Source organism: Ranitomeya imitator, chromosome 2, assembly GCF_032444005.1.
Source record: "Ranitomeya imitator isolate aRanImi1 chromosome 2, aRanImi1.pri, whole genome shotgun sequence".
Classification (NCBI taxonomy): Eukaryota; Metazoa; Chordata; class Amphibia; order Anura; family Dendrobatidae; genus Ranitomeya; species Ranitomeya imitator.
In genome coordinates, this window is record NC_091283.1 from 266,001,935 (window position 1) to 266,074,023 (window position 72,089).

The 72,089-nt window shown below is 45.8% G+C and overlaps 1 protein-coding gene across 1 annotated transcript; it reads right to left on the reverse strand.

The window, feature by feature from the left end:
* Positions 1–19,106: 19,106 nt before the first annotated feature.
* LOC138663043 (zinc finger protein 585A-like) lies at positions 19,107–49,071 on the reverse strand. Its single transcript, XM_069749098.1, has 8 exons — positions 49,035–49,071; positions 38,650–38,799; positions 38,341–38,520; positions 38,135–38,258; positions 37,954–38,051; positions 37,665–37,755; positions 28,582–29,812; positions 19,107–21,886 (listed from the first exon to the last, which is right to left on the reverse strand). The coding sequence occupies exons 1-8, from the start codon at positions 49,059–49,061 to the stop codon at positions 20,665–20,667; spliced, it is 3,123 nt and encodes a 1,040-aa protein (XP_069605199.1). The 5' UTR covers positions 49,062–49,071; the 3' UTR covers positions 19,107–20,664.
* Between the last annotated feature and the right edge of the window lie 23,018 nt (positions 49,072–72,089).

Here is a 72,089-nt window from a genome sequence, read left to right on the forward strand (position 1 = left end):
CACTGGGGCAGATTGCTGGAGGACACTGGGGCAGATTGCTGGAGGACACTGGGGCAATGCTGGAGGACACTGGGGCAGATTGCTGGAGGACACTGGGGCAGATGGCTGGAGGACACTGGGGCAATGCTGGAGGACGCTGGGGCAGATGGCTGGAGGACACTGGGGCAGATGGCTGGAGGACACTGGGGCAATGCTGGAGGACACTGGGGCAGATTGCTGGAGGACACTGGGGCAGATTGCTGGAGGACACTGGGGCAGATTGCTGGAGGACACTGGGGCAATGCTGGAGGACACTGGGGCAGATTGCTGGAGGACACTGGGGCAGATGGCTGGAGGTCACTGGGGCAATGCTGGAGGACACTGGGGCAGATTGCTGGAGGACACTGGGGCAGGTGGCTGGAGGACACTGGGGCAGATGGCTGGAGGACACTGGGGCAGATGGCTGGAGGACACTGGGGCAGATGGCTGGAGGACACTGGGGCAGATGGCTGGAGGACACTGGGGCAGATGGCTGGAGGACACTGGGGCAGATGGCTGGAGGACACTGGGGCAATGCTGGAGGACACTGGGGCAGATTGCTGGAGGACACTGGGGCAGATTGCTGGAGGACACTGGGGCAATGCTGGAGGACACTGGGGCAGATTGCTGGAGGACACTGGGGCAGATGGCTGGAGGACACTGGGGCAATGCTGGAGGACGCTGGGGCAGATGGCTGGAGGACACTGGGGCAGATGGCTGGAGGACACTGGGGCAGATGGCTGGAGGACACTGGGGCAGATGGCTGGAGGACACTGGGGCAATGCTGGAGGACACTGGGGCAGATTGCTGGAGGACACTGGGGCAGATTGCTGGAGGACACTGGGGCAGATGGCTGGAGGACACTGGGGCAATGCTGGAGGACACTGGGGCAGATTGCTGGAGGACACTGGGGCAGATGGCTGGAGGACACTGGGGCAATGCTGGAGGACACTGGGGCAGATTGCTGGAGGACACTGGGGCAGATTGCTGGAGGACACTGGGGCAGATTGCTGGAGGACACTGGGGCAGATTGCTGGAGACACTGGGGCAATGCTGGAGACACTGGGGGAAATGCTGGACATACTGGAGCAGATTGCTGGACACACGGTTGGTAATATTCTGGACACACTGTCTGGGGGCAATGCTAGACGCACTGGGGCAGATTGCTGGACACACTGTCTGGAGGCAATATGCTGGACACACTGGGGCACTATGCTGGACATACTGGGGCAGATTGCTGGACACACTGGGGGTAATATGCTGGACACACTGGGGCAGATTGCTGGACACACTGGGGCAGATTGCTGGACACACTGGGGCAGATTGCTGGACACACTGTCTGGGGGCAATGCTGGACACACTGGGGGCAATATGCTGGAGACACTGGGGCAGATTGCTGGACACTGGGGCAATATGCTGGACATACTGGGGCAGATTGCTGGACACACTGGGGGCAGGACTGGAGGCATGGGCAGAATGTAGACACGGGGCATGATTGGAGACACGGGGCAGAATGAAAGACATGGGGCAGGATTAGATCATGGGGCAGGATGGATACGATGGAGACATATGGGGCAGGATGTGGAGATCATATGGGGTAGAATGGATACTCATGAGGGCAGGATGCGAGAACATATGGCTGGAGCCAGGAATGAGACACACGGGGCCAGGATGTGGAATATTATTACCATAGGGGCTAATTAAGGGATATTATTACTGCAGTGATGTATTTATTTTATTTTTTGAGTATACTGTTTTAAATGGGGGTCGGTCCTGTTACTGTGCAGAGTGACACTATATCGCCTTTTTTTCTTCATGTGGTGTAATGTAGAAGTTGTGAAAAATTAAGTAATGTGTTCTACAAGCGGAGCTCGAGATAACTGTGTTATTTCCTGCAGAAACGAGTCCTGGCTGGAAGAAATGATGGCGGTCTGTGCTGGATGAAAGATGAAGGACTTCACCTAGAGACGTCACTGGTGAGTCAGTGTTACCTATACACTGACACTATACACTGTATACTATATAGAGGTCCTGTGTATAATGTCACCAGTGATCTCTGTATTACCTCTACACAGACACTGCATACTAAGTACAGGTCTCCTGTGAATACTGGCACTTATGGTGATAGTATTGTGTTGTTGTTTTTTACTGATCAGTATTGTAGTATTCAGTCACTGTGGTGGTAATATGTGGTCTGGAAATGGTGTGGTGGTATTTGTCCCTTGTATGTGATATTTGGTCACCAAGTGGTGGTAATATGTGGTCTTGACATGCTGCGGTGGTATTTGTTCCTTGTATGTGATATTATTCGATCACTGTGGTTGTAATTTGTGGTCTGGTCATGTTGCGGTGGTATTTGTTCCTTGTATGTGATATTATTGGTCAAAATATACCTAAATTGTATTGCAGATTCTACCAAATATTTAATAGGTTACAGTAGAGTAGGGCCCGGCCATTTTTCTGGAATAATCTGGTTCGGGTATATCATGACCCCCGTCACATGACCCCCGTCACATGACCCCCGTCACATGACCGGGGGGGCCACAGTGTCTGAACAGCCCGGGGCCCTGGCTACCCTTAATCCACCCCTGTATAACCTTATACGTATTTGCCATGGTGACGGATGGAAGATCGCACACAATACACCTGAGGGGCAGATTGAACATTTGATGCTGCCATTCGGGTTCACCAATGCTCCAGCAGTCTTTGAAAATGTCATTATTTATATTTTTCTCACTGATCGGTAGATTTGTGGTAATTTTCCTGGATGATATATTGAGTTCCTCACGTACTCTGGAGGAGCATGGTGAGCATGTCAGACAGGTTCTCCAGGTTCTACGTGACAACTATTTATTTGCTAACCTGGAGAAATGGCAATTTGTGGTACAGCAGGTCCAGTTCTCAGGACATTTGGCTTCTGCATTGGGGGTTCAGATGGACCCCGTTAAGGTCCAAGCAGTCCTTGATTGCTTTTAACCAAGTAACCTGAAAGCGTTACAGAGATTTCTTGTAGTCGAGATCCTGAGGAACAAACAGGTGAAAAATAGGGTCTTATCTGATAACAAGATGTAATGAGAATAGAGGAGTATTACACTCACCTGATAGAGCGGCACCTCAGCAACATGTTCAATGCATAAATCAGCTGCTGCCGGACACGGGGCCAAAGAACGAGCAGAATAGCTGATCCGGGTATAATGTGTCTGTACCTGCACTGCTGATGAAGACCATCAGATATGGAGATTTCCTTAAAAACGTTTATTCAAATAGGTTTTCAAAGTCAATGCGTTTCATAGTCACACAGGACCTCTTCCTCAGGATAAACCTGATAGCGGATGAACATGTCAAGCTTGGAACGTTTTATATGCATTCTTTTTGGGGAAAAAAGCCAAACAGCGCGATATGTAAGAGTTCATGAGAAAGTCCATCAAACAAAGATAAATTATGGTTCATGAAAAAACTAGAAACATTTACATACATTAATTATATTAAAAAGTACTTATGAATTAAGTGAGGTCACCTAAAGAATGAATAAACATGTATGTGATGTGAATGAGAAAGTTCTTGCCAGTAAATAAATCATTTATAAACGGTGTTATTGAGTTGTGTCAGTAGTTTCCTGTATGAGATGTGACCTGGTGTTCTGGAACGTGCTGAAGTCACAGGTATAGTGGTGTAAAGCTGGGCACCACCAGTGAACTTGATGGATCAGCATTGGACTGAAAAAATAGGATTATTGGAAAAGAATCCACTGAAGCGGAAGACAAATACGTAACCCAATCTATATATATAATTGTCTAAGGCTACGTTCACATTTGCGTTGTTGGGCGCAGCATCGGCGACGCAACCAACAATGCATGTACACAACGCAGCGTTTTGCGACGCATGCGTTGTCCTAAGATCGTAAAGAACAGGAATTTCGGCGCAGGGAAAACGCTACATTTAGCGTCCTCTGCGCCCTGTCTTGTGCGTCAATATGACGCATGCGTCGTAAAACGCATTACAACGCATACCGGCGCATGTCCATGCGCCCCCCATGTTAAAGATAGGGGCGTATGACGCATGCGTCGGTATCCGTCGATGACGCTGCACCCAACAACGCAAATGTGAACGTTACCTAAGGGGTACTTCCGGCTGTCTGTCTGTCTTTCTGTCTGCAACTTCCGTAAATGAAATCCTGCATCGCTGATTGGTCTCGCCAGCTGCCTGTCATGGCTGCCGCTACCAATCAGCGATGGGCACAGTCCGATTAGTCCCTACCTACTCCCCTGCAGTCAGTGCCCGGCGCCCGCATACTCCCCTCCACTCACCGCTCACACAGGGTTAATGCCAGCGGTAATGGGCCGCGGGTACCGCACTCCGTAACCGCTGCTATTAACCCTGTGTGACCAAGTTTTTACTATTGATGCTGCCTATGCAGCATCAATAGTAAAAAGATCTAATGTTAAAAATAATAATAAAAAAAAAAAAACCTGCTATGCTCACCTTCCGTACTCCGACGATGCGCTCGCGGCTGCCGCGAGCTTCCGTTCCCAGAGGTGCTTTGCGAAATTACCCAAAAGACTTAGCGGTCTCACGAGACCGCTAAGTCATCTGGATAATTTCACAATGCATCCTGGGAACGGAAGATGGCAGCAGCCGCGCGCATAAGGACAGCTTCGCTGGATCCCGGCGGGTGAGTATATAACTATATTTTATTTTAATTATCTTTTTTTTAACACGGATATGTGCCCACACTGCTATATACTACGTGAGCAGTGTTATATAGCGCATGGGCTGCATTATATACAGCGTGGCTGCTATATACTACGTGGGCAGTGTTATATACCGCGTGGGCTGCGTTATATACTATGTGGCCAGTGTTATATACTATGTGGGCAGTGTTATATACCGCGTGGGCAGTGTTATATACCGCGTGGGCTGCGTTATATACCACGTGGCTGCTATATACTACGTGGCCAGTGTTAGATACTATGTGGGCTGTGTTATGTACTGCGTAGCCTGTGCTATATATTACGTGGCCACTGTTATATACTGCATGGCCTGTGTTATATACTACGTCGCCTGTGTTACATACTGCGTGGCTGCTATATACTGCGTGGGCTGTGTTATATACTATTTGGGCTGTGTTATATACTGCGTGGCCTGTATTAACGCATCGGGTATTCTACAATATGTATGCATGTATATAGCAGCCCCATAGTAAATAGCACAGGCCACGTAATATTTGTCTGCTATATACTACATGGCTCCTATATACTACGTGGCCTGTGCTATATACTATGTGGCTGCTATATACATACATACATACATACATATTCTAGAATACCCGATGCGTTAGAAATCGGGCCACCATGAATGAATGTCAGCCTGGGGTGTTACATAGCGAGAAATGGAAGTGCTGACAAAACAAGAATGTGATTGAATCTTGTATGTGACGGCTGTCTATTCGAAGAGCGCGTGTTGGTTCCTGGTCGCGGCTGTTCTGGTGACAGGAGACATAAACCTAGTGAGCATGTATCGGGGTCAAGCTACTATGGTGGAAGCTGATAGAATGTGTAGTGAATGGGAGTAAGGGAAAATGAGGGAGGTGTTGTCGATGAGGTGAATAATGCGATACAAAGAGCGTCGGCTGATCACTCAGGCTACAGAACGGAGAATCCATTGGAGGAGCACTCTGGATGCCAGAGACAACGAAAAAACTGGGGAACGAACTACACTAGTGATGAGCGAGCATTTCTAGTGCTGTACCGAGCATTTCCGGGTTTGCTCGGCGGGAGTTCGGGTCCCCACGCTGCATGTTTGGCGCTCTTTAGAGAGCCAATAAACATGCAGGGATTGTCTGCCACGCACTGTAAGGCTGTGTGCACACGATGCGGATTTACTGCGGATCCGCAGGGTTTTTTTCCGCGTAGAAACGCTGCAGTTCCGCAAAGTGATTTACAGTACAATGTAAATCAATTGGAAAAAAAATGCTGTGCTAATGGTGCGGAAAAATCCGCTGCGGATCAAAAGAAGTAGCATGTCACTTCTTTTGTGTGGAACTGCAGCGTTTCTGAATCCTTCCATTATAGAAATCCACATAGGTAAAAAACGCAGAAAATCCGCACAAAATCCGCAACAAAAACGCACAAACTCTGCATTAAAAAAGCGTCAAATCCGCATCTGCGTTTTCTGCCAGGAGATGCGGATTTTGTGCAGAAAATTCTGCACCCCAATCTGCAACGTGTGCACATAGCCTAATGCCGTAGCCATGTTGGTTGTGGCATTACAGTGATTGGCGGATATATAGCTGATTGTCCTACCGAATAGACTGTTAGAATTTGTATTATGGCAAAAAAAAGGGAATTAGACCTACCGGTAATTTGGTTTCCAGGTAGTCCCTCAGGACAGCACCATGGAGGACGTCCTTCCTTGACCTACAGCGGGATAGGATCATAGAGAGGTTAAAGGGACCCTCCCACCTCCACCCTCCAGTGTTTTTTCAATGTACCACAGAAGGATGGAAATAAATGGTCTAAACGCGCCCTTACAAACAGGTGTGTAATAAACCATTTAACGGCTTCATCTTAATTTCGAGCCATGGTGACCCAAAGGATGAACGATCTGCTGGTAGATTAATCCCGTGTAAGCCTAAAAAGAGAAACATAAGGGAGGGAACTATGGGTGCTGTCCTGAGGGACTACCTGGAAACCGAATTTCCGGTAGGTCCAATTCCCTTTTTCCATTATGTCCCTCAGGACAGCACCATGGAGAATACCAAAGCAACTCTCGCAGGGTGGGTATAGAAGCCAGGAATCAAAATCCCAGGCAAAAAACCAGACTAAATATATAAATGATCTGATAGATCAGAAAAACCATAGATATCTAAAGAGATCCTCAAAGAAAATCACCGTAGTGAGTGTCTGATATTCTATACATCTATAATGGCCAATTTCAGTATGAATGTGGTAAACGAAATAAGCATCAGAAACAGAGAGGGAAATTCACCCATTGCACTCCAATATCAATAATAAAGCACAGCAAGTTATTTATTGTGATAGATACTTATAGACATCACAGCCCCAGAATAGGGTTAGAAAACCTTATTGCCCAGCAAAATATGGTGAAAGTCACAGCCACCACCCAATGAGGACTGTCCCGACCAATAATAAGCTGCATGTGCCTATAACAGGACTGTTCCTTCATCGGTCCTTCTGGGCTCAGGTTAAGCCCTGGTTACAGACCAGCTTACCGTACTACAAGGAGACCTGCAGGACAGAGGCCCTGGACTGCGGGAAGATCAAACCAATAACAGTTAGTACATGGATAATGTCAGAGCATTGGGATGTACGCACATTACTCATCCAGAACATCACGTCTATTCCAAATCCTTAGATGTCTAACCCCAAGTAAGGGTTATATATTATTGAAACGAAGGAATACACCATCCGGCAGGTAATATCTCCTGCCATTACCAACGTCGGCAGGGCCGGCGTCAGCACCCGGTGCACCTGGGCAAATGCCGGGGCCCTGGGGAGAGAGGGGGGCCCACTCACACTATCATAGATACATCTGGGAGAGCAGAGCAGGAGAACATGCTCTCTCCACCCACAAAGTCACACTGGCTGAGTTCTCTTAACCCCTATGTGCCAGCTCTGACACAAGCATCTTCTCACTCAGTCAGTGCAGCCAGGCAGGCACACATAGGGGTTAAGAGAATGCAGCCAGTGTGACTGTTTGTGGGCGGAGAGAGCCCCTGGCTGGCTGCAGTGCTGAACTTATTATCAGGCAGATTCCGGAGGAGCTCCATCCTACCAGTGCCTGAGTGAGTGCAAACTAAAGTATCCAGCAGTGGTTGGACTTGTGGCTCAGTCTGCTGCTGTCTGTCTCCACTGCCTAAAAATGTGGGTGATGTCTGGAGGAGGAGATGGTGGAGAGCAGCCTGCAACCTGCAGCCGCCCAGCTCACCAAGAACCCCAGAATACATGCATTCCTCACCAACCTGCACCAGTGGGGTAGGAAGAAGCTTAACCCCTTCCCATCTGTATGAAGGTTATTGCTGAACCTTAAAGATAACAATATGACCCGCACAAATGGGGTTAACCAGATGCCAGGAGGAAAGGGAGCTGCTGCCATGGATAAAACTGAGCTGTGGGCTGTAGGTTGGGGCCCTGTGGCCCCAGGCTGGTGACTGGAGGGACTCTGCCCAGTGCCGGCATGTGGGTGATTTCTGCTCCGGAGTCTCAGCTTCTCTCCTCCACATCACACTGTGCAGTCACAGCAACATTGGTTGTGTCTGTCCAGGTCCCAGCAGCTGCCACTGCTCCCACCAAGGACATGGCATTACTTAACCCTTCCCCTGCAACCACCGGCAACAAATCCACATTATTCCTTGATTAAATCAGGCTCCAACCCAATAGAGGAGCAGACATTTCCTGCTGCCATTAGGGTCCGGGAGGGGGTGACATTGGCTGCCCTGCTACTCTGTAGTGGGGGGTGACAAGTGTAACATGGGGTAACGATGACGGAGAAATGCACAGGATAATAGTGAGCGCGACAGAGGGCAGTGTATGGTATGGAGCAGTCAGGGGGTGGGCTGCAGGATCCCCCCATACTGTACATGACTGCTTGGGACAGGGAGGCGTTTAATGAGCTTCTAATGACAGGGCACTAATTGGGTCATTAGGGTTTGTGGAAAAGATTCAGTATCAGGTCCCTCATTAATGCCCAAGCCGCCTGTTACTTTTGTAGCACAGATCTGTTGGGGCCGCAAAACCAAACAACGTTGTTTATGTAGAAAAGTCTTTGTTTCATAGAAAAACTCAAAACAGAAAAGCACCTCTCCTGTATATATACACTGCACAGCACCTTTCCTCCTGTATATATACACTGCACAGCACCTCTCCTGCATATATACACTGCACAGCACCTTTCCTCATGTATATATACACTGCACAGCACCTCTCCTGTATATATACACTGCACAGCACCTTTCCTCCTGTATATATACACTGCACAGCACCTCTCCTGTATATATACACTGCAGAATTTACAATAGCTGTCACTCATGTAAGAAGTGAAATCTGGCATTTCTCTGCCGTATCTGTGCATCATAAATCGGGGTATGTGTTAAAGGGGGGGGGCCCACTGAGACTCTTTCGCCCGGGGCCCTCGAAAACCTGGTGCCGGCCCTGAACGTCGGGCTTCTCATTAGAAGCGCTGAAAGAGAAACGTGGATCATCACTCCTGTTTTACTTGATGTTAGACACAGGGAGTCCGGACTCTGAATCGATGAAGGTGGTGGTGGTGCTAGTAAAAATCTTCCGACACTTGAAATTATTCGAAACTGCATTTATACGAGTCATTAGTCCAGACATTAAGAGTATGCCAACTTATTTGTCCATATATGCATATTCCATGGCTAGTGAAAAAGTAGGTTTCTTCCTCATCACAGAAGGAGATTATCTACTGTGAGGCAGTGAAACTATGGGGTCTTAACAGTAAGAGCCCTGGATCCAATTTAATTTATATTAGGAGCCGTGACTGCTGTAAAGGTACCTTCACACTAAGCGAGGTCGCTAGCGAGATCGCTGCTGAGTCACAAGTTTTGTGACGCAACAGCGACCTCAGTAGCGATCTCGCTATGTTTGACACATAGCAGCGACCAGGCCCCTGCTGTGAGATCGCTGGTCGTGTCGGAATGGCCTGGACCTTTCTTTGATCGTTGAGGTCCCGCTGTGTAGCACACATTGCTGTGTTTGACACCTTGCCAACGACCTCGTTGACGACTCAGACACCGACACATAGGCGTGCATTTGCGTTGCCTTTTCCGCACCCCTCCGCTCCGATTGGTGGTCGCTACTGCGTTCTGATTGGCGGTCATGCCTTCAACAGAAGGCGACATAGTAGCGCTTCCATCCTTTGTTCCTGACCGCGTGGTGGTTTGCAGATCGTTGTAGAGTTCTCCGGCCTGCGACTCCTCTTCGATTTATCTATTCTTCAACGGTTCTTCTGACACCTATATTTTGTGCACGGTAGGTATCGTTTGGGGTCTCAAATGCGTTTTCATTTTAGGGCTATTGTGTCCCCTCATAAGGCAAGGCCGCCACCAATCAGAACGCAGTAGCGACCACCAATCGGAACTGAATGGGCGTGGAAAAGGCAACGCAAATGCACGCCTGTGTGACTACAACGTCACACAGGACGTCCCTCATCGAGGTCTGAATCGTCATAATAGCTGCCATGTGACAGGGTCACAACAACTAACGACATCGTTGTACAGGTCACTGCATCGCTGCTGCGTCGTTGGGAAGATCTCACTGTTTGACATCTCACCAGCGACCACATAGCGACGCAGCAACGATCCCCGACAGGTCGTATCGTTGTCGGGATCGCTTTAGCGTCGCTAAGTGTGACGGGGCCTTAAGAGCCGCGAGTATCGGATCCTCTGTCACACGACACAGTGCTGCTGCTTCGCCACAAGGTACAAAAGGCAGTGCTGATGTCCCTGGTAAACAAAACGCAACAGACTTATGGGACAAGAATCTGTCTGATTGCCGAATGAGGAGTTTGGCAAGGATTAATAATAACAACAATAATAAATAATAAACTTTATTTAGATAGCGTCAACATATTCTGCAGCTCTTTACAGTTTGACAATTTCAAACACAACAGTCATAAGTAACAACTATATAATAATTAAACAAAATAAAATGACTCTGCTCGTGAAAGCTGACAATCTACAATGAGGCGGGGAAGATACAATGTACAGGTGTGTAACAACAATATTTTATTTACAATGATGGCACAGCCATCTTCAGGGGGTGTGGGATAGATGGAGATAGTGAATGGGCTACACACACACACACGAACATAAAATGACTGATTAGTGAACGTGATAGGCCGCTCTGAACAAATGGGTTTTGAGGGTGCACCTAAAACTATGCAAATTGTAGATGGTCCTAATATCTTAAGGTACCTTCACACTGAGCAACTTTTGAACGATAATGATAGCGATCCGTGACGTTGCAGCTTCCTGGATAGCGATCTCGTTGTGTTTGACATGCAGCAGCGATCAGGATCCTGCTGTGACATCGCTGGTCGGAGCTAGAAGGCCAGAACTTTATTTCATCGCTGGATCGCCCGCTGTCATCGCTGGATCGGCGTGTGTGACGCCGATCCAGCGATGTGTTCACTTGTAACCAGGGTAAACATCGGGTTACTAAGCACAGGGCCATGCTTAGTAACCCGATATTTACCCTGGTTACCATTGTAAATGTAAAAAAAAAAAAACAGTACATACTCACATTCTGGTGTCTGTCACGTCCCCCGGCGTCAGCTTCCCTGCACTGTGTAAGCACCAGCCGTAAAGCAGAGCGGTGACGTCACCGCTGTGCTCTGCTTTACGGCCGGCCGGCGCTGACACAGTCAGTGCGGGAAGCTGTCGCCGGGGGACGTGACAGACACCGGAATGTGAGTATGTAGTGTTTTTTTTTTTACATTTACAATGGTAACAAGGGTAAATATCGGGTTACTAAGCGCGGCCCTGCTCTTAGTAACCCGATGTTTACCCTGGTTACCCGGGGACTTCGGCATTGTTGGTCGCTGGAGAGCTGTCTGTGTGACAGCTCTTCAGCGACCACACAACGACTTACCAACGATCACGGCCAGGTCGTATCGCTGGTCGTGATCGTTGGTAAATCGTTCAGTGTAACGGTACCTTTAGGGCAATGCATTCCAAGGCGGAAGGAATACTTCCTTTCAACTCGTGGGATTTTCTGCTCCCGGGACAGTGGTATGTCCTTTTATAGGATGTATCAAAATGACGTCATCTTTTAAAGCTAATTATGTAACAGACTTGCCTTTAGCACTCAAGTCAAGGTAGAACCTACCTGAGAGATCTGTTCCAAACAGAAGAAATGCAAATTTTACTAAGCCAATTCAAGCATATCGGTTTGCTTAACTAAGCCTTGTTGTAAAGAATGAAGTAACAGAAGCTGGATCTGGGTCCAAAACACAAGGACTCCATATCCAGAGTTGAGGCCAAAGACAAAAATGTGAAGTGGTAGGCCGATGATACAATGTGCGGCCACACAACAAGGCACCAGACAGAAGGTCTAAGGGTACCGTTATACTATACTATACGATTAACCAACGATCACGACCAGCGATACGACCTGGCCGTGATCGTTGGTAAGTCGTTGTGTGGTCGCTGGAGAGCTGTCACACAGACACCTCTCCAGCGACCAACGATGCCGAGGTCCCCGGGTAACCAGGTTACCCTGGTTACCAGCGTAAAAAAAAAACAAACAATACATACTTACATTCCGGTGTATGTCCCTTGCCGTCTGCTTCCCGCGCTGACTGACTGCCGGCCGTAAAGTGAAAGCACAGCACAGCGATGACGTCACCACTGTGCTCTGCTTTCACTTTACGGCCGGCAGTCAGTCAGTGTGGGAAGCAGACGGCGGGGGACCTGACTGACACCGGAATGTAAGTATGTACTGTTTTTTTTTTTTTTTACATTAACGATGGTAACCAGGATAAACATCGGGTTACTAAGCGCGGCCCTGCGCTTAGTAACCCGATGTTTACCCTGGTTACAAGCGAACGCATCGCTGGATCGGTGTCACACACACCAATCCAGCGATGACAGCGGGAGATCCAGCGACGAAAGAAAGTTCCAAATGATCTGCTACGACGTACGATTCTCAGCAGGGTCCCTGATTGCTGCTGCGTGTCAGACACAGCGATATCGTATGGATATCGCTGGAACGTCACGGATCGTACCGTCGTAGCGACATAAGTGCCACTGTGAGACGGTACCCTAACCCAGTGGCTCACAGCCAGAGGCGAAAAAGGCACCAAGCCCGACACACTAATGATACCCCATGAGGCAAAGGGCACCGAGTGTTATGATCTGGTGGCCTTGGAGCAGCATGAGATGTACTCTGGAGAAGGTGGCACCTGTACTGACCGCAAACCCTGAACTAGCAGCGCAACTAGAAGCAGCCGTGGGGGGTACCTAACGCTCCCTAGACCCCTCAACACAGCCTAAGAAATAACTACCCCTAAAGACAGAAACAGGAAACCTATCTTGCCTCAGAGAAAATCCCCAAAGGATAGACAGCCCCCCACAAATATTGACTGTGAGAGGAGAGGGAAATAACATACGCAGACATGAAATCAGGATTTAGCATAGGAGGCCATACTAGCTGAAAAGAAAGGATAGAACAGAAAATAGAAAACACCACATCTGACTAAAGATATGGAGGGTATATCTGCATCTCCAGAGACACAGCTAGGCTGCAAAAAATCCTTCACAACAAAGCTGGACAAGACAAAACATGAAAAATGCACAGAATTAGAAGGTCCACAGCAGGTGGACAGCAAAAACAAAGCCAGGACTTATCTTTGAAGAAAAGCACAGCGAACAGGAGAGACCAGAAGGGATGTGAATCCTCCATAAACAATGGACAACTGGCACTGACTAAAGGATGAAGCAAGGCTATATAGCCCAGCCCAAATTGCAAAAAATAGATACACCTGATAAATGCTGTGATCCAACTACCGCAGCACTACCACTCATAACCACCGGATGGAGCCCAAGAGCAGAATTCACAACAGTACCCCCCCCCCCTTGAGGAGGGGTCACCGAACCCTCACCAGAGCCCCCAGGCCGATCAGGACGAGCCAAATGAAAGACACGAACCAAATCGTCAGCATGAACATCGGAGGCAACAACCCAAGAATTATCCTCCTGGCCATAACCCTTCCATTTGACCAGATACTGAAGCCTCCGCCTCGAAAAACGAGAATCCAAAATCTTCTCAACCACATGCTCCAACTCCCCATCAATCAACACCGGGGCCGGAGGATCAACAGAGGGAACAACGGGCACCACATACTTCCGCAACAAAGATCTATGGAACACATTATGGATGGAAAAAGAGGCTGGAAGGACCAAACGAAAAGACACAGGATTGATAATCTCAGAAATCCTATAAGGACCAATAAACCGAGACTTGAACTTAGGGGAAGAAACCTTCATAGGAACATGACGGGAAGACAACCAGACCAAATCCCCAACCCAAAGCCGGGAACCAACACACCGACGACGGTTAGCAAAACGTTGAACCTCCTCCTGAGACAACACCAAATTGTCCACCACATGAGCCCAAATCTGCTGCAGCCTGTCAACCACAGAATCCACACCAGGACAATCAGAAGGCTCAACCTGCCCTGAAGAAAAACGAGGATGAAAACCAAAATTACAAAAAAAAGGCGAAACCAAGGTAGCAGAACTAGCCCGATTATTAAGAGCAAACTCGGCCAATGGCAAGAAAGCCACCCAATCATCCTGATCAGCAGACACAAAGCATCTCAAAGCGTCTCCAAGGTCTGATTAGTTCGCTCGGTCTGGCCATTTGTCTGAGGATGAAATGCAGAAGAAAAAGACAAATCAATGCCCATCCTAGCACAAAAGGCCCGCCAAAACCTAGAAACAAACTGGGAACCTCTATCGGACACAATATTCTCCGGAATGCCATGCAAACGAACCACATGCTGAAAAAACAACGGAACCAAATCAGAAGAGGAAGGCAATTTAGGCAAAGGTACTAAATGAACCATCTTAGAAAACCGGTCACAAACCACCCAGATAACCGACATCCTCTGGGAAACCGGAAGATCTGAAATAAAATCCATAGAAATATGCGTCCAAGGTCTCTCAGGGATCGGCAAAGACCATTCGCTGGCTGAAGCCTTCCAGAATCTATCCATTCCACATCGTCCAGCGTCCACCATCCAGGACATGAGGAGAGGACAGGTCCAGCAGCGGCAGCGCCAAGCAGGAGGAGAAGATGAGCAGCAGCTGCAGTGAGGACGGTGCACGGTCGGTGCACCCTCTCCTGCTGTGTCCACAACGAGGGCGACGGACGGACCGGGGAAGCAGTGAGTGAGTCAGTGATTCATCTTCGGTGATGGTTCCAATGCTGCGCTTTGCGGGGGGGGGGGGGGGGGGGAAGGGGAAATATGGGATGCAGCCTGGTTGCTGCTGAGCCTGGGTCTGCTGCGTGGCTCACTGACCCTTTTACTTTCAAAATCTGATCTCAGACAGCCAGTGTCACCCATTTTAGGTGTTGCCATATATATACTAGTGGGCTGTGTTATATACTGTGTGGGCTGTGTGTTATATACTGCGTCATGGGCTGTGCTGTGCGTTATATACTGCGTCACGAGCTGTGCGTTACATACTGCGTCTGCGTGGGCTGTGCGTTATATACTGTGTGGGCTGTGCGTTATATACTGCGTCACGGGCTGTGCGTTATATACTGCGTCTGCGTGGGCTGTGCGTTATATACTGCGTCACGGGCTGTGCGTTATGTACTGCGTCACGGGCTGTGCGTTATATACTGCGTCTGCGTGGGCTGTGTGCTATATACTGTGGGAGCTGTGCGTTATATACTGCATCATGGGCTGTGCGTTATATACTGCGTCTGCGTGGGCTGTGTTTTATATACTGCGTCATGGGCTGTGCGTTATATACTGCGTCTGCGTGGGCTGTGCGTTATATACTGCGTCACGGGCTGTGCGTTATATACTGCGTCACGGGCTGTGCGTTATATACTGCGTCTGCGTGGGCTGTGTGTTATATTCTGTGTGGGCTGTGCGTTATATACTGCATCATGGGCTGTGCGTTATATACTGCGTCTGCGTGGGCTGTGTTTTATATACTGCGTCATGGGCTGTGCGTTATATACTGCGTCTGCGTGGGCTGTGTGTTATATACTGCGTGGGCTGTGTTATATACTGCGTCATGGGCTGTGCCGTGCGTTATATACTGCGTCGCGGGCTGTGCATTATATACTGCGTCTGTGTGGGCTGTGTGTTATATACTGTGTGGGCTGTGTGTTATATACTGTGTCTGCGTGGGCTGTGTGTTATATACTGCGTCACGGGCTGTGTGTTATATACTGCATCACGGGCTGTGTGTTATATACTGCGTCACGGGCTGTGCGTTATACACTGCTTCACGGGCTGTGCGTTATATACTGCATCTGCGTGGGCTGTGTGTTATATACTGCGTGGGCTGTGTTATATACTGCGTGGGCTGTGTTATATACTGCGTGGGCTGTGTGTTACATACTGCGTGGGCTGTGTGTTATATACTTCGCCACGGGCTGTGTGTTATACACTGCGTCATGGGCTGTGCGTTATATACTGCATCTGCGTGGGCTGTGTGTTATATACTGCGTGGGCTGTGTTATATACTGCGTGGGCTGTGTTATATACTGCGTGGGCTGTGTGTTACATACTGCGTGGGCTGTGTGTTATATACTGCGTGGGCTGTGTGTTATATACTGCGTCACGGGCTGTGTGTTATATACTGCATCACGGGCTGTGCGTTACATACTGCGTCTGCGTGGGCTGTGCGTTATATACTGTGTGGGCTGTGCGTTATATACTGCGTCACGAGCTGTGCGTTATATACTGCGTCTGCGTGGGCTGTGCGTTATATACTGCATCACGGGCTGTGCGTTGTATACTGCGTCTGCGTGTTATATACTGCGTGGGCTGTGCGTTATATACTGCGTCACGGGCTGTGCGTTATATACTGCGTCACGGGCTGTGCGTTATATACTGCGTCTGCGTGGGCTGTGTGTTATATACTGTGTGGGCTGTGCGTTATATAATGCATCATGGGCTGTGCGTTATATACTGCGTCTGCGTGGGCTGTGTTTTATATACTGCGTCACGGGCTGTGCGTTATATACTGCGTCTGCGTGGGCTGTGTTATATACTGCGTGGGCTGTTATATACTGCGTCGCGGGCTGTGCATTATATACTGCGTCTGCGTGGGCTGTGTGTTATATACTGTGTGGGCTGTGTGTTATATACTGTGTCTGCGTGGGCTGTGTGTTATATACTGCGTCACGGGCTGTGTGTTATATACTGCATCACGGGCTGTGTGTTATATACTGAGTCACGGGCTGTGCGTTATATACTGCATCTGCGTGGGCTGTGTGTTATATACTGCGTCACGGGCTGTGTGTTATATACTTCGCCATGGGCTGTGTGTTATACACTGCGTCACGGGCTGTGCGTTATATACTGCATCTGCGTGGGCTGTGTGTTATATACTGCGTGGGCTGTGTGTTATATACTGCGTGGGCTGTGTGTTATATACTGCGTGGGCTGTGTGTTATATACTGCGTGGGCTGTGTGTTATATACTGCGTGGGCTGTGTGTTATATACTGCGTGGGCTGTGTGTTATATACTGCGTGGGCTGTGTGTTATATACTGCATGAGCTGTGTGTTATATACTGCATGGGCTGTGTTATATACTGCGTGGGCTGTGTGTTATATACTGCGTGGGCTGTGTGTTATATACTGCGTGGGCTGTGTGTTATATACTGCGTGGGCTGTGTATTATATACTACATGGGGTGTGTGTTATATACTGCGTGGGCTGTGTGTTATATACTGCGTGGGCTGTGTGTTATATACTGCGTGGGCTGTGTGTTATATACTGCTTTGATGCAAATGACCCATAAGGAGTGGTGGACCTTGGCGATTGGTGGAGCAGCTTAGTATACATTTTTTTGCAAAAAAATGATAAATGTAAGGTTATACACATGGGAAGAGGGAATCAATATCACCATTACACACTGAACGGGAAACCACTGGGTAAATCTGACAGGGAGAAGGACTTGGGGATCCTAGTTAATGATAAACTTACCTGGAGCAGCCAGTGCCAGGCAGCAGCTGCCAAGGCAAACAGGATCATGGGGTGCATTAAAAGAGGTCTGGATACACATGATGAGAGCATTATACTGCCTCTGTACAAATCCCTAGTTAGACCGCACATGGAGTACTGTGTCCAGTTTTGGGCACCGGTGCTCAGGAAGGATATAATGGAACTAGAGAGAGTACAAAGGAGGGCAACAAAATTAATAAAGGGGATGGGAGAACTACAATACCCAGATAGATTAGCGAAATTAGGATTATTTAGTCTAGAAAAAAGACGACTGAGGGGCGATCTAATAACCATGTATAAGTATATAAGGGGACAATACAAATATCTCGCTGAGGATCGGTTTATACCAAGGAAGGTGACGGGCACAAGGGGGCATTCTTTGCGTCTGGAGGAGAGAAGGTTTTTCCACCAACATAGAAGAGGATTCTTTACTGTTAGGGCAGTGAGAATCTGGAATTGCTTGCCTGAGGAGGTGGTGATGGCGAACTCAGTCGAGGGGTTCAAGAGAGGCCTGGATGTCTTCCTGGAGCAGAACAATATTGTATCATACAATTATTAGGTTCTGTAGAAGGACGTAGATCTGGGTATTTATTATGATGGAATATAGGCTGAACTGGATGGACAAATGTCTTTTTTCGGCCTTACTAACTATGTTACTATGTTACTATGTTACTAACTAAATACCCTGTTTTTTCCATCTTTTGACTTAGCACTTGCTTATTACTGTGATTTTTTTTACAAAAGAGTATTTTTGACCTCACTGTGCTCTTTTGTGTCTTCATGTTTCTTGGTGGTGTGTGAACAGGTTCCTACAGACTTGTTCATTGTGCAAGTACCCCATGTGTTTCTGGTTCTGTAATTGTTCTCTTGTTTATACAAGACTAGGGAGTCCACCACTCCTTATGGGTCATTTGCATCAAAGCTGTTCCATCCAGCATGTCCACATGAAAATTCCCTCTCTGAACCCTGCTTATACAGGTACTATACAGATGATTAGGTTTTTAGATACATCAGATAGGGATTATATACATTAGGTAGGACTGCTCTATATGGGTATACCTTGGCGATTGGTGGAGCAGCTTAGTATACATTTTTTTTGCAAAAAAACATATCAAATAAATACCCTGATTTTTCCATCTTTTGACGTAGCACTTGCTTATTACTGTGATTTTTTTTACAACAGAGTATTTTTGACCTCACTGTGCTCTTTTGTGTTTATAAGTCTATGGTTGTCACTGCCGGATTGCTATGAGTGCTGCCCGCTAGCCAAAAACGCATGCACCAGGGATTGTCTCACTGAACTCCCGCTCTCCTTTTAACATGGGAAAAATGCTACTCAGGCAACACAGGGTGAGGGTAAAACAGTGTGGCAATGCTTTATTGTACCACAAAACAGGCAGATAACACATAGAACAGTCCCAGCAAACATCCCAAGATGGTGCACATTAGAGTCTCACCCTTACGCTGACTCGCTGGGATAATAGCACCTGTGACTACAGATCTTCCAGGGTCGCTACCCCACTTGTGGCATGCACAGAGAGGAGGTAACTACAAGCTTAAGAAGATGACAGTCCACTAAGTCCATACAAGCTACAAGGCCAGTGGATCTGAGGATCACAACCTGGCTTCATATTCCAGGGTCGGTTACTCCACCTGTGGCACGCACACAGAGAGGAGGTAACAACAAGTGTCGGAAGATGACAGTCCACCAAGTCCATACAAGGTACAAGGCCAGTTGATCTGAGGATCACAACCTGGCTTCTTCAGACGTAATCATGGTTCAGCGATGGTCTATGGAGCAGATCTGTATTCTTCCAACTGAGGCTGAAAACCCCTAGGTTGTTACCTATAGAATGATAGCTCCGTGTACCTTGTAATGGAGCCATGATGTAAAATGGCTGCTGTCCTTTCTCTGGTCCTTTTGTGCTCTGCTTTCCGGCCGGCGCTTACACAGTGCAGAGAAACACAGCGCCGGGGGACAGACACCGGAATGTAAGTATGTAGTGTTTGGGTTTTTTTTACGTTTACGCTGGTAACCAGGGTAAACATCGGGTTACTAAGCGCGGCCCTGCGCTTAGTAACCCGATGTTTACCCTGGTTACCAGGGGACTTCGCATAGTTAGTCGCTGGAGAGCTGTCTGTGTGACAGCTCTCCAGCGACCACACAGCGATGCTGCAGCGATCAGGATCGTTGTCTAGGTCGCTGCAGCGTCGCTAAATGTGACGGTACCTTAAGAATGCAGACGAGATCAAATAGCATTACTTGATTATTTAAATTATCTGCATAGCTTTTCCCTCTCTGCTTTAGAAGTCAACAAACTGGCTCAATAAAACAATGCATAATTAGCATAACAGCAAACATCACTAGTGATCAAGGATAAGCCACAATAAAAGTCAATATTCCAGGCTTAGGCCTGGTTCACATTGCGTTCAGGGGCAACGTTAAACGGAGTACGTTACACCGCGGCATAATGCAGTGTAACGTACTCCGTTAATGCCGCCATTGAATGCAATGTCGGACGCATCGCCTAGCGCTCGCCCACAATGGGCGTGCGCTAGTGATGCGCCGTCATTGAGTGATGGACCCGAGACGCTGGCTGCAGCGTTTCCGGGTCCGTCACTGCTAGCACAGATGGAGCTAGCAGAAGCTCCATCTGCGCTAGCGTGATGTAGCGCAGGCACTTGCGCTAGCAGCAGCCCGTTAGCGTATGTGCTGAACAGGCTGCTGCTAACGCAATGTGACCCTAGCATTACACTAACAAAAGTCTGTTTTCTTGACCAACCAGAAATCAACACTTTAAATTTGAAAACCAACATACAGATAACATTCTATTATTCTTCATTTGCTAAAAATTCTATGTTCTATGGTGCCTAACCAAATCTGATTTCAGGTTAAAACATATCCCACATTATGAACAGGAAAAAGACTTCTCCCCTGTGTGAGTTCTATGGTGCCTAACCAAATCTGATTTATGGATAAAACCTTTCCCACATTCTGAACAGGAAAAAGGCTTCTCCTCTTTGTGAGTTCTCTGGTGACTAAAAAGATGCCATTTCTGGTTAAAACATTTCCCACATTCTGAACAGGAAAAAGGCTTCTCCCCTGTGTGAATTCTATGGTGAGTAACAAGTAGTGATTTACGTGTAAAACATTTCCCACATTCTGAACAGGAAAAAGGCTTCTCCCGTGTGTGAGTTCTATGGTGCCTAACCAAATCTGATTTCAGGTTAAAACATTTCCCACATTCTGAACAGAAAAAAGGTTTCTCCTCTGTGTGAGTTCTATGGTGCCTAACCAAATCTGATTTGAGGTTAAAACATTTCCCACATTCTGAACAGGAAAAAGGCTTCGCCTCTTTGTGACTGCTCTGATGTCTAATAAGATGACATTTCTGGTTAAAACATTTCCCACATTCTGAACAGGAAAAAGACTTCTCCCCTGTGTGAGTTCTATGGTGCCTAACCAAACCTGATTTCTGGTTAAAACATTTACCACATTCTGAACAGGAAAAAGGCTTCTCCTCTTTGTGACTGCTCTGATGTCTAACAAGATGCCATTTCTGGTTAAAACATTTCCCACATTCTGAACAGGAAAAAGACTTCTCCCCTGTGTGAGTTTTATGGTGCGTAACCAAATCTGATTTCTGGTTAAAACATTTCCCACATTCTGAACAGGAAAAAGGCTTCTCCCCTGTGTGAGTTCTATGGTGCCTAACCAAATCTGATTTCTGGATAAAACATTTCCCACATTCTGAACAGGAAAAAGGCTTCTCCCCTGTGTGAATTCTATGGTCAGTAACAAGCAGTGATTTCTGGTTAAAACATTTCCCACATTCTGAACAGGGAAAAAACTTCTCCCCTGTGTGAGTTCTATGGTGCCTAACCAAATCTGATTTCTGGATAAAACATTTCCCACATTCTGAACAGGAAAAAGGCTTCTCCCCTGTGTGAGTTCTATGGTGATAAACCAAATCTATTTTCCATTTAAAACGTTTCCCACATTCTGAACAGGAAAAAGGCTTCTCCCCTGTGTGGGTTCTCTGGTGACTAACAAGATACCATTTCTGGTTAAAACCTTTCCCACATTCTGAACAGGTAAAAGGTTTCTCCTCTGTGTGGATTCTTTGATGGCTATTAAGATTTATTTTCCATTTAAAACATTTCCCACATTCTGAACAGTAAAAAGACTTATTTGCTTCAGAAGCAGATTGTCTTTTAATGCCTCGTTTATGACTTTGATTTTCCTTAGTAGTTAGAAATTCAGATGGAGACGTTTATTCTCAGTGAGGTAGGTCAAGCGTAGGACCTCGTATAAGAGAGATGCCTTAACGTGGCTACGAGGTACACATAAAATTGGCCATTTTTGTGCGCTAAAAGCTCTCATTTTTCATATTTCTAGTGCAGTAATGCAGTTCAAATTTCGTTTTTTCAAGTTTGCATGTTTTGGCGCTGCAGTGTGCTGCCCTATTTATTTAACTATATACGAGTTGGCGACTCTGGGTTCAGCACCTGTTCACACTCAGTCTATGTTTGGATGTGCAGGTCAGGTTTTTGAAATGTATTCTCTAGCCTTCTGATCGTGCACTCCCCGCCTCCTAGCTTCAGGTGTTTTAATTATAGTAGGTCCAATACCCCTCCACATAGAGAGAGAATTTGAGTCCAAGAAGAGGTTTTTACATGTACCCATTCAGATGGAGACGTTTATTCTCAGTGAGGTAGGTCAAGCGTAGGACCTCGTATAAGAGAGATGCCTTAACGTGGCTACGCGGTACACATAAAATTGGCCATTTTTGTGCGCTAAAAGCTCTCATTTTTCATATTTCTAGTGCAGTAATGCAGTTCAAATTTCGTTTTTTCAAGTTTGCATGTTTTGGCGCTGCAGTGTGCTGCCCTATTTATTTAACTATATACGAGTTGGCGACTCTGGGTTCAGCACCTGTTCACACTCAGTCTATGTTTGGATGTGCAGGTCAGGTTTTTGAAATGTATTCTCTAGCCTTCTGATCGTGCACTCCCCGCCTCCTAGCTTCAGGTGTTTTAATTATAGTAGGTCCAATACCCCTCCACATAGAGAGAGAATTTGAGTCCAAGAAGAGGTTTTTACATGTACCCATTCAGATGGAGACGTTTATTCTCAGTGAGGTAGGTCAAGCGTAGGACCTCGTATAAGAGAGATGCCTTAACGTGGCTACGAGGTACACATAAAATTGGCCATTTTTGTGCGCTAAAAGCTCTCATTTTTCATATTTCTAGTGCAGTAATGCAGTTCAAATTTCGTTTTTTCAAGTTTGCATGTTTTGGCGCTGCAGTGTGCTGCCCTATTTATTTAACTATATACGAGTTGGCGACTCTGGGTTCAGCACCTGTTCACACTCCGTCTATGTTTGGATGTGCAGGTCAGGTTTTTGAAATGTATTCTCTAGCCTTCTGATCGTGCACTCCCCGCCTCCTAGCTTCAGGTGTTTTAATTATAGTAGGTCCAATACCCCTCCACATAGAGAGAGAATTTGAGTCCAAGAAGAGGTTTTTACATGTACCCATTCAGATGGAGACGTTTATTCTCAGTGAGGTAGGTCAAGCGTAGGACCTCGTATAAGAGAGATGCCTTAACGTGGCTACGAGGTACACATAAAATTGGCCATTTTTGTGCGCTAAAAGCTCTCATTTTTCATATTTCTAGTGCAGTAATGCAGTTCAAATTTCGTTTTTTCAAGTTTGCATGTTTTGGCGCTGCAGTGTGCTGCCCTATTTATTTAACTATATACGAGTTGGCGACTCTGGGTTCAGCACCTGTTCACACTCAGTCTATGTTTGGATGTGCAGGTCAGGTTTTTGAAATGTATTCTCTAGCCTTCTGATCGTGCACTCCCCGCCTCCTAGCTTCAGGTGTTTTAATTATAGTAGGTCCAATACCCCTCCACATAGAGAGAGAATTTGAGTCCAAGAAGAGGTTTTTACATGTACCCATTCAGATGGAGACGTTTATTCTCAGTGAGGTAGGTCAAGCGTAGGACCTCGTATAAGAGAGATGCCTTAACGTGGCTACGAGGTACACATAAAATTGGCCATTTTTGTGCGCTAAAAGCTCTCATTTTTCATATTTCTAGTGCAGTAATGCAGTTCAAATTTCGTTTTTTCAAGTTTGCATGTTTTGGCGCTGCAGTGTGCTGCCCTATTTATTTAACTATATACGAGTTGGCGACTCTGGGTTCAGCACCTGTTCACACTCAGTCTATGTTTGGATGTGCAGGTCAGGTTTTTGAAATGTATTCTCTAGCCTTCTGATCGTGCACTCCCCGCCTCCTAGCTTCAGGTGTTTCAATTATAGTAGGTCCAATACCCCTCCACATAGAGAGAGAATTTGAGTCCAAGAAGAGGTTTTTACATGTACCCATTCAGATGGAGACGTTTAGTCTCAGTGAGGTAGGTCAAGCGTAGGACCTCGTATAAGAGAGATGCCTTAACGTGGCTACGAGGTACACATAAAATTGGCCATTTTTGTGCGCTAAAAGCTCTCATTTTTCATATTTCTAGTGCAGTAATGCAGTTCAAATTTCGTTTTTTCAAGTTTGCATGTTTTGGCGCTGCAGTGTGCTGCCCTATTTATTTAACTATATACGAGTTGGCGACTCTGGGTTCAGCACCTGTTCACACTCAGTCTATGTTTGGATGTGCAGGTCAGGTTTTTGAAATGTATTCTCTAGCCTTCTGATCGTGCACTCCCCGCCTCCTAGCTTCAGGTGTTTTAATTATAGTAGGTCCAATACCCCTCCACATAGAGAGAGAATTTGAGTCCAAGAAGAGGTTTTTACAATTACCCATTCAGATGGAGACGTTTATTCTCAGTGAGGTAGGTCAAGCGTAGGACCTCGTATAAGAGAGATGCCTTAACGTGGCTACGAGGTACACATAAAATTGGCCATTTTTGTGCGCTAAAAGCTCTCATTTTTCATATTTCTAGTGCAGTAATGCAGTTCAAATTTCGTTTTTTCAAGTTTGCATGTTTTGGCGCTGCAGTGTGCTGCCCTATTTATTTAACTATATACGAGTTGGCGACTCTGGGTTCAGCACCTGTTCACACTCAGTCTATGTTTGGATGTGCAGGTCAGGTTTTTGAAATGTATTCTCTAGCCTTCTGATCGTGCACTCCCCGCCTCCTAGCTTCAGGTGTTTTAATTATAGTAGGTCCAATACCCCTCCACATAGAGAGAGAATTTGAGTCCAAGAAGAGGTTTTTACATGTACCCATTCAGATGGAGACGTTTATTCTCAGTGAGGTAGGTCAAGTGTAGGACCTCGTATAAGAGAGATGCCTTAACGTGGCTACGAGGTACACATAAAATTGGCCATTTTTGTGCGCTAAAAGCTCTCATTTTTCATATTTCTAGTGCAGTAATGCAGTTCAAATTTCGTTTTTTCAAGTTTGCATGTTTTGGCGCTGCAGTGTGCTGCCCTATTTATTTAACTATATACGAGTTGGCGACTCTGGGTTCAGCACCTGTTCACACTCAGTCTATGTTTGGATGTGCAGGTCAGGTTTTTGAAATGTATTCTCTAGCCTTCTGATCGTGCACTCCCCGCCTCCTAGCTTCAGGTGTTTTAATTATAGTAGGTCCAATACCCCTCCACATAGAGAGAGAATTTGAGTCCAAGAAGAGGTTTTTACAATTACCCATTCAGATGGAGACGTTTATTCTCAGTGAGGTAGGTCAAGCGTAGGACCTCGTATAAGAGAGATGCCTTAACGTGGCTACGAGGTACACATAAAATTGGCCATTTTTGTGCGCTAAAAGCTCTCATTTTTCATATTTCTAGTGCAGTAATGCAGTTCAAATTTCGTTTTTTCAAGTTTGCATGTTTTGGCGCTGCAGTGTGCTGCCCTATTTATTTAACTATATACGAGTTGGCGACTCTGGGTTCAGCACCTGTTCACACTCAGTCTATGTTTGGATGTGCAGGTCAGGTTTTTGTAATGTATTCTCTAGCCTTCTGATCGTGCACTCCCCGCCTCCTAGCTTCAGGTGTTTTAATTATAGTAGGTCCAATACCCCTCCACATAGAGAGAGAATTTGAGTCCAAGAAGAGGTTTTTACAATTACCCATTCAGATGGAGACGTTTATTCTCAGTGAGGTAGGTCAAGCGTAGGACCTCGTATAAGAGAGATGCCTTAACGTGGCTACGAGGTACACATAAAATTGGCCATTTTTGTGCGCTAAAAGCTCTCATTTTTCATATTTCTAGTGCAGTAATGCAGTTCAAATTTCGTTTTTTCAAGTTTGCATGTTTTGGCGCTGCAGTGTGCTGCCCTATTTATTTAACTATATACGAGTTGGCGACTCTGGGTTCAGCACCTGTTCACACTCAGTCTATGTTTGGATGTGCAGGTCAGGTTTTTGAAATGTATTCTCTAGCCTTCTGATCGTGCACTCCCCGCCTCCTAGCTTCAGGTGTTTTAATTATAGTAGGTCCAATACCCCTCCACATAGAGAGAGAATTTGAGTCCAAGAAGAGGTTTTTACATGTACCCATTCAGATGGAGACGTTTATTCTCAGTGAGGTAGGTCAAGCGTAGGACCTCGTATAAGAGAGATGCCTTAACGTGGCTACGAGGTACACATAAAATTGGCCATTTTTGTGCGCTAAAAGCTCTCATTTTTCATATTTCTAGTGCAGTAATGCAGTTCAAATTTCGTTTTTTCAAGTTTGCATGTTTTGGCGCTGCAGTGTGCTGCCCTATTTATTTAACTATATACGAGTTGGCGACTCTGGGTTCAGCACCTGTTCACACTCAGTCTATGTTTGGATGTGCAGGTCAGGTTTTTGAAATGTATTCTCTAGCCTTCTGATCGTGCACTCCCCGCCTCCTAGCTTCAGGTGTTTTAATTATAGTAGGTCCAATACCCCTCCACATAGAGAGAGAATTTGAGTCCAAGAAGAGGTTTTTACATGTACCCATTCAGATGGAGACGTTTATTCTCAGTGAGGTAGGTCAAGCGTAGGACCTCGTATAAGAGATGCCTTAACGTGGCTACGAGGTACACATAAAATTGGCCATTTTTGTGCGCTAAAAGCTCTCATTTTTCATATTTCTAGTGCAGTAATGCAGTTCAAATTTCGTTTTTTCAAGTTTGCATGTTTTGGCGCTGCAGTGTGCTGCCCTATTTATTTAACTATATACGAGTTGGCGACTCTGGGTTCAGCACCTGTTCACACTCAGTCTATGTTTGGATGTGCAGGTCAGGTTTTTGAAATGTATTCTCTAGCCTTCTGATCGTGCACTCCCCGCCTCCTAGCTTCAGGTGTTTTAATTATAGTAGGTCCAATACCCCTCCACATAGAGAGAGAATTTGAGTCCAAGAAGAGGTTTTTACATGTACCCATTCAGATGGAGACGTTTATTCTCAGTGAGGTAGGTCAAGCGTAGGACCTCGTATAAGAGAGATGCCTTAACGTGGCTACGAGGTACACATAAAATTGGCCATTTTTGTGCGCTAAAAGCTCTCATTTTTCATATTTCTAGTGCAGTAATGCAGTTCAAATTTCGTTTTTTCAAGTTTGCATGTTTTCGCGCTGCAGTGTGCTGCCCTATTTATTTAACTATATACGAGTTGGCGACTCTGGGTTCAGCACCTGTTCACACTCAGTCTATGTTTGGATGTGCAGGTCAGGTTTTTGAAAAATATTCCAGGCTTAGGCCTGGTTCACATTGCGTTCAGGGGCAACGTTAAACGGAGTACGTTACACCGCGGCATAATGCAGTGTAACGTACTCCGTTAATGCCGCCATTGAATGCAATGTCGGACGCATCGCCTAGCGCTCACCCACAATGGGCGTGCGCTAGTGATGCGCCGTCATTGAGTGATGGACCCGAGACGCTGGCTGCAGCGTTTCCGGGTCCGTCACTGCTAGCACAGATGGAGCTAGCAGAAGCTCCATCTGCGCTAGCGTGATGTAGCGCAGGCACTTGCGCTAGCAGCAGCCCGTTAGCGTATGTGCTGAACAGGCTGCTGCTAACGCAATGTGACCCTAGCATTACACTAACAAAAGTCTGTTTTCTTGACCAACCAGAAATCAACACTTTAAATTTGAAAACCAACATACAGATAACATTCTATTATTCTTCATTTGCTAAAAATTCTATGTTCTATTGTGCCTAACCAAATCTGATTTCAGGTTAAAACATATCCCACATTATGAACAGGAAAAAGACTTCTCCCCTGTGTGAGTTCTATGGTGCCTAACCAAATCTGATTTATGGATAAAACCTTTCTCACATTATGAACAGGAAAAAGGCTTCTCCTCTTTGTGAGTTATCTGGTGACTAAAAAGATGCCATTTCTGGCTAAAACATTTCCCACATTCTGAACAGGAAAAAGGCTTCTCCCGTGTGTGAATTCTATGGTGCCTAACCAAATCTGATTTCAGGTTAAAACATTTCCCACATTATGAACAGGAAAAAGGCTTCTCCTCTTTGTGAGTTATCTGGTGACTAAAAAGATGCCATTTCTGGCTAAAACATTTCCCACATTCTGAACAGGAAAAAGGCTTCTCCCCTGTGTGAATTCTATGGTGAGTAACAAGTAGTGATTTACGTGCAAAACATTTCCCACATTCTGAACAGGAAAAAGGCTTCTCCCCTGTGTGAGTTCTATGGTGCCTAACCAAATCTGATTTCAGGTTGAAACATTTCCCACATTATGAACAGGAAAAAGGCTTCTCCTCTTTGTGAGTTATCTGGTGACTAAAAAGATGCCATTTCTGGCTAAAACATTTCCCACATTCTGAACAGGAAAAAGGCTTCTCCCGTGTGTGAATTCTATGGTGCCTAACCAAATCTGATTTCAGGTTAAAACATTTCCCACATTCTGAACAGAAAAAAGGTTTCTCCTCTGTGTGAGTTCTATGGTGCCTAACCAAATCTGATTTGAGGTTAAAACATTTCCCACATTCTGAACAGGAAAAAGGCTTCGCCTCTTTGTGACTGCTCTGATGTCTAATAAGATGACATTTCTGGTTAAAACATTTCCCACATTCTGAACAGGAAAAAGACTTCTCCCCTGTGTGAGTTCTATGGTGCCTAACCAAACCTGATTTCTGGTTAAAACATTTACCACATTCTGAACAGGAAAAAGGCTTCTCCTCTTTGTGACTGCTCTGATGTCTAACAAGATGCCATTTCTGGTTAAAACATTTCCCACATTCTGAACAGGAAAAAGACTTCTCCCCTGTGTGAGTTTTATGGTGCGTAACCAAATCTGATTTCTGGTTAAAACATTTCCCACATTCTGAACAGGAAAAAGGCTTCTCCCCTGTGTGAGTTCTATGGTGCCTAACCAAATCTGATTTCTGGATAAAACATTTCCCACATTCTGAACAGGAAAAAGGCTTCTCCCCTGTGTGAATTCTATGGTGAGTAACAAGCAGTGATTTCTGGTTAAAACATTTCCCACATTCTGAACAGGGAAAAAACTTCTCCCCTGTGTGAGTTCTATGGTGCCTAACCAAATCTGATTTCTGGATAAAACATTTCCCACATTCTGAACAGGAAAAAGGCTTCTCCCCTGTGTGAGTTCTATGGTGATAAACCAAATCTATTTTCCATTTAAAACGTTTCCCACATTCTGAACAGGAAAAAGGCTTCTCCCCTGTGTGGGTTCTCTGGTGACTAACAAGATACCATTTCTGGTTAAAACCTTTCCCACATTCTGAACAGGTAAAAGGTTTCTCCTCTGTGTGGATTCTTTGATGGCTATCAAGATTTATTTTCCATTTAAAACATTTCCCACATTCTGAACAGTAAAAAGACTTATTTGCTTCAGAAGCAGATTGTCTTTTAATGCCTCGTTTATGACTTTGATTTTCCTTAGTAGTTAGAAATGAATCAGAAGATGGGACCTGTTTCATAGGACCAGATGACAGATCTTTGCTGTGAATGGATGATGATATATCTGGAGTAATGGCATTGCCTTCAGTTGTATCTTGTAGGATCTCAAGATCATCAGATTTAAAAACTGAAGATGTCAACTGTCCCTCTGATCTCCTGGTACAGTCATCTGCTAAGATAAAAAAACAAAACATTTTTTTAATAAAATATACTTGAGTTTTATATTTTTGAACATTTCAACTTAAACCATCCATAAAAAATGGCAAGCTATGTAAAAACTTTAATTATTTACCAAACAATGACTGTTCACAGTCTAATAGAAAACCTTGTTGGATGAACCAGTAGTGTGTGGTGTTCAACTGTTTGTTCATTCTGCCTCCCAAATATTGAATATAAAGAATCAATCAATGTTATGCAGGCAAAAATAATACCAATTCTCATCTAACAAAAAAACAAGTCCCCTGTCAAGCCCATCATCTATCAATGGATAAACAGAGGTTAGAATATAGCAAGGAGAGTCTCCCAATAATTAAAACTTAACTTTTAATCACTAAGATAAAATGGACAAACTAATATGACAAAATTATCACATGTGATTAAAGTGCTCATGCAAACCAGTGCTCAAGATAAAAATTGGTTTGGTCTCACCAATGGGAACAACAAACGTCCACAGCAGGTTCCTCCTGTTGCTTTCTCTAGATAGGAGAGGAAAGAGAGGGAGGGGGTATAGGGCTTTACTAAACTCCCTGTCGTGCCCCTTGTATTGCTCCTGTCCTAACAAGGACAGGACTCAAGTATACCCTGCTAGGGACAACAACCATCCACTACATATAATATATAAGTCTCCATACAAGTTTCCTCCCCAGTCACAGGAATTCATCAGGGAAGTTCATTTAAAGCCAATGGCACATAAAGTATGCAAAAAATTAACTGTCCGTCATCTAAGTAACCCTGCAGTGCCAGGGTACCTATCAATGGGTGTGACAATTTGTGTCACTGCCTATGGGTAGTCATGAATCCCCGTGACTGGGGAGAAAACACGTAGGGAGACCTATATATTAGATGTAGTGGATGGTGATTGTTCCTAGCAGGGTATACTTGGGGCCTGTTCTTGTTAGGACAGGGGCAATAGAAGGGGAAAGACAGGGAGTTTAGTAAAGCCCAGGGCCGGCGTCAGCACCCGGCGCACCCGGGCAAGTACCGGGGCCCTGGCGAGACGGGGGGGGCCCATTTATGGTAGTACACGTCACTCACTACATCCCTGCTGTGTGTGTGACTGACTGTCTACAGTGACTCCTGAGTCATATCAAATCAAATCCACCAAAAAGTCCCATATTCAGCTTCAGTGATTTATCACTCCCCCTTTGAGAAAGCGACTACGCGAAACGCGCGTCAGGGGTGGTGGGAAGGCCACACAAAAAACTCTGACTTATGATGGGTAAGTTCATATTACCTCAGTGATATGTTTGAATACTAGATCATATGATTCTTAGCTGAATATGGGACTTTTTGGTACCTGGGAGACGATCCCTCATTGCAGGAATACTGTTATCCTAGGAAACCTTGTTCTGTGATACTTACCCAGGTCATATTGCGTTGGTGTGAACTTTTTATATTCTGTCATGTTGATCATTTGTATGTCACTTTTTTGATATTTGTTATTAATAAAATATCTATACATTTTCTATGAAATTTTAGTGTCTATGCTCCCTTTTTCGATAGTGTATCAGATTAGTAGAATGTGTAGAATTTGTGTTGTTCTTGATGAAGAAGTAGGTTTCGATTCTGGACATCCTTATTTATTGCGACGTGGGCAGCGCAGCATAGCCACCTCACTACACCATTTTAATTTCAACATAGCCACCTCGCTACACTGCCAATCAGCGGAGCACCAATAGCTGGACCCAGTGCTTCTAAGCCATTCTAGTTGTGCTTTCTCACAACTTGATCAGGTGAGGCTGCGCAGCTACCACACCACAAAATGCTTTTTGTCTAGCTAACGGCCCATCTTGTCATTGTAGCCTATAATCAAAAACTAATAATTAAGCAGTAGTTACAACTTAAGTCATGAATCAGGGAATGTGAGTATTATACATAAAATGTTGAAAGAAGGTTGAACCTGATGTCCTCATTGGGGCCGCACAGCCACTCATAGCTCTACCCGGATGCTAACAGTGCATAAACCTCCTGTTATGGAGGGGGTGGGGGGGGGGGGGGGACTGGGAGGCCTGCTCTCTGACCAGTCTTTAAACAGCTGTGTGAATCCCCTGTAATGCAGGAGAAAGTGTCGATTACAGTCAATTAAGGAATATTTGCAAATTGCAGGTTCAACATGGAATAAATGGATGGTTTGGCGGGTCACCGTTTTTGTAAAGGGTGCACTTCTCTGGACAGTTTCTACTAGTGTATGGTACATTTATCAATGTTGATTTGCCTCTAATATTACAGGTACTGATACCCTGAGCCTGAGACCTGTGGACCTTAGATAACCAGAGTTAGCCACCTGCTAAGCACAGGATCTACATGTCACCTACTCCAAGAGTGACACAGTGCCGAAACGCCACTATCAGGACTTATTTTCCAGAACACACACATCCGTGGACTAGTAAGTGACTATGTGACCAATCGTTACTATGTATTAGGTCGGACTCGGAGTTCCACTTGCAAGAGCCTCACATCACTTCACCCTCAACAGCCGCCTGTTCTTTGGACATGAGTGTGCAGCTGCATATAGAAATACGGACGTTTCGGGTGATGCAATGCAAGACTCGCGCATCGCTCTCGCAAGTGGGACTCCGGCCTTACTGCAATCATTGGTTCGACCCCAACTGCTTATCTTCCTGTTTGGGAAAATTGCAGTCAATCCCTACTTCCTTTTATAGTTGCATAAATAGCAACAATCATCTGAGACCTTAACATGCTGCAGTTATCAGCCACACGAGAGGCCCGGTTAATGCTCATGGCCGATAGTTGCTATAAAAATCATAAAGTTGACAACAGAAAATGCTCTTGATTTCACAGCATTTTTAGGCCAACATGGAAAGTAGTGATCAAGCCAAAGAACTTCCAGATGAACAGACGCCTCCATCCAAGAAGCACAAGTCTGGAAGTCAGAAAAGAAAAGAGAAGCAGTTATTGGAAGAGAAAGTGAAGAAGCTTACTACCATTGATCACTTTTTTAGGAAGTCTACACAAAAGGACAGTGGTGAGTCAACCAGTTGCACTACATCAGGAATTGAACCAAGTTTGAGTGTCTCTGTGGAAGCATTTTCCAGCACTGATGAAATTACGGAAGAAATTGAAGATTCTTCACATCAGCAACTCCTCAGTCTTTCTGAACCTCGGCCAGAACTAACCGTTGATCCAGCTGAATGGCCTGATATCATTTCTGATGTGCTGAGATGTCAGGCAATAAAAAGGGGCCCCAAACAAGTGAGATTGGAAAATTTCCCGCTCACAGACTTTTCGGATGGTTCAAAGAGACGCTTCGCTTGTACCCATTACTACAGGTTGATGGGTACTGGAATAAAGGTTTTACGAGACTGGCTTGTTTACTCTATGGTTGGAGATTGCATATATTGTTTTTGTTGTCGGTTGTTTGACAATGAAGCAAAATCTGTGTTTTCGAGTCCTGGTGGTTTCAGGGACTGGAAACATATCAGTGGTAAGGGATCCTTACACTCCCACGAAATATCAAGCCATCACTTCTCCAATTATGCAAAATGGAAAGAGCTGGAAGCTAGCGTAACATCTGGAAGAGCCATTGACAAAAATTTACGTAGGCAAATCCATTTGGAAGAGCAACATTGGCTTGAAGTTTTGTTTCAGATACTGAAGGTGATTCGATGGTTGGCAAAAAACAATCTCCCATTCAGAGGATCATCAGATACTGTATTCACAGAACACAACGGGATTTTTCTACAGTTACTGGAACTGATCTCAGAATTTGACTTGGTTATGAAGGAACACTTGCAGCGTGCTAAAGAAGGCACAAATGTGCATTATTTGAGCAAAGATATGCAAAACAACTTTTTACATTTGATTGGAGATGCAGTAATTCAAATAATAATGGAAAAAGTGAAGGGAGCTAACTTTTTCAGCATCATCGTAGACTGCACACCTGACATCTCTAAGCAAGAGCAGTTGTCCCTAGTGCTGCGATATGTGGTCATGGATGAAATTAGCAAAACAGTGGAGGTCAAAGAAAGCTTCTTGGAATTTCTGCATGTCACAGACACAACTGGAAGAGGCCTAGAAACAGTTGTGTTAGAAAGATGGACAGAACAGCATCAGTTGTGTGTCTCATATATTCGTGGCCAGTGTTATGATAATGGAGCTAATATGAGGGGACAATATAAAGGAGTGCAGGCCATTGTTTTGGAGAAAAACTCTCATGCATTCTTTGTGCCATGTTCTCCACATAACTGGAATCTTGTTGTCGTACATGCTGCAGAGAGTTCCAACCGATCAAAACAATTTTATGACCTTTTGAGTCGCATTTATGCATTCTTTTCTGGAGCAACTAAGAGGTGGGAAGTGGCCAATAAGCATTTATCACAATTAACACTAAAGGCTCTATCTCAGACACGATGGTGTGCTCGGCTTGAATCAGTTAAAGCCATTTTGTTTCAGTTTCCTCAGCTTGTTGAAGCTTTAGAAGTCTTTGTACATGGCACTAAATATTCCAGTGACACATACAGCGAAGCAAAGATTCTATTGGATTCACTTTGTACCTACCCTTTTGTAGTTTCATTATGTGTTATGTGGTTTTACAGGCGAAAACTATGAACCTCTCCAGCACAATTTCACTGGTTGAGGCCATCACTACAGCCTTCACAGAGTATTTCACATTGGGGTTCAAACAAGCAGAAAGTAAAGCTGCCGATATATGTAAGAAGCTTGATATACCCACTGAGTACCCAGCACACAGAATTAGGAAAAAAACTTGTCAATGCAATGATAAAGATTGCCAAGAGCCAGCAAGCAAGTGGAACATTATATTTAAATCCAAGAGAAGAATTTGAAGAAACATTCTTCAAGCCTTTACTTAAAACTGTGCTTGATGAAATCGAAACAAGATTCGTTTTCTTAAAAAAATTCATGGCCAAGTTTGGATTTCTCAGTGACATAAAAAAAGCAGCCAGTGACTTGCCGACATTACAACAGCAATGTTTAAACTTTGCTGATCCAGCAGTTGATGGAGAGATTCTGCTGGAGGAATTGAAGACACTGGCTAGGATGCTGCCTGATCATCTAACTCCACAGGAAACCCTGCAATATCTGTTTTCTAACTCGCTGAACCTGGCCTTCCCAACTCTGGTATTGGCATTGAAGCTCCTGCTAAAAGTGCCCGTTTCAGTTGCGTCAGCTGAAAGAAGCTTCAGTAAACTGAAGCTTATTAAAAACTTCCTCAGGTCCCAGATGTCTCAAGAAAGGTTAAATGCATTGGCAATTCTTTCAATTGAGTCACAAGAAGCAGAATGTGTAGATTTTAATCAAGTTATATGTTGTTTTGCAGCTGAAAAAACCAGGAGAAAAGCTTTTTAGCAATTTTCAAATCAAAACTTTGGTTTGCCACCGAATTGCGCTACAGGTTTTTTTTTTTTTTGTTTTCTTGTTTTTTATAGCTGTTAAGCTGCATTTTTGCACATGTCACTTATTGGGGTCAGTCATCAGCACTACAAATCGACAGTGAATTCAAAACAATGGGACAACGAATACTGATGTGTTGCGATACTGCTACCCATTTTGCACTTTTACAAATGTTCTACGTTAATAGTTTCCAATGTTTACTTTAAAATGTTTTCCATTAAAAGTTGGTCATATTCAATGTATCCAGTTTTTTCTTTGCAGCAAGTTCAGCTAACAATAAAATGCCTACTGGTAACTGAGGAAGTAGGTCACAACAATTGGCATAGAAGGGGTAAGGGTTGACTTATATAAAGCCCCTCTACTGTATGGTATTGTAGAATTTACAATAGCTATTGCTCATGTAAGAAGTTAAATCTGGCATTGTACTATACTTTTTTATTTCTTATCTGTGCATCATGAATCGTGGTATGTGTTAAAGGAGGGGGTTTGGGGGGGCCCACTGAGACTCGTTCAGCCGGGGCCCTCAAAAACCTGGAGCCGGACCTGGTAAAGCCCTATACCCCCTCCCTCTCTTTCCTTCCCTCCTATTTAGAGAAGGCAACTGGAGGAATATGCTGTGGACATTTGTCTGTTCCCAATAATTAAAACGTAACTTTTAATCACTAAGGTAAAATGGACAAACTAACATGACACAATTAACACATGTGAATTAAGGTACCTTCACACTGAGCAACTTTTGAACGATAACGATAGCGATCCGTGACGTTGCAGCGTCCTGGATAGCGATCTCGTTGTGTTTGACACGCAGCAGCGATCAGGATCCTGCTGTGACATCGCTGGTTGGAGCTAGAAGTCCAGAACTTTATTTCGTCGCTGGATCGCCCGCTGTCATCGCTGGATCGGCGTGTGTGACGCCGATCCAGCGATGTGTTCACTTGTAACCAGGGTAAACATCGGGTTACTAAGCGCAGGGCCGCTCTTAGTAACCCGATATTTACCCTGGTTACCATTGTAAATGTAAAAAAAAAAAAAACAGTACATACTCACATTCAGGTGTCTGTCACATCCCCCGGCGTCAGCTTCCCTGCACTGTGTAAGCGCCGGCCGTAAAGCAGAGCGGTGACGTCACCGCAGTGCTCTGCTTTACGGCCGGCCGGCACTGACACAGTCAGTGCGGGAAGCTGACGCCGGGGGACGTGACCGACATCGGAATGTGAGTATGTAGTGTTTTTTTTTTTTACATTTACAATGGTAACCAGGGTAAATATCGGGTTACTAAGCGCGGCCCTGCGCTTAGTAACCCGATGGTTACCTGGGGACTTCGGCATCGTTGGTTGCTGGAGAGCTGTCGGTGTGACAGCTCTCCAGCGACCACACAACGACTTACCAACGATCACGGCCAGGTCGTATCGCTGGTCGTGATCGTTGGTAAATCGTTCAGTGTAACGGTAGCTTAAGGTGCTCAAGATAAAAATTGGTTTGAGATCAAACCATCCAATGAGACAAATCACTAAGAAAGCGTGTTGTAGTAATTAACTTTCCAGGGCGATCTGCCTCATAAAAATGCTGTTTCTCCTCAGATCTCCTGTCAGTGAGAGATTAGAGGAGAAACAGTGTTACAAGTGCTGCTGGCAACAGCTGTGTCAGTCAGCGATCTTGTTATAAAGTAAAAAAAACAGATAAGGCAGGTTAGGGTTAGTGCTATAGTTAGGGTTAGTGTTGGGGCTAAAGTTAAGGTTTATTCTAAAGTTAGGGTTAGGCTAAAGAATTAAGCTTTTCTCAATTGTCTCCCCAATAATTTGGTCACATCAGTATTTCCGAAAAAAACAAATAAAATGGCCCATCAGTATTATAGTGCAGAGGAGGCTTATGCACTTTTAAGTTCTGACAGCGAAGATAGCGCAGTGCCGGATGGCGATGTGGATTTCGAGGGCTTTAGTAGCAGCGACAGTGATAGCTCAGAAATGAGCAGTGATCCTGGTCCATCCTCACACACAAGGACCAGTACAACAAGGACAAATAGCGCTTCTGGAGAAATGTCTCCAACTCAGGGAACAATGCCCAGTACTAGCGCTGTCCATAGTGCTCGTGAGTTGGCGCACACTAATGTCCAAAGGGCTTTGCCTCTTAATGTAGCATTTCCCAGATGGGAGGATTCGGATTAGGCTACTCCATTCATCCCTAATTTTATTGCCATTCCTGGTATAAATGTGGAGGTGGAAAATTTTGGACCAATCAATTTTTTTTAATTTCTTTGACAGATAGCTTGCTAGAGCATATTGTCCTACAAACAAATTTATGTGTGTCCTAATTCATCAGCCAGAATCCATGGCAATCTTGGTAATACGGCCGGACTACACAACCTATAAAGCAGCCACAGCCGGTGACGAGAAGAATCTGTGACCTCTCCGCATTCAGTGGTTACTACTCACCTGGGTAGTCATATGTGGGAATCTCCTCTTTACACCGCTCATCACCCCTCACATATGTCTCTGTAGTATTAATATGGGTCAGATCTTCACCCTGAAACAAATATTGTAAAAGTCACCGACAGATGGAGAAGTCCCATCTATGATAAGCTCTAATCCTGCCATCTCCACCGTTCTCAGTACAGAAGTATAAAACATATAATACTGGTGGATAAAACAAGACTGAGCACAAGACCTTCACCGGCGTCTACACATCATAGGGAAGATCTCCTGACACCTTCTCTCCATCTACCTGATGATCCTGAGGAGCATTGGAATCTTCTTGCTTGCAGTCCTGTGGAAGAAGAGGACAGTGACATCTCTCTGGTGTTGTCCTCTTACTGGATAGATCTGGAGGAAACACATACAGGGAGTGAATTCATTCTTTACATACAAATAATTATAAGCTGTATGTGTTTAGTCCTAACTATTACCTGGAGATGTGAGGGGTTGGGGAACCTCCATTATGACGTTCTTGTACAAATCTCTGTGTCCTTCTAAATACTCCCACTCCTCCATGGAGAAATAGACAGCGACATCCTGACATCTTATAGGAACCTGACACATACAATGATACCGTCATCCCGCGATACCGTCATAGTGTTTCTGTATAATGTCCCAGCATTCCCAGCAGTGTCACCTCTCCAGTCAGCAGCTCAATCATCTTGTAGATGAGTTCTAGGATCTTCTGGTCATTGATGTCCTCATGGATCAGGGGGTGAGGTGGAGGCCCCGTGATTGGGCTCAGGGGTCTTCCCCATCCCTCAGACACAGGGTCCTGACAGCGATCACTAGAGATCTTCTTCACCACTGTGTAATCCTGGTAATGGAGAGACACATTAAGAAATCTCACTACAGACATTTCCAGAGTCCTCACCTCTCCAGTTCTGTCCATCTGTTATTTCCAGAGATAAGAATGATGTAATGTGACGTCATCAGAATCTCTCACCTCTCCAGTAAGCCGGAATAGGATCTCTAGGGTGAGGTGTAATATCCTCTCCGCCATCTTGTCTCTGTCCATATCCATCTTTGATGGGTAAATCAGGAAAATATTCTTTTGTAGAAGATCTTCACTGAGAGGATCCGATATTGTAGAGACCTGAATGAGAAGATGAGCCGATGTAACATCATAAGAATCCTGTGTAATAATACAATTACTGGAGATAATAAGGGAAACATATGAGGAGATTTATTATTTTACAGTATTTAGTTTCCTCTTTACATCTACTAATAAATCCTATATATTTAGGCCACAGACAACAAGCAGTTTCTTCCTCGGAGTCGGCAGCTGAATACATTTCTCATAGACTCATCTTCCATAACGCTAATTCTCGTCTCATTTACCGACCCTGGAATCGGCATTAGCAATACTGCAGGAGATATTCATTACACGCGACATGAGAAATAACTACTTCATGATGAGGACGACATCTTCATCTTCTACTACGGCTCTAGAAACATATTTGGCCAGAGTCGGTCACTGACTCCATCACCATCGGCCTCTATATGAAGGTTTCCCTTCTTCCCCGCACTGTAATCTTCTATCACGTTAGATCTCAGCTCTGATTCACACACAGAAGTTTGAGGCTTTTAGAAAAGCTTTTTGTTTCCACAATCAACGCGGACAGAAATGATCTGGTCGCAAAGTCTCCATGTACAGTGATTTATGAGGTTTATTTCTAGCCTTAGTCTTTCCGATATTACAGGAAAAACACCAGAAAAAGCAGATATTAAAATGTTTCTAAAGAAAATTGGCTCCAACAATTCTTGTAAAAAGAAAAAAAACATGGAAAAAGCAGAAGACACATTTTATAATTTTTAACTTGTTTAACATTTATTAAAAAGAAATTATATTTTTTGTGCACCAGAACATAGATATGCCGCAGGGACAGATGAGGCTTCAACAAAAACCCTGGCAGTTTATCCACTTCCTGCTGTGAAAAGCAAACATGGCATCTAAGAAGGTGACAGTTTGGCTGAATGCCTAAGAGAGACCTTAGAAAAAGATTTGAGGACCGCGGCTACAGCCGCAGGTCCATCAAGGCCGGTTATGACCGTGCCCGCCAAACCCCACGGAGTGATCTTTTATACCCTACTACTCGACGTCGTGCAGAGGGTGGAGGTGATCACATTAGATTCATCTCCACCTTCAATCATGAGTGGGAGAGTATGCGTTCCATCCTAAAAAAACACTGGCCTGTTCTTAAGACTGAGCCCTCCCTGCGTGCTGTCCTGGGCGACCTGCCCCTTATGACCCCAAGAAGGGGCATGAATCTTGGCGATATGCTGGTCAGGAGCCACTATATTCCCACACCAGCAAATCCGTTTGGGACGAGTGGTCCCCGGGTGGGCTGTATTCCATCGGTGCCCCGTGGTTTTGGGCTCTGACCTCTTCCTGCCAGGCAGAGTTATTGAGGTCCCCTATTGGACTTCAGTATCTGTGGTATTAGTCTCTTCTGTGGTGGCCGTGCGCATTGCCCGGTGTATGGGCGGCTCCTCCATGTGGGCGGGCGTCTATTTGCCCTGCGTGATCGCCCTGGGCTTAGTCCCGGGGCGCTCGCGCTGGGCCTGACGCCGCGCCTCCATGGAGGACCTTCCCATCGCCGGGCGCATGCGCCGCTAGCGCCACCGGGATTGGCCGGTTAGGGACATGTGACTGGGGTCAGGAAGGTTACTAGCAGGTCCTGGTTGCTCCTTCACATATCCCCTTGAGGAAGCAGCGTGGCAAGTGCCGCGCAACGCGCGTCGGGGTCTTTTTTCCGGCGGGATCCCCCTCCTCGGTCCCCCCTGAGCTGGTTAGCCATCTGCCATTCTCCACCTATGTTTATTATACTGCGCTCAGTGTGACTGTTCGCATTACTGTGCTATTTATTGCTGATTAAGCTTACTATTTTACTTTGGCACAGCACACTTTGTGCTTTCCAGTTATATATGTAAATAGTGCTCAGTGTGGGGTACTTTGAGGAGTGGGCTCTTTCGCCCCCTTACCTCTGTTATCTAGTGGAATTTGTATACTCTGTATATTTATGATAGTTTTTAATGTTTGTATTAATAAAGAGCTGCTTTTTCCATATGCTCCGGTTTCTCCTATTTTCTCATGTATATTGTATGGAGCGGATTTGATCCGTCTGGGTATTTTCAACACACTTGTGTTCTTTCCAGACTGATAGTATGATTTTGGGATCTGTAATATTATTGTTTCATAAACAATTATAAACAAAAAAAATTTGGCCACACAGTGCTCCATACTGTATAATGGCTACACATAGTGCTCTGTACTGTATAATGGACCCACATGATTCTGGGAACAGCATAATGGCCCCACATGATGCTCCATACTGTATAATGGCCCCATATAGTGCTCCATACTGTATAATGGCCCCACATAGTGCTCCATACTGTATAATGGCCACAGAGTGATCCATACTGTGTAATGGCCACACATGATGCTCCATACTGTATAATGGCCACACACGATGCTCCATACTGTATAATGGCCACACATAGTGCTCCATACTGTATAATGGCTACATATTATGCTGTGTATATTATAATGGCCACACATGATGCTCCATACTGTATAATGGCCACACATGGTTAGTTCACCCTCATTGCCTTCTCCCTCACTACACACACCTTTCAATACGCTACCTAGCAGCACCCGGCAGCTTCCACTCCCGCTGCGCTGAATGATATCATCCAGCCACGCCGCACCACTGACTGCTCACGTCGCTGCAGCTCCAGTACTCCACTGATAAAGAACTCTCCGTGTCTCCTGTGCCAGTCAGTGTCAGAACGAGGAGCAATATCTGCTCCGATCTGACACAGCTAGCGTCCGCTGTGTACACCTCGTTCACACGCAGCCCTGCTTCGTACACACGTGGCTCCGCTACATACACCTTGTACACACACGAGACTGCTCCGTACACACACGGCTCTGCTACATCCACACTGTAAACACCTCCTGACCCCACACAGAAACTTACCCTCATCCAGCACCATGACAACCAGCAGAGTACTGCATGCATACACGGAGGCCTCAATCATGTGACCCCTGACTCCTCCCCTCATGTGACCTCATCACAGGTCCTGTGCGCACAGAGCAGCCATATATGTGGTGTGCCGCTCTGCGGGTGGAGGGATGAGGCTGAGGCTCACATTGCAGTGTGGGAAAAGTGAGATCCCACCTGTGACAGCGGGGTAGACTGTCAAAATCGGGACTGCCCCACTGTATCTGGGACGGTTGGGAGGTATGGTATGGGGCCATTAGTATTACACTGACAGGCAGTGATGATACACTATAGTAGTACAGGGTATCATCGGAGCCATCTGAGGCTTGTATGTTATATGATCGCACTGATCAGAGGTGTTTAACAAAGGGTTAAAGTGAAAAAAAAATCATTGTTTTAGCAAGAAGAAATATCTGTCACTATATGGAAAGCAGAGTCACTGCACAATATTAGTTAAGTCTCGTCCATAACTACTTTATTATACTCTATTATCCTGTACACAGTGGAGTAGATAGAAATCACAGGTCCGACAGCAATAGCTGGAATTTGGCCCTCCAACGTAAAGAAAAAAAAAATCTATATATACACAACCCCTGGCAAAAATTATGGAATCATTGGCCTTGGAGGATGTTCATTTAGTTTAATTTTGTAGAAAAAAAGCAGATCACAGACATGGCACAAAACTAAAGTCATTTCAAATTGCAACTTTCTGGCTTTAAAAAACACTAAGGGTATGTGCACATGTTGCGGATTCTCTGCGGATCCGCAGCGTTTTTTGAGGTGCAGAAACGCTGCAGATCCGCAATTGATTTACAGTACAATGTAAATCAATGAGAAAAAAAAATGCTGTGCACACTTCGCGGAAAATCCGCTGCGAAAACGCTGCGGTTTAAAAGAGGTAGCAAGTCACTTGAATATGCAGCGTTTTTGTACCTATTCCATTATAGAAAACCGTAAGGGTAAAAAAAAACGCAGGAAATCCGCAAGAAAACTGCAGCAAAACAGCACAAAAAAACTCCGCAGAACCGTACAAAAAACAAGACAAATCTGCAGGTGCGTTTTCTGCCAGGAGATGCAGAATCCGCACCAGAAATTCCTAAGCCTAATCCGCAATGTGTGCACATAGCCTAAAATAAATCAAGAATAAAAAAATGTGGTAGTCAGTAATGGTTACTTTTTTAACCAAGCATAGGGGAAAAATTATGGAATCACTCAATTCTGAGGAAAAAATTATGGAATCACCCAGTAAATTTTCATAATCAAAAACAACACCTGCATCAAATTAGATCTGCTCGTTAGTCTGCATCTAAAAAGTAGTGATAACACCTTGGAGAGCTGTTGCACCAAGTGGACTGACATGAATCAAGGCTCCAACACGAGAGATGTCAATTGAAACAAAGGAGAGGATTATCAAACTCTTAAAAGAGGGTAAATCATCACGCAATCTTGCAAAAGATGTTGGTTCACAGTCAGCTGTGTCTAAAATCTGGACCAAATACAAACAACATGGGAAGGTTGTTAAAGGCAAACATACTGGTAGACCAAGGAAGACTTCAAAGCGCCAAGACTGGAAACTTAAAGCAATATGTCTCCAAAACCGGAAATGCACAACAAAACAAATGAGCGAATGGGTGGAAACTGAAGTCAACGTCTGTGACCGAACTGTAAGAAACCGCCTAAAGGAAATGGGATTTACATACAGAAAAGCTAAATGAAAGCCATCATTAACACCTAAACAGAAAAAAAACAAGGTTACAATGGGCTAAGGAAAAGCAATCGTGGACTGTGGATGACTGGATGAAAGTCATATTCAGTGATGAATTCCGAATCTGCATTGGGCAAGGTGATGATGCTGGAACTTTGGTTTGGTGCCGTTCCAATGAGATTTATAAAGATGACAGCCTGAAGAGAACATGTAAATTTCCAGTCATTGATGATATGGGGCTGCATGTCAGGTAAAGGCACTGGGGAGATGGCTGTCATTACATCTATATATATAATCATCTAAGGGGCACTTCCGTCTGTTTTTGTGTCTGTTTGTTTGTCTGTCACGGATATCCCGCGTCGCTAATTGCCGCGAATTTGCCCCTTCCTACTCTCTGTCAGTGCCCCCTCCATACTCCCCTCCAGTCAGCGCTCACACAGAGTTAAAGGCTGCGTTGCACCGTGCTATGCCGCGGTGTAACGCAGTCCGTTAACGTTGCAATTAACCCTGTGTGACCAACTTTTTACTATTGATGCTGCCTATGCAGCATCAATAGTACAAAGATCTAATGTTAAAAATAATTTAAAAAATATAAAAAAATTATATACTCACCTTCCGGCACCTTTCCCGCTCCTTGCGAAGCTCTGGGCCATGCATTGCGGTCTCGCGAGATGATGACGTAGCTGTCTCGCGAGACCGCTAGGTCATCATCTCACGAGACCGCAATGCATTCTTGGGACCGGAGCGTGACGAGGAGCATAGCTAAATGCCTCGCCTGGATCCGGGGGCCATGCATTGTGGTCTCGCGAGATGATGACGCAGCGAATTGGTGCAGAATTTGAACCACGCTTCGCTAATTGGTCGCGGCCGGCCGGCCGAATCCTGTGTATAAATTGCATTATTCTGAAAACTTCATAAATAAACCACATACATATTCTAGATGCGTTAGAATCGGGCCACCATCTAGCCTTCAATAAATGCACAAGTTTATGTTGATATTTTGGACACTTTTCCTATCCCATCAATTGAAAGGATGTTTGGGGATGATGAAATCATTTTTCAAGATGATAATGCATCCTGCCATAGAGCAAAAACTGTGAAAACTTTCCTTGAAAAAAGACACATAAGTTCAATGTCATGGCCTGCAAATAGTCCGGATCTCAATCCAATTGAAAATCTTTGGTAGAAGTTGAAGAAAATGGTCCATGACAAGAATCCAACCTGCAAAGCTGATCTGGCAACAGCAATCAGAGAAGGTTGGAGCCAGATTGATGAAGAGTCCTGTGTGACACTCATTAAGTCCAGGCCTCAGAGACTGCAAGCTGTAATAAAAGCCAGAGGTGGTGCAACAAAATACTAGTGATGTGTTGGAGGGTTTTTTTATTTGTTTTTCATGATTCCATAATTTCTTCCTCAGAATTGAGTGACTCCGAAATTTTTACCCTATGCTTGGTTAAAACAGTAACCATTACTGACTACAACATTTTTTGTTCTTGATTTCTTTTAGTGTTCCTTAAAACCAGAAAGTTGTCATTTGCTTTCCTTGCCTCCTCATCATGGTTAACGTATCCCTGTGGAATGCCGAGGTACTTGTAGTATGTCTGTACATCAGCTATCTGCCCTGCTGGTAATTCCACTAAATTAGTCTTGAATACCTTGTCTCTCTTTATTACCAAGCGGCCGCACTTCTGCAGTCTGAAGAACGTCCCGATGTCTTCACTGTAGATCCTTGTCAGGTGGATCAGTGAATTGTTGTCTCGTTCGCTTTTCGCATAAAGCTTGATGCCATCCATACCATATAGAGGAGGTGGCTGATGGTGCTTCCACTCTTGAACTTGTATCCATAGCCAGACTCTGTAATTATCTGACTGAGGGGTTCAAACCTATGCAGAACAGCAATGGGGACAGTGCATCACTTTCGTATATGCTATATTTGATAGTCACTTGTGCTAGTTGTCTTGAGTTGACTTCCAATGCTCTTCTCCATAGCCCCATTGAATTTCTGAGGAAGGTTCTAAATTTCCTGTTGACATTGTACAGAGCCAAGCATTCACAGATCCATGTGTGTGGCATTGAGTCATAGGCTTTCCTGTAGTCAATCCATGCTGTGCTGAGATTGGTCTGTCTGGATCTTGAGTCTTGAGCGACTGCTCTATGTACTAGGAGCTGGTGCTTAGAGCCTCTGGTGTCAGTCCCAATGCCTTTCTGAGCTGGATTCATGTACTGGTTCATATGGTTCTGTAGCTTGATGGCTATGATGCCTGACAGAAGTTTCCATGTTGTTGTAAGGCAGGTTATTGGGCGGTAGTTGGATGGAACTGTTCCTTTGTGAGAATCCTTCATGTTCAGCACTGTTCTTCCTTGTGTTAGCCATGCTGGGTGGTGGCCTGCTTCCAGCAGTTGGTTCATCTGCATTGCCATGCATTCATGTACCGCTGTGAATTTATTTAACCAGTAGGTGAGGATCATGCCTGTGCTATCCAGCTCTTCATATCCTTGACCTGTTGTTGGATGTCTGCTACTGTAATGGTGTCTGCTTCCTACCCTAGGTGGTTGCTGTGTTTCATTCTCAGATATTGCAGCCACATTGCACTGGTGTTGTGCTTTTTTCACTTTGGATGGTTCTTTGGAGAACAGGGCATTTATTTTCTTGGCCTCAGCTTCTCTAATGTATCTCCCTTGTTTTGCAGCGAGTGCTGTGAGCCTTTGTCTAGCAGTCTCTTCAGTTGGGGTCAGGCCTTTGTACTTGTCCAGCTTGGTCTTATTCTTGATCTTTACACACTACTGTATTTCTGATAGTTGGCTGACTTCCCTTCGTGGCACCTTGATCTTTGTCTACAGTCTTCTTTTCCAAGGGGAGCACATACTTCTGTTGTTCTTGCTGGTTGTATAGCCAAGCATTTCCATGATTGCTGAAGCAGTAGCACAGCTCAGATTATTAATTTGAGTTATGGTGGAGGTAGGCATTGATGCAAGAGCTGTTCTATTGGCATCCTCTAGCATACTGTATGGTGGTGTTTCTTTGCTGAGCCTTGGCAGTCGATCTCTGGTATTGATGGTATTTAGTTTATCTAAGCTCTTCTGTTTCAGACCAGCTGCAGTGCACTCTAGTTGCAGGGTTGGATCAGGATCTTCAGGGGATTGCACATGTTGTTCTTCCAGGTCTTCATGTGGGGTGGATCTGCAGTGCAGTTGATCCATCTCAAGTTGTGATAATAGCTTTCTCTTTATGATATTGAAATGTTGGGTGACTAGTCGTTTTTCAGTTAGTGGACATGCAGATCTTGTTTCCATCCAGAGTTTCCGCATACGCTTCATATATCCTCTCCCATTTCATCTGCAGTTACTGTAGCATTTAATCAAAACCAAAAAAATACCTTCACAGAAAGACCAGCAAATAAAAAGAGTATAATCTTAATTAAACAACACATAAAAAAAATACAAGTACTGGGACAGTAACCACTGATGCAGGAAGGAACACAGTGGGACCCACATATAGACCAGCCTCACAGAAACAGTATAGCAGGGGCTGCGGTAAATTTAATCATAAATGGTACATCCATATGCTTCAATAGTACATAAGTAGAAAATACTACCTCTATTACAAAGTGTAAAAGGGTAATGCTGTAACATATAATGCTGGACGAAGCATTTCATTGCGAAACGCGCGTCGGGTGTGGTGGGTCCCCCGGTTCCTCCTCCTGGTAATTATACCTTTACTTCTGCAGTATTGCTTATATGTACTGTTAGGCTGCCTTATGTTTATGTCTCATATGTTACAGCATTACCGTGCAAGTTGTTGTCTCTATATACGTTCATTTACACTTTGTAATAGTGGTAGTATTTTCTACTTATGTACTATTGAAGCATATGGATGTACCATTTATGATTAAATTTACCGCAGCCACTGCTATACTGTTTCTGTGAGGCTGGTCTATATGTGGGTCCCACTGTGTTCCTTCCTGCATCAGTGGTTACTGTCCCAGTACTTGTATGTTTTTTTATGTGTTGTTTAATAAAGATTATACTGTTTTTATTTGCTGGTCTTTCTGTGAAGGTATTTTTTTGGTTTTGATCATTTATTCTCCTTCATGACCCCCTTTTTTAGGGATATTATTCGGTGTTTCTTTTACTGTAGCATTTAATCAGATCCAGGTTCTCTTGCCTTGTTCATGTATGGTTTGGTCCAGTAGCCCTTTTATCATCAGATCATCCTGGTTCCTCAACATCGTATGCGGACCTTGTTAATCCAGGCAACATCCGAGCCGGCATGACTCTCTTTCCTCTTGACAGTCTTGTTTATTGAGGTAGGCAGCATAGTGTTATGGACCCCCGCAGATGCCGACCCCCTTCTTATCAGCAGGTGGCGCAGCCTGAGGCAACAGACTCAAGTTGCATCATGATAGGTGCTCCCCTGGGTGGATAGTACCATATTGTGCATGTAGGGGGCAGTACTGTGGGAAAATTAAAAAGTGGGGGGATGGCAGTACTGTGGGGACATTATACTGTGTGTGAGAGGGATGCCAGTCCTGTGGAAACATCCTGTGTGTGTGGGAAGCCACTATTGTGGGATCAAATGACTGTGTGTGGTGGGATGATGGCACTGTGAGAACTTTATACTGTGTGTGAGGGTATGGCGGTACTATGAGAAGATTATACTATGTGCGGTGGGATGGCGGTACTGTGAGAACATTTTACTGTGCATGGGGGTATAGAGGTACTGTTTGAAGATTATACTCTTTGTGGTGGGATGGAGGTACTGTAGGAACATTATACTGTGTGTGGGGGTATGGCGGTACTATGAGAACATTATACTATGTGTGGGGGTATGGCGGTACTGTGGGAACATTATACTGTGTGTGGGGGTATGGCGGTACTGTGGGAACATTATACTGTGTGTGGGGGTATGGCGGTACTATGAGAACATTATACTGTGTGTGGGGGTATGGCGGTACTGTAGGAACATTATACTGTGTGGGGGTATGGCGGTAGTGTGAAAATACCTTTTTTTTACGAGAGATGCCAGTACTGTGGAAACATTATACTGTGTGAGCGCCATCATATATATTACATAAGGGGTGTAAAAAGGAGTCATAAAAAAGTCTCCTCAGGGCTGTGCTGCATTTGTACAAAAATACTGCTATCTGCCGTCCAGACGGGACCATGTGACATCAATGGGAAGAGGGAGGGTTTCCGGAGGGAAGAGTCTAGAGGGTGCACCTGGTCAGGAGACCTTGATGACGCAGTTACTGATATTATAAAGGCCAGAGCCCCAAAGGCAGAACAGATTTGGCGCCAACAAAGGAAAGTGGTTGCGGGGAAGAATCTGAGGTACCAGCTCATGGTAAAGTGCCCGAGGCAGCTGGGTGTGGGGCAGAACCCTGCTTACAGGGCATAATGGGGGCATTACACTGTGTGGGGCCAAGAAAGGGGCCCTGTACTAGGAGAACAATCCGCTCCCTCACTTCCTGTCCTCCATAGTTGGCTCGTATGTATCTATTATAGGAAACAGAACAACAACGTTATGATTCTTATAAAGTGGCAACAACAACCCCAAAAGAGTCTCCGTGCAGAAGGGGTTAATGTCCCCGCGCTCAGTAATGGGGAATCTCCACATACCTCCACCTGCAGAGCCGCACTCCACATATATGGCTGCTCTGTGCGCACAGGACCTGTGATGAGGTCACAGGGGGAGGAGTCAGGGGTCACGTGATCCGCAGTGAAGACGCTACATGGAGACTTCTCCTCAGTCAGTGACATTTCCGCCATTATTCGCCCTCACTACTGGCACAATTACCTCGCGCCGCCTTTTCTACACAATGTTCTGTGTGGAATGTAACGTGTGATTTCTCTGGAGACAAATAGACCCCACACATGAGGGAATTATTACCGGGCGTCTAGTATATGGCGGCATATGATTGTGCTATCGCCTCCACACCAGGAGCTAAAATGCCGAAATCTTGCTTATTTAACCCCTTTTTTTCAAAAATCTTGCTATTATGTGCCACTGAAAACATCTACTGTGGTTATTTTAGCAATATTAGCTGTTATCATGCTGTAACAGCACATCTTCAGTGCTGGATTCAACTCTCATGGGGTTAATCGACAACTTCCTTTCTCCTGAGTTATTGTGCTCTAATACTACAAGTTCCAAGATGCTTTGCACTGCCACTAAGCCCGAACCTACCAGACCCACTCCAGAACACACCCAAACCCCTCCCTCCTCTCTCCCCTCTATCTTCCAAAAGATTTGTGATGTCATTTCCGTCCAACTCCTCTTTTACATTTGTCCAACCCACACTCCATTACACATAGATAGATAGATAGATAGATAGATAGATAGATAGATATTAGATACATAGATAGATAGATAGATAGATACATAGATAGATATTAGATAGATAGATATTAGATAGATAAATAGATATGGGATAGATAGATAGATAGATAGATAGATAGATAGATAGATAGATAGATAGATAGATACTAGATAGATAGATATTAGATACATAGATGGATAGATATTAGATAGATAGATATTAGATAGATAAATAGATATAGATATTAGATAGATAGATAGATATATGGGATAGATAGATATTAGATAGATAGATAGATAATAGATAGATAGATATTAGATAAATAGATAGATATTAGATAAATAGATAGATAGATAGATATGCAGCGCCCCAGAGATCTGGTCGTTGCAGTATGACGCTCTGCCACTAAGGGGAGTGATGGTACGTCCGATGGCACTGAAGGGGTTCTCCTGACCAGGTATCACCAGAACACTTTACACTTCACACTCCGGCCACTACGGGGAGTAAAAGGCTTTATTTATTGGGCCACTCCTCACACTGGTAAAACTAGGGTCGGGGAGGAAGTTAGTCAGAAGCTGACTGGGTTGGATTCAGGCAACATCCCGTGGCAGGGGGTGTTGCAGGGAGAAGACACAGGGGGGTCCCTGTCAGGCGTGGGAACCTGGCAGGTGCCTAGCGAACAGAACAGAACATAACGGAACCGCGCCTACACACCCCGCGGCGGTATCCAAGAGAGAGACACGAAGGGAAGGATATTGTGGAACAGTGTAAACGAGATCAAGCACAAAGGAGAACCAGTAGGAGTCGTGCCGTGAGACCGAGACAACATCCTACTGAGGCGCGTAGCCGGTGGCCAGAACACCGCGGGAGTAACTGACTCTAGGCCTTACTCCAAACTCCGCAGGACAGTTAATTATAGGTTGGCTGTCTCACCAAAACACCTACGAAGACATAGGGGGCAACAGTGGGAGAGGGGCGTCTCTAGGGTCCCGGAAGAACTCCAGGCCTTCCCATCATACGGGTGCATCCTAGCCATAACATATCTGGGGGGACATTGAACTAGTAACATCTGGAACTAAAGAAAGAGAGAGCTGTAGAGAACGAACGAACGAGAACAGCAGTTGTGAGGACTATTCCGAATGCTCAGCAGGGTAGGACTACAACACAAACAGGCGCTAGTGGTAGGCAACTATTTCCATCTGCGAAGGAAACTCTGGATGTGCCCATCGGACCGGCCGGTCTCAGCCCTGTTAAGCGTGCTCTGGATTGTGGATCCTGAAGTCTCCAGTAAAGAGGTAAAGAGACTGCAACCCTGTGTCCTCGTTATTGACTGCACCTTACACCATTACCATCTACCTTACTGGGAAGCCCTGGGGATATACTTCACCTGTGGGAAGGTATACCATCCAGTTGCCATTCCATCACCCCAGCGGACCACATAGCAGCGTCGGTCACCCTGACCGAACACCACAGGTGGTGTCACGAACCCTTGACAGACTGTACCACCTTTATTGGACGCCCCTTAGTAGGGTCACGGACCAGGTCTAGCCACCGTGACAGCCTCAGAACCGAACCAGAGAGGCCCGGTACCGAGAACTCGTGGCCCTGTGTCTGGGGGCGCTCCAACTTGGCGTCACGAACAGAATCGTACTTAAGCCTGAGAAGCAGGTCATGTGTGCCTTGGAACTGTGATTGAAACGTGTTTGAACTTTGATTTATTGCAAAGACTGTGTCTTACTGATTGCCGCAAGATTCACGCCAAAACCGCCGCCATTACCGCGCCACGAGGAGCGCAGGAGAAGAAGAAGGGCGTGGAGTAGGCGTGAACAAGCTGAGAGGCGCAAAAAGCCATGGCCGCCCAGTCTAAATATTTCTGTACCTTGAGGACGTGTCCGTCAGCAGCCGAGATCCGCCTCCTGATCCTCAATGGGGGGCGGGGACCAACAAAACAAAACCGCCCACGAAGGAGAAAGCGGGAAAAGGAAAAGGAGGACAACAGCCACGTGGAGGACGCCATAACAAGTTACCCGGAGTCGGAATGTGGAGTCGAAGCCGGAGACTTCCCCAACTACCCAGAGGAGCGTCGTGGCGGAGCCTTCACTGCCGGTACCGATTCCCTGCAGCTTGGAATGGCAGAGCTGATCGATCAACTCCTGCAGCTGCAGTTGGAGACCAAGTCCTCGTATCAAGGAGCACCGGCGGAAGAGCCATCAACGTTGGTGTCGCCTCTTGTGCCACAGCTGGAACCCTACCGATCCAGTCTCGGCGTCCGCTGTCGGCAGAGCCAGCCGACTCCCAGGACATCGTGGTGGTGGGTGAGTACACTGCCCCTGCCCCGGAGATGGAGGACCTGTTGGTGGGCCCGGTTGCAGCGCCACCACCCCACGGCACTCACCTCCTCCAGTGTCTCAACCCCTGGGACCAAGCCACGGGTATGGAGCTGTTCCTTAAAGCCCCGATGGCGCCCACTACCCTGTCGGGTGAAGTCTATGTTGAGCAGACTGTATGCCGCTGGGTAAATCCCGGGTCGGATTTCATGGGATTCCCCGGGGCCGAAGGGCAGGAGGGTGAGAAGGTGGAGGTCCTTAGCTGGGAACGTTACCAGGCCTAGCTTGCCCGGAAGTGGAAGGAGGAGGAGGCCGAATACCAGGCCCAGCATCAGGCGTACGACCGGAGAGACCGGGCGGTCAAAACTAAGGCCCGCAAGGACCGCAGCATGCACCCGGACCCATGGAAGCAGGGTCAAGTCATAGCCTTCCGGCTCCGTGGAGGTTGGGGCTTTATTAAGGAGCTCGGACTGTACGCAGAGGTGTTCGTTAACCGGCGGGACGTAGAAACACATTTCCTGGAGGGACACCCCGACCGAGATCTTTACCCGGGGGACATCGTCACGTATACCAGACACTTCAGGGAGAAGGGCTGGTTTGCCTTGGATGTGCGTAAGAAGAGAGATCCAGTAGTGCACAGGGTCGGGGAACCAGCTCAGTCATCTCCCGTTGTGATGGTGTCCCCTTGTAGCCAGACTTCTGCGGTCACTACAACTACCGTCACCACTACTACCACCGTAGCCGCTAGGGAGTCGATTGCTGTGGCGATCGGCGCTCCAGTTACTCCTGAACAAAGAACTGTGGTTACCCAGACCCCTGTGTGGAGCAAAGGAGCCCCTTATGTAGCACCAGGCAGCCGCCCGTATCCAGCTGGGCTACCTGCACCTGTGCTGCCCCCAGAGTTACAGTAATAAACCTCGGAACCACGAAAAACTGTAAATAGTTAACTGTTTGTCTCCCTTGCTCTTTTTGCTGCACAAACCCGTCTTAAAGGGATCCCTTCGTTGACCTGGGATCCCTACTGTTTTATAATTCTATTTTCTTTTTGTTTGTTTATCATTGTTTCCAAAGACTGCCGGATCATGATCATGAACCAGAATGAGTCCAAAACTGTGTTGTATATAGTTTGCACCTTCTTAAAGGTGCTCCCTACTGGTTTTACAAGCGAAAGAAGACTTTGCGAAGATAATGCTTCTGGACATGACGCAGAAGGTCTTGCTTTCAGTGGACTTGCAGACAGAGAGAATCTGCACTACCTCAAAGAGATTTCGTTCCCTCTTAAAGGGAATGTTCACATGTTGCACTGAAGTTATAATGTTGCTTTAATAAAGTTAGAATTGTAATAATGTTGAAATTTAGAAAGTTTGATAATGCTGATAGAGACTGAGGACAGGAAAGCTTGAAGGTGAACCCGTAGGGGTTTGAGAGAGAGAGAGTCCTCCTGAGATCTGTAGAAAGATGGTCGGCACAATGACAGTAGGCCCAGCCAAGGAGCTAGGCGGTCCTGCATTGGTGAAGCTAGAATGGAAAGAAAAGTTGAGTTATTTATATAGTATTTTATAGTAGGCCTTTAGTGGGTTCAGCTTATACGCCCTTAAAGGAAAAGTTAAATTATTGTTCAGAGTTTGCACTTAGTAGAATACCCGGCTGGGTACTGAGAGTTATTTATAGTCAACATGTTATTTAAAAATATTTAACCTTGTTTTGTTTGTAATGTTCAAGTGTCCTTACCTGCCATAAAGGGAAGCATTGTGCTATTTACTTGTTTTAAGCACTTTCAAAAATTTTTGTATGTCTTTTACTGAAATGTATTGTTTTTCTTCTTCCCAGTCCAGGAGTACTGGATTTAACGGGGGGGGAGTGCAGCGCTCCAGAGATCTGGTCGTTGCAGTATGACGCTCAGCCACTAAGGGGAGTTATGGTACGTCCGATGGCACTGAAGGAGTTCTCCTGACCAGGTATCACCAGAACACTTTACACTTGACACTCCGGCCACTAGGGGGAGCAAAAGGCTTTATTTATTGGGCCACTCCTCACACTGGTAAAACTAGGGGTCGGGGAGGAAGTTAGTCAGAAGCTGACTGGGTTGGATTCAGGCAACATCCCGTGGCAGGGGGTGTTGCAGGGAGAAGACACAGGGGGTCCCTGTCAGGCGTGGGAACCTGGCAGGTGCCTAGCAAACAGAACATAACGGAACCGCGCCTGCACACACCGCGGCGGTATCCAAGAGAGAGACACGAAGGGAAGGATATTGTGGAACAGTGTAAACGAGATCAAGCACAAAGGAGAACCAGTAGGAGTCGTGCCGTGAGACCGAGGCAACATCCTACTGAGGCGCGTAGCCGGTGGCCGGAACACCGCGGGAGTAACTGACTCTAGGCCTTACTCCAAACTCCGCAGGACAGTTAATTATAGGTTGGCTGTCTCACCAAAACACCTACGAAGACATAGGGGGCAACAGTGGGAGAGGGGCGTCTCTAGGGTCCTGGAAGAACTCCAGGCCTTCCCGTCATACGGGTGCGTCCTAGCCATAGTGCAGCACCCCAGAGATCTGGTCGTTGCAGTATGGCCCCAAGGCGAGTAGCGGTACGTCTGATGGCACTAAAGAGTTCTCCTGACCAGGTATCACCAGAACACATTACACTTCACACTCCGGCCACCAGGGGGAGAAAAAGGCTTTATTTATTTGGCCACTCCTCACACTGGTAAAACTAGGGACTGGGGAGGAAGTTAGTTAGAAGCTGACTGGGTTGGAACCAGGCAACATCCCATGGCAGGGGGTGTTGCAGGGAAAAGACACAGGGGGTCCCTGTCAGGCGTGGGAACCTGGCAGGTGCCTAGTGAACAGAAGAGAACGTTACGGAACCGCGCCTGCACACCTTGCGGCAGTATCCTAAGAGAGAGACACGAAGGGAAGAATATTGTGGAACAGTGTAAACGAGATCAGCACAAAGGAGAGCCAGTAAGAGTCGTGCCGAGAGAGGAAGGCAACATCTTACTGAGGCGCGTAGTCGGTGGCCGGATCACCGTAGGAGTAACTGACTTCAGGCCTTACTTCAAATTCCGCTGGACAGTTAATCATAGGTTGGCTGTCTACCTTCTACACCTACGAAGACATAGGGGGCAACATTGGGATAGGGGCGTCTCTAGGGTCCCGGAAGACCTCCAAGCCTTCCCGTCAAACGGGTGGCGTCCTAGCCATAACATATCTGGGGGACGTTAGAAACTAGCAACATCTGGAACCAAAGAACGAGAGAGAGAGAGAAAGCTGTAGAGAACGAACGAACGAGAACAGCAGTTGTGAGGACTATTCCGAATGCTCAGCAGGGTAGGACTACAACACACAGGCGCTATAGGTAGTCAACGATTTCCATCTGCGAGGGAAACTCTGGATGTGCCCATCAGACCGGCCGGTCTCTGATAGCCCGGTTGAACGTACTCTGGACTGAGGATCCTGAAGCCTTCAGTAAAGAGGTAAAGAGACTGCAACCTTGTGTCCTCGTTATTGACTGCGCCTTACACCATCATCATCCACCTTACTGGGAAGCCCTGGGGACATACTTCACCTGCGGGAAGTTATACCATCCAGCTGCCATTCCATCACCCCAGTGGACCCCACAGCAGCGTCGGTCACCCTGACCGAACACCACGGGTGGCGTCACGAACCATTGACAGAGGAAATAGCTGTTTGAGTGGGCAAGAGCCCTATATTCAACCTGTGGGAGGATATATCTAGTCCACTACCGTCCTCATGGTCCTAAGTGCAGTGTTACAGTCCAGGCAATATTTCTGGACCCACGCGTTCCGACACAACCTGTGTCTTTCTCAAGGCGGACTCTGAGACGGTATAGGGTGAAGTATTAGCAGCACGCTAGTGAGGTATCGTACCGTTAGCCTGTTATCCCTAGGATAGAGGACAGAGGGAAGTATTTGTGGAAGCCTGTGCCTCAGGATACCTACAGGAGAACTATGTGTTTATAAGGCTGGGATCCACTTTATACATCAGGTAATAGGCAGCTAACAGGTTCTTGCTGTTATTATATTGAATATACCATACTCTGAGATATATCCTCCCACAGGTTGAATATAGGGCTCTTGTATCCCCCGTGGACCTCTATAGTCCACATCGTATGGTTTATACATGCATTTGCAACTATGTGCAGTATATTAGGAGTATAATACTGGTGTCTCTTCTATATAATGATATTAAACAGTCGGGCATTAGCATTATAAAAATATTTCATGACTGTAATGGTTTGGATCTAAATTGTTCAATGTGGAACAAATTTTAAATGTTTTTAAATAGTGTGTTTTGTCTGTTCTTTGTTTGGCATGTAAAATAAAATTTGTACTTTTTTGAAAATTATCTTTGTTTCTTGTGGTGATCCTACAAATATATGCATGTATCTGTTTCTCTGTATGTTTTCTATGAACCATTGACAGACTGTACAAATCCCTTTTACTGGACGCCCCTTAGCAGGGTCACGGACTGGGTCTAGCCACCGTGACAGCCTCAGAACCGAACCAGAGAGGCCCGGTACCGAGAACTCGTGGCCCTGTGTCTGGGGGCGCTCCAACTTGGCGTCACGAACAGGATCGTACTTAAGCTTGAAGAATTGGGTCATGTGTGCCTTGGAACTGTGATTGAAACGTGTTGGACTGTGATTTATTGCAAGGACTGTGTATTGCTATCTACCGCAAGATTCCCGCCAAAACCGCCGCCATTGCTGCGCCACGAGGAGCGCAGGAGAAGAGGGAGGGCGTGCCATGGGAGGAGACTATCAAAGTGGCGCCAGAAGTGCCGACCGCCCCCTCTGATTGCTGTTGCGGGAGGACGATCTGCCCCGAAGCAGAGGAGAACCACCCCCTGATTTGCAATGGCGGGAACCAAGACAAGAAGGAGCTCGACCCCCAGGAAATGGAGGAGCAGCGTGCGAGTGCCATTGCAGATCCCTGAGAGGGGATGACGACCAACGGGTACCCGAATGATGAAGGAGTGATCTGTTATGAACTGGTGGTTTAGGAGCAACATGGGACGAGCTCTGAAGGAGGTGGTACCTGTACTGACCTCAGTCCCTAAGCTCAACACCACACTAGAAGTAGACGTGGGATGCTCCTGTCACTCCCTAGGCACCTCGTCACAGCCTGAGAACTAACTACCCCTAAAGATAGAAACAGGAAAACTATCTTGCCTCAGAGAAAATCCCCAAAGGATAGATAGCCCCCCACAAGTAATGACTGTGAGTGGAGAGGGAAAAGACATACACAGAATGAAACCAGGATGTAGCACAGGAGGCCAGTCTAGCTAGATAGATAGGACAGGATAGAATACTGTGCGGTCAGTATTAAAAACTACAAAAATCCACACAGAGTTTACAAAAGTCTCCACACCTGACTAAAGGTGTGGAGGGTAAATCTGCTTCCCAGAGCTTCCAGCTTAACTGAATTAATCCATACTGACAAGCTGGACAAAACATAGAATACACAGAACGAATAAGTCCACAACATGTGGACAGAAAAGAGCAAAGCAAGGACTTATCTTTGCAGAACTGGTCAGGATAGCAGGGAAATCCAAGAGAGATGTGAATCCAACCAGGAACCATTGACAAGTGGCACTGGCTGAAGAGAAGAGCCAGGCATAAATAGCCGAGCAGAAAGACAATCATTGGAAGCAGCTGCAGACTGCTAAATCCAAGGAGCAGCCATTCCACTTAAAACCACCGGAGGGAGCCCAAGAGCAGAACTCACAAAAGTGCCACTTACAACCACCTGAGGGAGCCCAACAGCGGAATTCACAACAGTACCCCCCCTTGAGGAGGGGTCACCGAACCATCACCAGAGCCCCCAGGCCAATCAGGACGAGCCAAGTGAAAAGCACGAACCAAATCGGCGGCATGGACATCGGAGGCAACAACCCAAGAATTATCCTCCTGGCCATAACCCTTCCACTTGACAAGATACTGAAGCCTCCGCCTCGAAAAACGAGAATCCAAAATCTTCTCAACCTCATATTCCAACTCTCCCTCAACCAACACCGGGGCAGGAGGATCAACCGAGGGGACAACGGGCACCACATACAGTTAGATCCATATATATTTGGACAGAGACAACATTTTTCTAATTTTATTTATAGACATTACCACAATTAATTTTAAACAAAACAATTCAGATGCAGTTGAAGTTCAGACTTTCAGCTTTCATTTGAGGGTATCCACATTAAAATTGGATGAAGGGTTTAGAAGTTTCAGCTCCTTAACATGTGCCACCCTGTTTTTAAAGGGACCAAAAGTAATTGGACAGATTCAATAATTTTAAATCAAATGTTCATTTCTAGTACTTGGTTGAAAACCCTTTGTTGGCAATGACTGCCTGAAGTCTTGAACTCATGGACATCACCAGACGCTGTGTTTCCTCCTTTTTTATGCTCTGCCAGGCCTTCACTGTGGTGGTTTTCAGTTGCTGTTTGTTTGTGGGCCTTTCTGTCTGAAGTTTAGTCTTTAACAAGTGAAATGCATGATGAATTGGGTTGAGATCAGGTGACTGACTTGGCCATTCAAGAATATTCCACTTCTTTGCTTTAATAAACTCCTGGGTTGTTTTGGCTTTATGTTTTGGGTCATTGTCCATCTGTAGTATGAAACGACGACCAATCAGTTTGGCTGCATTTGGCTGGATCTGAGCACACAGTATGGCTCTGAATACCTCAGAATTCATTCGGCTGCATCTGTCCTGTGTCACATCATCAATAAACACTAGTGACCCAGTGCCACTGGCAGCCATGCATGCCCAAGCCATCACACTGCCTCCGCCGTGTTTTACAGATGATGTGGTATGCTTTGGATCATGAGCTGTACCACGCCTTTGCCATACTATTCTCTTTCCATCATTCTGGTAGAGGTTGATCTTGGTTTCATCTGTCCAAAGAATGTTCTTCCAGAACTGTGCTGGCTTTTTTACAGTTTTTTTTAGCAAAGTCCAGTCTAGCCTTTTTCTTCTTGATGCTTATGAGTGGCTTGCACCGTGCAATGAACCCTCTGTATTTACTTTCATGCAGTCTTCTCTTTATGGTAGATTTGGATATTGATGCGCCTATCTCCTGGAGAGTGTTGTTCACTTGGTTGGCTGTTGTGTAGGGGTTTCTCTTCACCATGGAGATTATTCAGCGATCATCCACCACTGTTGTCTTCCGTGGGCACCCAGGTCTTTTTGCATTGATGAGTTCACCAGCGCTTTCTTTCTTTCTCACGATGTACCAAATTGTAGATTTTGCCACTCCTAATATTGTAGCAATTTTTCGGATGGGTTTTTTCTGCTTTCGCAGCTTAAGGATGGCTTGTTTCACCTGCATGGAGAGCTCCTTTGACCGCATGTTTACTTCACAGCAAAACCTTGCAAATGCAAGCACCACACCTCAAATCAACTCCAGGCCTTTTATCTGCTTAATTGAGAATGACATAACGAAGGGATTGCCCACACCTGTCCATGAAATAGCCTTGGGGTCAATTGTCCAATTACTTTTGGTCCCTTTAAAAACAGGGTGGCACATGTTAAGGAGCTGAAACTCCTAAACCCTTCATCCAATTTTAATGTGGATACCCTCAAATGAAAGCTGAAAGTCTGAACTTCAACTGCATCTGAATTGTTTTGTTTAAAATTCATTGTGGTAATGCCTATAACCAAACTTAGAAAAATGTTGTCTCTGTCCAAATATATATGGACCTAACTGTATCTCCGCAACAAAGATCTATGGAAAACATTATGAATGGCAAAAGAGGCTGGAAGAGCCAAACGAAAAGACACCGGATTGATAATTTCAGAAATCTTATAAGGACCAATAAACCGAGGCTTAAACTTAGGGGAAGAAACCTTCATAGGAACATGACGAGAAGACAACCAAACCAAATCCCCCACACGAAGCCGGGGACCAACACACCGACGGTGGTTAGCAAAACGTTGAGCCTTTTCCTGAGACAACGTCAAATTGTCCACCACATGAGTCCAAATCTGCTGCAGCCTGTCCACCACAGAATCCACACCAGGACAATCAGAAGGCTCAACCTGCCCCGAAGAAAAACGAGGATGAAAACCAAAATTACAAAAGAAAGGTGAAACCAAAGTAGCCGAACTAGCCCTATTATTAAGGGCAAACTCGGCCAACGGCAAGAAAGCCACCCAATCATCCTGATCAGCAGACACAAAGCATCTCAAATAGGTTTCCAGGGTCTGATTAGTTCGCTCAGTTTGGCCATTAGTCTGAGGATGAAACGCCGAAGAAAAAGACAAATCAATGCCCATCCTAGCACAAAAGGCCCGCCAAAACCTAGAGACAAACTGAGAACCTCTGTCAGACACAATATTCTCCGGAATGCCATGCAAACGAACCACATGCTGAAAAAACAATGGAACCAAATCTGAGGAGGAAGGCAACTTAGGCAAAGGTACCAGATGGACCATTTTAGAGAACCGGTCACAAACAACCTAGATAACAGACATCTTCTGGGAAACAGGAAGATCCGAAATAAAATCCATGGAAATATGCATCCAGGGCCTCTCAGGGACCGGCAAAGGCAAAAGCAACCCACTAGCGCGGGAACAGCAAGGCTTGGCCCGGGCGCAAGTCCCACAGGACTGCACAAAAGCACGCACATCACGCGACAAGGAAGGCCACCAAAAGGACTTAGCAACCAAATCTCTGGTACCAAAAATCCCAGGATGACCAGCCAACACAGAACAATGAACCTCAGAAATTACGTTACTTGTCCATCTATCAGGAACAAACAGCTTCCCCACTGGACAGTGGTCAGGCTTATCAGCCTGAAATTCCCGAAGCACCCGCCGCAAATCAGGGGAGATGGCAGAAAGAATCACCCCTTCCTTAAGAATGCCAACCGGCTCAAGAACTCCAGGAGAATCAGGCAAAAAACTCCTAGAGAGGGCATCAGCCTTAACATTCTTAGATCCCGGAAGATACGAGACCACAAAATCAAAACGGGAGAAAAACGGACCATCGAGCCTGTCTAGGATTCAGCCGCTTGGCCGACTCGAGGTAAATCAGATTCTTATGATCAGTCAAGACCACAACGCGGTGCTTAGCTCCCTCAAGCCAATGTCGCCACTCCTCAAATGCCCACTTCATAGCCAACAACTCCCGATTGCCGACATCATAATTGCGTTCCGCAGGCGAAAACTTTCTGGAAAAAGAAGCACACAGTTTCATCAAAGAACCATCAGAATCCCTCTGAGACAAAACGGCCCCTGCCCCAATCTCAGAAGCATCAACCTCAACCTGAAAAGGAAGAGAAACATCCGGCTGACGCAACACAGGGGCAGAAGTAAATCGGCGTTTAAGCTCCCGAAAGGCCTCAACAGCCGCAGAGGACCAATTCGTCACATCAGCGCCTTTCTTTGTCAAATCAGTAAGGGGCTTAACCACACTGGAAAAGTTGGCAATTAAACGGCGATAGAAATTAGCAAACCCCAAAAATTTTTGAAGGCTCTTCTGTTGTGAGTTCCATTCTGGAGCTCCCTCCTGTGGTTGCTAATGGTATTTTTGCGAGTTCTGCCCTTGGGCTCCCTCTGGTGGTTTCGAGTGGAACTGCTGCTCCGTTAGGTAGTTGTAGCAGCTGCCTTCACTAATCGCCTTGCCTGGGTTTGTTATTTAAACCTGCTCTGGGCTTTAGTCCATGCCTGCTGTCAATGTTCTTGGTTGGATTTGATTCTTCCCTTGGATTTCTCATATGGCCAGTCCTTGTCTGCAAAAGATAAGTGTTGCTAGTATTGTTTGTCCATTTGTTTGGACTCTATTGCTGTGCATTTTGTCTCTTTTGTCCAGCTTGTCACTATGTCTTATTTAGGCTAGCTGGAAGCTCTGGGAAAGCAGATTTGCCCCTCCACACCATGAGTCGGTGTGGAGTTCATTTTTGTAAACTCTGCGTGGATTTTGTAGTTTTTATACTGACCGCACAGTATCCTTTGCTCTCTGTCTATCTAGTATAGTTTTGGCCTCCCTTTGCTGAAATCTAATTTCATTTCTGGGTTCGTCATTTCCCTCTCCTTTCACAGTCAATATTTGTGGGGGGCTGTCTTTCCTTTTGGGGGTTTCTCTGAGGCAAGATAGCTTTCTATTTCCTTCTTTAGGGGTAGTTATATCTGAGGCTGTGACGAGGTGTCTAGGGAGTGTCAGGAACATCCCACGGCTATTTCTAGTTGTGTTGTTAGGATTAGGGACTGCGGTCAGTAGAGATACCACCTTCTCAGAGCTCGTTCCATGTTGCGTTTTAGCCACCAGGTCATTTCAGTGTGGCCTCTTAACCACCAGGTCATAACAGTACAGCAGGCCAAGAATGAATTGAATGCATCTCAAAAGAAGGAAAAAAGAAGAGTTCTGAACCATTTTTTTTTTCAGTGCTCTGTTCTGTCTTCTTTTTCCTCTTGATATCTGGGTGGTGCTGGATATATGCTCTGGTATGGAGGTTCAGGGTTTGTTTTCTCGTGTGGATCAACTTGCTGCAAGAGTACAGAGTATCCAAGATTATATTGTTCAGACTCCGGCTCTAGAGCCAAGAATTCCTACTCCTGATTTGTTTTTTGGGGATAGCTCCAAGTTTTTGAACTTTAAAAATAGCTGCAAATTGTTTTTTGCTTTGAAACCCCGTTCTTCTGGTGATCCCATTCAGCAAGTGAAAATCATCATATCCTTACTGCGTGGTGATCCTCAAGACTGGGCATTTGCTCTTGAAACAGGGAATCCGGCATTATTGAATGTAGATGCATTCTTTCAGGCGCTCGGATTGTTGTATGACGAACCTAACTCTGTAGAGCATGCTGAGAAAACACTGTTGGCCCTGTGTCAGGGTCAGGAAGCGGCAGAGTTATATTGCCAGAAATTTAGAAAATGGTCTGTGCTCACTAAATGGAATGAAGAGGCGCTGGCTGCTATTTTCAGAAAAGGTCTTTCTGAAACCCTTAAAGATGTTATGGTGGGCTTTCCTACGCCTACCGGTTTGAGCGAATCTATGTCTCTAGCCATTCAGATTGATCGGCGCTTGCGTGAGCGCAAGGCGGTGCACCATATGGCAGTGTCCTCTGAGCGAAGTCCTGAGCCTATGCAATGTGATAGGATTTTGACTAGAGCAGAAAGGCAGAAATTCAGACGTCAGAATGGCCTGTGTTTTTACTGTGGTGATTCAGCTCATGCTATTTCTGATTGCCCTAAGCGTACTAGGAGGGTCCCTAGGTCTGTTACCATTAGTACTGTGCAGCCTAAATTTCTCTTGTCTGTTACCCTGATTTGCTCATTGTCATCCTTTTCTGTTATGGCATTTGTGGATTCTGGCGCTGCCCTGAACTTAATGGACTTAGAATTTGCCAAGCGCTGTGGTTTTTCCTTGGAACCTTTGCAGAGTCCTATTCCCTTAAGGGGGATTGATGCTACGCCATTGGCCAAGAATAAACCTCAGTACTGGACACAGTTAACCATGTGCATGGCTCCAGCACATCAGGAAAATATTCGTTTTTTGGTGTTGCATAATTTGCATGATGTTGTTGTGCTGGGTTTTCCATGGTTACAGGTACATAATCCAGTGCTGGATTGGAGATCTATGTCTGTGACTGGTTGGGGTTGTCAGGGGATACATAGTGATATTCCTTTGATGTCCATTTCCTCGTCTCCTTCTTCTGAAGTTCCTGAGTTTTTGTCGGATTTCCAGGATGTATTTGATGAGCCCAAGTCCAGTTCCCTGCCTCCTCATAGGGACTGCGATTGTGCCATTAATTTGATTCCTGGCTGTAAGTTCCCTAAGGGCCGACTTTTCAATCTGTCTGTGCCAGAGCATGCCGCTATGCGGAGTTATGTAAAGGAGTCCTTGGAGAAAGGGCATATGCGCTCGTCTTCGTCACTGTTGGGAGCGGGATTTTTTTTTGTTGCCAAGAAGGATGGCTCCTTGAGACCCTGTATAGATTATCGCCTTCTCAATAAGATCACTGTCAAATTTCAGTATCCGTTACCTTTGCTTTCTGATTTGTTTGCTCGGATTAAGGTGCTAGTTGGTTTACTAAAATCAACCTCCGAGGGGCGTATAATCTTGTGCGTATTAAACAAGGTGATGAATGGAAAACAGCATTTAATACGCCTGAAGGCCATTTTGAATATCTTGTAATGTCATTCGGGCTCTCTAATGCTCCATCGGTATTTCAGTCCTTTATGCATGATATCTTCCGGAATTATCTGGATAAATTTATGATTGTGTATTTGGATGATATTTTGGTTTTCTCCGATGATTGGGAGTCTCATGTGAAGCAGGTTAGGATGGTGTTTCAGGTCCTTCGTACTAATGCGTTGTTTGTGAAAGGGTCTAAGTGCCTCTTTGGAGTTCAGAGGGTTTCTTTTTTGGGTTTCAATTTTTCTCCCTCGGCTATTGAAATGGACCCTGTTAAAATCCAGGCCATTCATGATTGGACTCAACCTACATCTGTAAAGAGCCTTCAGAAATTTTTGGGCTTTGCCAATTTTTATCGTCGCTTTATTGCTAATTTTTCTAGTGTGGTGAAGCCTCTGACCGATTTGACGAGGAAGGGCGCTGATGTGGTGAATTGGTCCTCTGCGGCTGTTGAGGCCTTTCAGGAGCTTAAACGTCGTTTTACTTCTGCCCCTGTGTTGCGTCAGCCAGATGTTTCTCTCCCTTTTCAGGTTGAGGTTGATGCTTCTGAGATTGGGGCAGGGGCCGTTTTGTCTCAGAGAAATTCTGATGGCTCTTTGATGAAACCTTGTGCCTTCTTCTCCAGAAAATTTTCGTCTTCTGAGCGTAATTATGATGTCGGCAATCGGGAGTTGTTGGCTATGAAGTGGGCATTTGAGGAGTGACGACATTGGCTTGAGGGAGCCAGGCATCACGTGGTGGTCTTGACTGATCACAAGAATCTGATTTACCTCGAGTCTGCTAAGCGGTTGAATCCTAGACAGGCTCGGTGGTCTTTGTTTTTCTCACGTTTTGATTTTGTGGTCTCGTATATTCCTGGATCTAAGAATGTGAAGGCTGATGCCCTTTCTAGGAGTTTTTTGCCTGATTCTCCAGGAGTTCTTGAGCCGGCTGGGATCCTCAAGGAGGGGGTGATTCTTTCTGCCATCTCCCCTGATTTACGGCGGGTGCTTCAGGAGTTTCAGGCTGATAAACCTGACCGCTGTCCTGTGGGGAAATTGTTTGTTCCTGATAGATGGACTAGTAGGGTAATTTCTGAGGTTCATTGTTCGGTGTTGGCTGGTCACCCTGGGATTTTCGGTACCAGAGATTTGGTGGCTAGGTCCTTTTGGTGGCCTTCCTTGTCGGGGGATGTGCGTTCGTTTGTGCAGTCCTATGGGACCTGTGCTCGGGCTAAGCCTTGCTGTTCCCGTGCCAGCAGGTTGCTTTTGCCTTTGCCTATTCCTGAGAGGCCCTGGACGCATATTTCCATGGATTTTATTTCTGATCTTCCTGTTTCTCAGAAGATGTCTGTCATCTGGGTGGTTTGTGACCGGTTTTCTAAGATGGTCCATTTGGTGCCGTTGCCTAAGTTGCCTTCCTCTTCTGATTTGGTTCCGTTATTTTTTCAGCATGTGGTTCGTTTGCATGGTATTCCGGAGAATATTGTGTCTGACAGAGGTTCCCAGTTCGTTTCTAGGTTTTGGCGGTCCTTTTGTGCTAGAATGGGCATTGATGTCTTTTTCTTCTGCATTCCATCCTCAGACAAATGGCCAAACGGAGCGAACCAATCAGACCTTGGAAACCTATTTGAGATGCTTCGTGTCTGCTGATCAGGATGATTGGGTTACCTTTTTGCCGTTGGCCGAGTTTGCCCTTAATAATCGGGCTAGTTCGACTACCTTGGTTTCACCTTTTTTTTGTAACTTTGGTTTTCATCCTCGTTTTTCTTCAGGGCAGCTTGAGCCTTCTGACTGTCCTAGTGTGGATTCCGTGGTGGACAGGTTGCAGCAAATTTGGACTCATGTGATGGACAATTTGACGTTGTCTCAGGAGAAGGCTCAGCGTTTTGCTAACCGTCGTCGGTGTGTTGGTCCCCGACTTCGTGTTGGGGATTTGGTCTGGTTGTCTTCTCGTCATGTTCCTATGAAGGTTTCTTCCCCTAAGTTCAAGCCTCGCTTTATTGGGCCTTATAAGATTTCTGAAATTATCAATCCAGTGTCTTTTCGTTTGGCCCTTCCAGCTTCCTTTTCCATTCATAATGTGTTCCATAGATCCTTGTTGCGGAGATATGTGGTACCTATGGTTCCCTCCGTTGATCCTCCTGCTCCGGCGTTGGTTGAGGGGGAATTGGAATATGTGGTAGAGAAGATTTTGGATTCTCGTTTTTCGAGGCGGAAGCTTCAGTATCTGGTCAAGTGGAAGGGTTATGGCCAGGAGGATAATTCTTGGGTTGTTGCCTCTGATGTTCATGCTCCCGATTTGGTTCATGCTTTCCATTTGGCTCGACTGATCGGCCTGGGAGCTCTGGTGAGGGTTCGGTGACCCCTCCTCAAGGGGGGGTAATGTTGTGAGTTCCGTTCTGGAGCTCCCTCCTGTGGTTGCTTATGGTATTTTTTCGAGTTCTGCCCTTGGGCTCCCTCTGGTGGTTTGAGTGGAACTGCTGCTCCGTTAGGTAGTTGTAGCAGCTGCCTTCACTAATCACCTTGCCTGGGTTTGTTAATAAACCTGCTCTGGGCTTTAGTCCATGCCTGCTGTCAATGTTCTTGGTTGGATTTGATTCTTCCCTTGGATTTCTCATATGGCCAGTCCTTGTCTGCAAAAGATAAGTGTTGCTAGTTTTGTTTGTCCATTTGTTTGGACTCTATTGCTTTGCATTTTGTCTCTTTTGTCCAGCTTGTCACTATGTCTTATTTAGGCTAGCTGGAAGCTCTGGGAAAGCAGATTTGCCCCTCCACACCGTGAGTCGGTGTGGAGTTCATTTTTGTAAACTCTGCGTGGATTTTGTAGTTTTTATACTGACCGCACAGTATCCTTTGCTCTCTCTCTATCTAGTTTAGTTTTGGCCTCCCTTTGCTGAAATCTAATTTCATTTCTGTGTTCGTCATTTCCCTCTCCTTTCACAGTCAATATTTGTGGGGGGCTGTCTTTCCTTTTGGGGGTTTCTCTGAGGCAAGATAGCTTTCTATTTCCTTCTTTAGGGGTAGTTATGTCTGAGGCTGTGACGAGGTGTCTAGGGAGTGTCAGGAACATCCCACGGCTATTTCTAGTTGTGTTGTTAGGATTAGGGACTGCGGTCAGTAGAGATACCACCTTCTCAGAGCTCGTTCCATGTTGCGTTTTAGCCACCAGGTCATTTCAGTGTGGCCTCTTAACCACCAGGTCATAACACTCTTCACAGATGTGGGTTGAATCCGGTCATGAATAGCTTGGACCTTAAAAGGATCCATTTCCATAGACGAGGGAGAAAAAATAAAACCCAAAAAAGAGACCTTCTGAACTTTGAATAGGCACTTAGACCCCTTCACAAATAAAGCATTATCACGAAGGATCTGGAATACCATCCTGACCTGCTTCTCATAAGACTCCCAATCATCGGAAAAAATCAAAATATCATCCAAATATACAACCATGAATTTATCAAGATAATTGCGGAAAATATCATGCATGAAAGATTGGAACACAGATGGAGCATTAGAGAGCCCGAATGGCATCACAAGGTATTCAAAATGGCCTTCAGGCGTATTAAATGCAGTTTTCCATTCGTCACCCTGTTTAATACGAACAAGATTATATGCCCCTCGAAGGTCAATCTTAGTAAACCAACTAGCCCCCTTAATCTGAGCAAACAAATCAGAAAGCAAAGGCAAGGGGTATTGGAATTTGACCGTGATCTTATTAAGAAGACGATAATCTATACAGGGTCTCAAGGAGCCATCCTTCTTAGCAACAAAAAAGAAACCCGCTCCCAATGGTGATGAAGACGGCCGAATATGCCCCTTCTCCAAAGATTCCTTAACATAACTCCGCATGGCGGCATGCTCTGGCACAGACAGATTGAAAAGTCGGCCCTTAGGGAACTTACAACCTGGAATCAAGTTAATAGCACAATCACAGTCCCTATGTGGAGGAAGGGAACTGGACTTGGGCTCATCAAATACATCCTGGAAATCCGACAAAAACTCAGGGACCTCAGAAGAGGGGGAAGAGGAAATTGACATCAAAGGAACGTCACTATGCACCCCTTGACAACCCCAACTAGTCACAGACATAGTTTTCCAATCCAACACCGGATTATGTTCCTGTAACCATGGAAAACCCAGTACAACATCATCATGCAGGTTATGCAACACCAGAAAACGGCAATCTTCCTGATGTGCTGGAGCCATGTACATGGTCATCTGCGTCCAGTACTGAGGTTTATCCTTGGCCAATGGTGTAGCATCAATGCCCCTCAAAGGAATAGGGCTCTGCAAAGGCTGCAAGGAAAAACCACAGCGCCTGGCGAATTCTAAGTCCATTAAGTTCAGGGCAGCGCCTGAATCCACAAATGCCATGACAGAAAAGGACAACAATGAGCAAATCAGGGTCACAGATAAAAGAAATTTAGGCTGTACAGTACTGATGGTAACAGACCTAGCGACCCTCTTAGTACGCTTAGGGCAATCAGAAATAACATCAGCAGAATCACCACAGTAAAAACACAGCCTATTCTGACGTCTGAATTCCTGCCGTTCTGTTCAAGTCAAAATCCTATCACATTGCATAGGTTCAGGACTCTGCTCAGAGGACACTGCCATATGGTGCACAGCTTTGCGCTCGCGCAGACGCAGATCAATCTGAATGGCTAGAGACATAGATTCGCTCAAACCAGCAGGCGTATGGAAGCCCACCATAACATCTTTAAGGGCTTCAGAAAGACCTTTTCTGAAAATAGCAGCCAGAGCATCCTCATTCCATTTAGTGAGCACAGACCATTTCCTAAATTTCTGGCAGTATAATTCTGCCGCTTCCTGACCTTGACACAGGGCCAACAGGGTTTTTTCTGCATGATCCACAGAATTAGGTTCGTCATACAATAATCCGAGCGCTTGAAAAAATGCGTCTACATTCAGCAATGCCGGATCCCCTGACTCAAGGGAGAATGCCCAGTCCTGAGGGTCACCACGCAGCAAGGATATGATGATTTTGACTTGCTGAATGGGATCACCAGAAGAACGGGGTTTCAAAGCAAAAAACAATTTGCAGTTATTTTTAAAGTTCAAAAACTTGGATCTGTCCCCAAAAAACAAATCAGGAGTAGAAATTTTAGGCTCCAAAGCCGGAGTCTGGACAACATAATCTTGGATACTCTGTACTCTTGCAGCAAGTTGATCCACACGAGAAAACAAACCCTGAACATCCATGCCAGAGCATAAATCCTGAACCACCCAGAGATCAAGAGGAAAAAAAAGAAAAAACAGAGCACAGAAAAAAAAAATGGCTCAGAATTTTTTTTCCCTTTTGAGATGCATTTAATTCATTTTTGGCCACTTGTACAGTTATGAACTGGTGGTTTAGGAGCAACATGGGACGAGCTCTGAAGGAGGTGGTACCTGTACTGACCGCAGTCCCTAAGCTCAACACCACACTAGAAGTAGCCGTGGGATGCTCCTGTCACTCCCTAGGCACCTCATCACAGCCTGAGAACTAACTACCCCTAAAGATAGAAACAGGAAAACTATCTTGCCTCAGAGAAAATCCCCAAAGGATAGATAGCCCCCCACAAGTAATGACTGTGAGTGGAGAGGGAAAAGACATACACAGAATGAAACCAGGATGTATCACAGGAGGCCAGTCTAGCTAGATAGATAGGACAGGATAGAATACTGTGCGGTCAGTATTAAAAACTACAAAAATCCACACAGAGTTTACAAAAGTCTCCGCACCTGACTAAAGGTGTGGAGGGTAAATCTGCTTCCCAGAGCTTCCAGCAAGACAGAATTAATCCATACTGACAAGCTGGACAAAACATAGAATACACAGAACGAATAAGTCCACAACATGTGGACAGAAAAGAGCAAAGCAAGGACTTATCTTTGCAGAACTGGTCAGGATATCAGGGAAATCCAAGAGAGATGTGAATCCAACCAGGAACCATTGACAAGTGGCACTGGCTGAAGAGAAGAGCCAGGCATAAATAGCCGAGCAGAAAGACAATCAGTGGAAGCAGCTGCAGACTGCTAAATCCAAGGAGCAGCCATTCCACTTAAAACCACCGGAGGGAGCCCAAGAGCAGAACTCACAAAAGTGCCACTTACAACCACCGGAGGGAGCCCAAGAGCGGAATTCACAACAGTGATCCTGGCTTGCCCCCGTCAGCCGGAGGTGGACCCGGACTCGAATCTGCCGCGGCTGGAGGACTCGGACTTCTTGAGGTCGCAGGCGGAGGAGCCGAGTCAGCCTATCCCGAGCATGGAGCCAGCCGATGCAAAGCTATGGAGATCGGAGCCACCACCGAGAGCTGCGTCGGGAGAACCGCAGTTCGAGCCGCGTCGGGAGAACCGCAGTTCGAGCCGCGTCGGGAGAACCGCAGTTCGAGCCGCAGCCGACTCCAGTGTCCTTATCAACGGAACCGATCGGCATCGGTGGAACCACATCAGACGGAGGTATGGAAAACGCCCCTGCCCTCCTGACCGATCCGGCTCCCGCGACCGCTCTCTGTCCTGACGGTGACTGATTCCCTGCCCCCGAACTGGTGGTTATAGCCCCCGGCACCATGGAGAAGCTGGTGCCTCCACTACCGACAACTATGGGGACACCACTGTGCGTAAGCTCTGAGGGGGTGATTTTCCAATGAGATAACCCGAGGATAGAGCCAGACGGGACTAGACAGGAGGGCCTCAGCATCACTGCGCTCACTTGGGAACAATATAAACAATGTCTAATTTTACACTGGAAAGACCGAAAAGAGACAGAACAAAGTGACCCACCGAAAGTACAAGGACCAAAGAGGGAACGCAGTAAAGGGAGTCCGGTAAAGCGGGGAACCGTACTGGCCTTTCACCCAAAGCGGGATTGGGGCTATATACAGGAACTGGGGCTACCGACGGAAATCTTCTTTACTAGCTACTATGTGAAGGAACCGCGCCGCGATCGAGGTGACGGACAGCTGCTACACAGAGGGGACCAGGTGACGTACACCCGCCATCGGAGTGCACAAGGGTAGTGCGCTCGAAATGTCTACCGATGCGAGCCGGTAATGGCGCCACCTGCTGCCCCGACTACGACTAACCCTGATTTGACGAACTCCACCCTTATCACCACAGTGTGCATTATCGCCACTACTGAACTTGCAACCAAAGCTGACATTTGGATCCAGACACCGGGTGACCTGGTCGCACTTGAGAAACAAACCCACGACACTGACACCGCATCAGGCGAGAACATGGAACCGGGGCTTCCACGGCCGGGAAGTGTTCATTACCGATGGATGCCTTGCAACCTACTATAGAAATAAACCTCGGAGACCCGAATATGTATATAGTTAACTGTTTCCTGCTGTTGCTGCCATTTTAAACCCGTCCAGGGTTAACTCCTAGGGATCCCTTTGTTTACCCGGGATCCCTAATGTTTTCTATTTCTTTTCTACGTTTGCACAAGTTATCACTGCTTTAAAGACTGCCGGATCATGGACGGTGAATGATTCAGAACTGCTTTGTAAATAGTTGCACCTTCTTAAAGGTGCTCCCTACTGGTTTTATAAGCCAAAGAAGACTTTGCGAAGACATGATGCAGAAGGACTTGCTTGCTGTGAACTTGCTCGCTGAAAGAGAGTCTGCACCAGAGACTTGGGTCCCTCTTAAAGGGAATGTTTGATGATAACTTTGATAAAGGTTGAAACGTTAATAATGTTGAAGAATTTAGATAGTTTAATAATGTTAATAAAGATTGAGGACAGGAAAGTTTGAAGTGAGCCAGTAGGGGTTAGAGAGAGAGAGTCCTCCTGAGAAACGTAGAAAGATGGTTGGCACAATGGCAGTAGGCTCAGCCAAGGAGCTAGGCGGTCCTGCATTGGTGAGGTTGGAACAG

What these genes read in the sequence shown, in the direction of transcription:
- LOC138663043 (XM_069749098.1), bottom strand. Translation starts at nt 49,061, where the DNA reads ATGTGGAGTGCGGCTCTGCAGGTGGAG. An exon ending in TATTCCGGCTTACTGGAGAG is followed by an intron (nt 38,521 to 38,649) that starts GTGAGAGATTCT and finishes CTCCATTACCAG; the next exon opens with GATTACACAGTGGTGAAGAA. An exon ending in CTGAAATCAGATTTGGTTAG is followed by an intron (nt 21,887 to 28,581) that starts GCACCATAGAAT and finishes AAATCTTAATAG; the next exon opens with CCATCAAAGAATCCACACAG.